Genomic DNA, 72,089 nt, shown 5'->3' on the forward strand with positions numbered 1-72,089 from the left:
TGGAAAATACTATATATTCCATTTATAAAATACAATAGAATTCTTCATTTTAAGTAGTATTTTAAATAAATTTTACAAGCTACTGCAATTATCCAGTGCAAGTTAGAATTCACCATCATTCTGGGGTAAAGCAGAAACCTTAGGAAGGAAAAAAGTGAGAGCTCCAGCAACCAAACTAAACAAGAAAAGGAAGATGCTCCATTTTAGGCTCATGCCTTTGCTAGTCCAATAGATGTGACCAGAGGAATAGGGTACATTTCTGGGCCAGTCTTCTATAAGGGACAGGCCCAACGAGATCACATGAAATGGGAGAGGGCAATTCACAAAGGGAGAAGCAATGGGCAAACTTCGCATATCTGCTGCAGACATCATATACTGTATCTGATGGGCATGACAAGGGAAATTCTTAAACTTGGTGTGCCAAGGATGAGGAAGTGTGTTCCCTCCAAATTGGATTCCGCTCTAAGATTCCCGTGTTGTCTCCCTAACACATATCAGTTCCGTTAGTACTAATATTAAAAAACTTTTAAAATATGGATCTAGTTGTAAAAGATATACCCAAGTGCAACTACTGATGGAAATCATGTTTAATTTCTCTTTGAGCACTTTCAAAATACTCATCTGTCTATGACCATGAGTTAACACTTTCTCCTCTGGTAGTCTAAAAAAATCTTCCACATTGTTTTGACCACATACTTTTCTGTTAATAGCCATGAGTCACATTACAAAAATTAACTGAAGACTACAGGTGGGGCAGGCTGAACTTAAGCCCCCACTTTTCCTCTCTGGGGATAATCTTGGGGCTTAGAGAGAAACTAGACGACTATGATGCCATTTAAGAAGATGGCTCAGCTGGAGGTCTTGTCAGTTTATGTGGGACTCTCTGTAATGAAGGGACCAAGCCAAGCAGAGGAGAACACCATAGCATAATAAGGCCAGAATTACTGATTTGCAAGAAGCAGACTTAAAAACCATTTTTGGAAGAAATTACACATTTCTTTCATAGACTAGACCAAGAGTGAGCAAACTCTTTCTGTAAAGGGGCAGAGAATAAATATTTTAGTCTCTGCGGGCCATAAGGTCTCTGTTGCAACTACTCATCTTTCCGTTGTAGTGTGAAAGCTATAGACAGCCCCTAAACGAATGAGTGTGACTGTGTTCTAATAAAACTTTACTAAAACTGGCCTGTGGGACTTGGGCCCATAGGTCATAGTTTGCCAACCCCAGGACTAGACCAAAAGAAAAAAAAATGAAAACCTGACATCATAGAGGTGAGTTGTGTTTGTCTTTGGGTAGTTACAGAGCAAACCTGCACAAAACACCCCCTAGTCTACCCTAGCCTTCCTTCCCCTTCCACCATGGGATAGAGTCATTCTCCCTGCTCTGCAGAGTCAATAGGAGCTAGAATAGATGTACACTGTGCTCACATCCAGCCGAGGCCAAAGGTGGCAGAATCTGCATAACACTCAAAGGGACTGGGACTTCATTAACCACTGGGAAGGGGGGAAAGAGGGAGAGACAGTACGTTCTGAGGAAATAAGTGGGACAGCTGATGCTGAGGAATAAGAAGGAAATCTGGGGAGACAACACTGGGAGAAGTGGGGAGAAGTGGGGTTAGGAGTGAGGGAGGATCAAACATGCTGAAGCCCACCCAGAAAGGACTTGCTCCTCTGAGTCACACAGAGTGTCAATTAGGTTGCCTGGACCTTCCTCTTGAGTCGTGCAGCAGCAGAAGCTCTGAAGCCTCCCACAAGGCCCTGCTGCATTTCCTACCCCTCTCCACCTCACCCAGTCAGCGCCTCTCACCCTAGCCTCCTCTTGTCCCTCAAACACATCTAGCACATTCCCCTCATGGCCTTTGTGCCTCATTCTTCTTCAGACTGTAAACTCTCACCCTAAATATTCAAATGGTTCCCTCCCTCTCTTCATCGAGGTGTTGCTCAAATGACATCTCAAAGATGCCTTCTCTGACTTTTCTATCTAAAATAGCACCCTCATCAGGCTCCACCTTATCTTAATTTTTCTTTATAGCACATATCACTATTTGACTATCTCTCACAACAGCATGTGAGCCCCCCAAAAACAGAGCTTTTGTCTCAGAGATTTGGTTCTCTCCAGTGTTCCCAGCACCTTGAATAATACCTGGGATACCAATGGTACTCAATATATATTTACTGAATGAATGGATAAATAAAGTTCAACAGGTGTGTGATGGTTAATTTTATGTGTCAACTTGGCTGAGCCATGGGGCTCAGATATTTAGCCAAACATTATTCTGGATGTTCCTGTGAGGGTGTTTTTGTATGAGACTTACATATAAATCAGTGCACTTTGAGTAAAGCAAATTGCCCTGCATATGTGGATGGGCTGCAGACCCAAACAGAACAAAGACTGACTCCCCTGAGCAACAGGGAATTCTGCAACAGAGGCCTTATGCCTTGAACAGCAGTACCAGCTCTTCCATGTCTCCAGCCTGCCCATCTACCCTGCAGATTTTGGACTTTCCATCCTCCATAATCATGTGAGCCAATTCCTTAAAACAAATGTCTTTATACACACACACACACACACACACACACACACACACACACACACACTATCAGTTCTGTTCTCTGGAGAACCTTAACTAATACTATGTGTATCTGGCCTGAAGAAGATACACAAGGAGATATTCATAAAATGGTAAACCCTCTGCTCCATAATAATCCCATGGGCACTGGCCACCCACTGTGGAGTACTAAGAGAACTAGCCAGTCCATAGTCCATTAGACCAATCCCTGTCTCCTTCCCTATGTCTCTACTCCCAAGAATAACTAGACCTGTGACTGTGGGACATAAAAAGGTGTTGCTTGATTAGCTATGGCATTGTCTTCCATTTTTGTCTTGTTTTCTTCTATCACTTGTTATGTTGGAGAGTGGCTATTTTTAAAGAGAAGAAACTCATCTTGTTAATTAAAAAGTGAAGATCATACAACTTTATTTCAGAAGTCTCAAACTTCAGTGGTTATGGGGCTTTCAGAACATCACGAAGTGAGGTATCATGGTTCATGGCAGTAGGGAGTGGTGAGGCTTATGGACAAATATTTGCCTAAAAAGAGATCGAATGGCCTTTCAAGGAATTAAAAAGAAAGAAGGAAAGAAAGAAGCTCTAGCTTATTGTTTCCATGTGGGAATACAGATCTTTCATTGCCCCATCTGATTTTTTAAAGAGATACCAGAAACCTCCCCCTAAATGAAACAATTTCTAAATGTAGATTTTTCCAATGATTAAAACACTGTACAGGCTAAACATGACATGTCTGCAGACCAGATGTAGCCTGTTGGCCATCAATTTGCAACCTCTGCTTTGGTCTTTAATTTATTTCAATCCCATATTTGGAGCAATTAAGCAGAGGAGGGAAAGGTGAAAAGAAAGGGAGAGAGACAGAAAGAGAAAGAGAAAAACAACAAATTATAAAAGGAAAAAGAGAGAAGGAAAGAGGGAAATAGAACAAGACTGATAAAAAAGAAAATGAGCAGATGTGTGTGTTTTTTAACTGCTGTTTTAGGGTAATTTGTTATATAGTAACAAATAACTAATACAGAATCTGTCTTAAGAAATTAAATAGGAAATTAAAACCAAACAAAGTAGAAAAATGAAATAATATAGACAATAACAAATTAATGAAATAGTAAACAAACATACAATAGAGGTCAACAGTCCAAATGTTGATCTTTGAAAAAAATAATAAAATTAATTTACAAATAATAAAACATACAATACTCTTTATTGTAAATTTCATATAGCCAATTGATTCTCATAAAACATTTTGTTGATTTTTGTCAAACTCTTGTGTGGTTGCACATCATGAACAAGTGTGGTTGCACGAGCATTGACTAATATTCATTTATGTTAATGGGCAAGACAAGAGTGAAACACCAAAGAATAGCACCCATTCATCAATGACACAAGCACAGTCTGCTGAATCAGATGATGGTTTTCAAACATGAGAGAACATTTCCTCAACATGTTTGTGCTATTCACAATGTAACAGCTATCAATGCAACACACATTAAACCGAACCTTTATTTTGCCCTCCTGGGTACATTTGGTAATGGCCATTTTTTTATTGTTATGACTGGGAAGGTGCTACCGGCATCTGGTGGATAGAGGCCAGGGGTGCTGCTAAACATCCTACAAGGCACAAGTCAGCCCCCCACGACAAAGAATTATCTGGTCCAGAATGTCAATAGTGCCGAGGTTCAGAAACCGTGGTCTAGACTACCAACAAACAATAAGTCAAGCCCTGATTTGTAGTGTTTCAGCAATTACAGGTCACCTTAAACCAAACAGGGATTGAGATGATTCAAAGCTGGCTTCTGAGCCTCTGGAAACTGATCTAATATCAGTTCACTCTTACTACCAGAATGTGGCCCTTTAGAGTCCCAGCTGAAAGCCTGGAGTATGTACCAAGCCCCTCCTCTTTGGCAGGCCCTGAACCAAATTTTTTATCCAGTGGCTCCATGACTCTACAGAAAGCTCTACTCAGCTTCTCAGATTTTCAGCTCTACTTTCAGAATTAAAAGCATTCATTAGGGGCAAACAGCCCCAAATGCCAGGCTCACCTCTCTGGTTTCCCCTCCTCTCCCAGATCTTTGCCCTACTGTTCCTCATTTCCTTCGTAGCTGTCTGATGCTTTCAGACATTTTTTCAAAAATATTTTTATCCAGAGTTCTGGTCAAGATGGCAGAATAGACGGTCCCCAGCATCACTCTCTCCTACAAATCAACCAATTTACAACTATAAAGATGTAACAACAGCCAAGCTGGGGCTGCTGGGGCTCAGGGGAAGAGGAAGAGAGACCTAAGGAGTTTATGAAGATGGGAGAAGCCATGATGAGAGAAATAAAAAACTGTTCAGAGCATTTCGGGCCATGGCCACTTTAAGCCTGGAGCTGCTGAGCACATGGAGCAGAAGCCAGCAGAAACTGCAGCTGTGCCCTTCAGATGGAGTTGTTTGGAGGTGGCAGGGCAGAAGAGGGCCTTGGGGGTCCCCAGGACAGCAAGACTACGAATAGGGTTCCCATGGACCCACACAGGAGTGAGGAGCCAGAACCGCTGAAAAAGGGGAGCCATTCAGATGCCAGTGAGTCATTGCAAAGGACCAGTGCAGGGCCTGTCCCATGGGAAGTGTTTGAAGCACGGGCAGTGGAGGGAGACAGGCCCACTGGGAGAACACTGGGACACAACAAGGACAGCTGATCCACCCCCCAATCAGTGCAGGACCACTCAGAGGAGACTGGTTGGGAATGCAGAATTGCATGGGGTGCAGTTTGATGAAAAGACTAAGGCCCAGACCAGAGTTTCTATACACCCAGGTGCACTGGGTCTCTGGAGAGCCGGAAGTACCTATAAGGTCAACCATTAAACCCTGAGCTGCATAAAAATCCTTCCCTAGGGAAACAGCAGCAAAGCAGCAATTTAGCTCAACCACACAGCTCAAGTACTGGTCCCCACAGGAAGTTCCCCCATTTTAGAAGTACGCAAAGGACAAAAAATTTATTCTGGCCCAGGCACACTAACAGTGCCTCAGGGCCGCCACAACCAGGCATACCGCCAGCACCTCAGGGCCTGCCTGGGAACCTGAGGCTTGAAGCCGGGGACCGGACCCCACTGCCACATCCAGGCACACTGCCAGCAGCTCATGGCTCTGCCCAAGGGCCTGGGGTATGGAGTGGAGACAAGATGCCCCTGCCCACAACCAGGCACACCGCCAGCATCTTGGGGGCCCTCCTGGTGGCCCAGAGCAATGAGCTGGGGACTGGACCCCCCCTTGCCCACAACCAGGCACACTGCCAGAACCTTGGGGCCCACCTGGGAACCTGAGGCTTGAAGCCAGGAACCAGACCCCACTCCCACATCCAGGCACACTGCCAGTGCCTTGGGGCCTGCCTGGGGGCCCAGGGAATGGAGCCAGGGACTGGACCCCTGCCCACAACCAGACACACTGCCAGCACCTAGGGGCCCCACCCAGGGGCCCAGGGCATAGAGCCAGGGACTGGACCCCCAAACCCACAATCAGGTGCACCACCAGCACCTTGGGGGTTCTTCCAGCAGCCTGGGGCAATGAGCTGGGGACCAGATACCGCCACCCACAGCCAGGCACACTGCTAGTGCCTCAGCACCCGGCCCAGGGGCCCAGGGTATTGAGATGGGGTACAGACCCCCCCCCTGCCCACAACCAGGCACACAGCCAGTGCCTCAGTGCCCTGTCCAGGGGCCTGGGGCATCGAGCTGCAGACCAGACCCCCTACCCACAACCAACCACAGCACAAGTGCCAAGGAGCATGCCAAAAACATCACCTCCATGTGCGTGGCCCACCACAGCCACAATAACCATGGCTGCCATGAAAGCAGCTAGATGTCACAACCACCATGTAGCTGGTCTGCCAACCACTGGAGTGCATTGACACAAGGAGAGTCACCAGCAAAGACAAAGAAAAGAAGAGGATGTCTCGCTCCACAAAGCCCATTCCAGAGTGACAGAAGAAGCAGCTGCTCTATGATAATATTGGGGGACCTGAACACACCTCTCAGCATTGGACAGATCATCTAGGCAATGAATCAATAGAGTAACCATTACTCTTTCAGAAAGAGAAAAGAAATCTAGGGTTATCGGTGGTGGGAGGGGGGAGGAAGAAGGGGATAGGGAGAGATTGGACAAGGAGCATAAAGAATAAGTACAATTTGTAATAATATACATACTAGTAATATTGATTTGGGCAACATATATCAACAATGAATCTCAAAAATATGTATAAACAATTATGGGGCCGGCACAGGGCTCACTTGGGAGAGCGTGGTGCTGACAACACCAAGTCAAGGGTTAGGATCCCCTTACCAGTCATCTTTTTAATATATATAAATTATGATTCAACAAAAAAACAATAATAAAGAAAGAAAGAAAGAAAAAAGAAAAACCTAAAGACTCTATCAAAAAACTTTAGAGCTGGTTAATAACTTCAGTAATGTTGCAAGATACAAAATAGATGCCCCCAAATCAGTTGCATTTATATTACCCAATAATGAGCTAACAAAGAGAAATCAAGAGAGTAAGCCCATTTACAACAGTCATGAAAAAAGAATGTACCAGTCAGTGTTCTTAATTATAAACAACAGAACCTACTCTTCCCAGTTGAAGGTGGAAAGTATTTAAAGAATATTACATATCCCACAGAATCTTGGAGAGGGCTAGAGAAAGAGTCTTGGAGGCCATTGGCCAGCCAGAAGCAATGCCAAATTAAATGTCAGAATTATTCCAGGCAGACAGCTACTGCTGCTGGGTATAGACACCGTAACTCATACCACAGTGATGGACACTGAGTGCTGCTGCTTTTGTATACTCTACCACTGCTGTTCTCTCAATATTTCGTTATTTTCAGTGTAAAGCTTTTACACATCTTTTGCTATTCCTAGGATTTGATTTTTTTTCAGGTGACATTGTAAATGTTATAAAATTTTTATTTTCTAATTGCTTTTGCTGGCATAAATATAATTTATTTTTCCATGTTGACTTTGTATCCAGTGACCTTGATTTATTTTAATAGATTTTCTGTAGATTATTTGGGACAGTCTAGGCATATAATCATGCTATCTGTGAATAACAGATTTAGTTTTTCCTTCCAAAATGTATATATTTTTTATTATTTTTTCTTGCTTTATTGCACTAACTAGAACCTACAATACACTGTTGAATAGAAGTGGTAATAGTGGGCATTCTTATCTCATTCCCAATTTCTGGAGGGAAATTTTTCAATATTTTACTGTAAATATATATGAATGTTTGCCTGTGGGATTTTTCAGATTAATAAATTTCCCATCTATTGCTAGATTGCTAAGCTTTTTTATTGTTATTGTTAAATCACGAATGAATGTTGATTTTTATTAAAAGCTTTTTTTTTGCATCTATTGAAATGATCAAGTAAATATTTTCTTATTCTGTTAATGTGATAATTATGTTACTTTTTAAATGTTAACTCAACCTTGCATTCAAGGAATAAACAAATTTTATGATAAAAAATATATTTTTTTATCCAGATTTTCTATTTGTAGTAGGTGGAAAGTCTGATTCAAACCACTTAGCCAATCATTGCCAAAAATGGAATCCAGAATGATCTACTTCTTAAAAGACATCTCTGACTAATGAGAGCAATGTATAAGAGGGCAAGAATGAAATCAGGAAGGTCATCAGGAGCTATGACAATGGCCTAAAGGAGATGTGATGATGACATGGAGTATGGCGGTGTTCAGGTATTTTAAATTATCTGATTCAAGATATAGTTCAAGAGGAGATAATAATAGTATCTATCTTATTGGTTAATTGTGGGGATTAAATGTATGCACAGTGCTGTAACAGTCAGAATAGCCTAGGTGATGCCATAGGAGTAAAGAGTCTCAGTGGCTTAAAACAACAATGGTTTATGCCTTGCTATGTCCATGACAAGTCAAGTAAAGGCTCCATTCCATATCATCCTCACTCCAGAACTGAGATCCTCTCTCTGGGACTAAGGCAGAAAAAAGAGACAGTGGAAAATCACATCCTGGTTCCTAAAACTTCCACCTGGATGCCATCTCCACTGTCACTGTTTGGACTAAAACAGGGATTGACAAACTTTCTTTGTAAAGGGCCAGATTGTAAATATTTTCAACTTTGTGAACCATATATGGTCTCTATCACATACTTTCTTTTTTTTTACAGCCATTTTAAAAATGTAGAAACCATTCTTAGCTTACAGGCCACATAAAACCAGCCTGCAGAATGTAGTTTGCCAAATCTGGACTAAAGCAAATCAGTTGGCCATCTCTTCTTCAAGGGAGCAGGAAAGCAAAATCCTACTATGGGACCTGGAGGAAACCTGAAAGTATTTTGGGACAGCACCAATGATGACCACAAGTGCCTAGCAACGTCCATCACTTAGGAGATAGATGCTCAGTCTCTATTAATAAGACTTCTCCTCCTCCTCCTCCTCTTCCTCTTCTTCTTCTAGGTTTTCTGAACATAATTCACAGGCTTCCTTTCCATTCTTCCCTGAGATCTCAAAGCTTGCCTTCAGAACATTACATTGAAAACAAAGGTAGAAGAGGAATGTTTTTAACATCATCCTTCATGACTCTCTAACATGATTCTTTCCCTTCTGACTTGCTGGTCTCCCAGCTGCTTTCCTCATAAGATGTGCCTATTCTTACCTGAGGCTTTGCCATTCTTCAGGTTCCAACTGAAGCCCCAAGACAGCATGAAGTAATAGTTAAGCATGCAGCCTCTAGAACGAGAATGCTGGCTTCAAATCATGGCTCTTCCACTTAGAAGCTAACGGGTCTTGTACAAACAGGACCCTAATTCCCCTCTTTGGTCCTCTCAGTTTCCTCAACTCTAAGATGAAGTTAATATTTACTTCAGAGTGCTATTGGGAGTACTAAATGAGTACATCACTTAACTACCACCACCCAAATGCGATGCTCTCAACCACCCCAAATCTCAGTGATTTCAAACAATTCCTTTTTGTCACAGATCTATGGGTCAGCTAAGGATTGGCTAAGGGTCAGCTTACCTAGGCTGGGCTTAGATGGACAGCCCTGCCTATCTCAGCTGAGCTCTGCACGTATGGAGGTTGGCTCGGGTTGATGGTTGGTTTTGACGGGCTCTGCTGGGTGACTCAGCCTCGTGCCACATATATCTCATACTCCTCCTGAGGTAAATGGGCTTTACCAGGAGTGTTGTTCTCATCATAACAGAAGTGGAGAAAGAGGACAAGCCTTAGTGGGCAAGAACTTTTCGAACTTTTGGCCACATCATACTACGTAAAAAAAGAATTAACAGCAAGCCTGAGACTGCTATCCTTTGAGCGGCCTGCCTGCAAGGATGGCCCTTGGCTGGTATCTGAGAACTTGGAGAATTCTCACCATACCCTGATAAGAAGGGCTCACTGTGCCTAAGCTTTTTGTGCAAAAAATATGTTTGTGCTGAACATCTGCTTTTCTTCTGAGAGTATGAAATTTTGGTATATACTAGTCAGAGGGTGCCTGTGTCACCCAAACCCAATAAAAACCCTTGTCACTGAGTCTTTAATGAGTTTCTCTGATAGACAACATTTCACACATGTTGTCACAACCCATCGCTGGGGGAATTAAGTGTGTCCTGTGTGACTTCCCAGTGAAAGGATTCTTGGAGGCTTGAATCTCGTTTCCTCCACATTTTCCCCCTTGTACCTTCCTCTTTGCTGATTTTGCTTGGTGTCCTTTCACTCTAATAAATCATAGCCATGAGTACAACTATACACTGAGTTCTGATGATCCTAGTAAATCATCAAATCTGGATGTGATCTTAGAGAGCTTGATACATGCAGTTGGTGTCAGAAGTGGATTCAATAAAGCACCCTTGACTCACTGAAATATGACAAAAGCATTCTTTGGGGAAAAGAAGGATGAAGGGACAGGAGGAGACAAACCTTTAATGCTTGCGTCGCTATGGAGTTACTCACGATATTAAACAGCAGCTCAGCTGTTGTTTGTTGTGAGTTTTAAATTCCCCATGGAGTTATAAAATGATAAATCCAATCCCAGGAGACGAGGCTCACTGGGTCACCTGGCTGCTTTTGGCCATACAGGCTATACTGAGAGGGGAAAATGCAGCTCAAATGATGCCTTTGGGTTTTGTTCCCTCCTCCAGTTGGGAGGAGAAAGGGTCCATAAATAGCCAAAGCCAAGTTTTAGATGAGTCAAAAATGTTAAAAGTTTACATTGCTCTTTTCTCTAATGGGAAAAATTTAAGTCAGCTCCCAGGGCGGGATCAAAGCTTTAGATAAACCAGAAAGCGGGGGGGGGGGGGGGGGGGGCGTGCACTCCAGCAGTCCAGCCATTTCTTTTTTTTTTTTTTCTTTTTATACAAGTTACATTTAGCAAGTCCAGACATTTCTTCTGCCTAGCTGCTGCCACCGCTACAGTAGCCATTCCCATCCCCTTGCATTCCAGCCAGAATCTTTGCTAGCAGCTGTAATATTAATCCGGTAAATGCTGGATTTTACTGCTAGATGTTTGAGTAGATTTGCAATGAGAAAAAAGGGGGAAATTTTTTTAAATAGCTTCGTGTTTTGTGACTTTTGCATCTGGATGTGTGATAAAAAAAAATTGATGTGAAATTTTATATGCTTGTAATTTCATAATACTAGAGAGATCATCTCAATCAGAAAAAGCTGGAAAGCAAAAGTGTCAATGGGACACAATGTTCTTGCTTTTTGCTGGCAATGCATAGATTAGAATACAAACTTACAGTATTAAAAACAGAACCAGTCTCTATAACTGATGATTTTTACTGTGATTTTTGCCTATTGGAGCCTCAGGAAAGGGGCAGATAACATGAAAAAGAAAAAAAATGCAGCAGCAATCTCCAGATAGAGATACACTTTTAGAAGTTTAAAGAGCAGTTTTTAGTTTGCTAATGAAGTCTCATGAAATTAGGTCTCACCCTTAAAGAAGCTGATGACTTTCTGGCCTTATGTGCATATTTTTGAGAGGGTCAGTTTAGACTGGCATGATAAAAAGGACTTAGAAAAGCCTTGCTTGTCACTTGAACTTGAAGCATGTCTGCCTGGCCCTGTGATGCCTCGCCTTTGCTGCTGCCGATGAAAAATCTCTGGCTTTTTTTGAAATCTTGAAATTGCGGATACTAATTCCTTGGACTTTAGCTAAAGCCTGATATGATGTGTTCTGGGCCATTTCAGCCTCTGGACAAATGTACTGAAATGAAAGCAGGCATAGGCTCAATGAATAAGACTCCAGTGTGGGGACCAGTACAGATTTGGGACATCCCTCTGTGGGGACATAAACTATGAAAACATCATGGATGTCAACTGGACCACCTGGGTCACATCCAGATGCCCATGGAGAAGGATTTCCTCTCTGATAGGACACCTGAAATTGAGCCGTTGCTTGGCTTTACATTTCTGATACAGAGACTGATTGCATTCCTAACTTGTGATTGCTGCCCAAAGCTTCATGTTGGGGAGGGCACATCACAGCGACTGTGACCTCATCACCATTCCTGACAGATCAGACTCTCTACCCACTCTGGAGAATGACTTACTTCTGTTGACTTACTGTGTTCAACTTTCTGGATCAGTTGCAGTTTGCTACCATGGATTGATAAACTGACTCTACTTCCTTCACCTTTCTCCAGGTACACACAACTTAGAAGGCAGTTTGACTATTAAATGAAGGTGTTTCCAGAAAGGGATTGATCTTTTCGTTGCTCACTAGATAAATAATCAGGACAAAAGAGGTGGAAGGTTATGTAAACTCATTTAGAAACTTTTTGAAAATTCAGGATTTCATCCTGACTGGTTCCTGAACACAATGTGCCTCTTTGGTAGAAAAATGTTTTTCTGTGAAAATGCTTCTGCACCCTTGCACCTAACCTATCAGACAAAAGGTCTGAATAGAAAAAAGGTGAATAGGGAAAAATGTAAAATAATGATTACTAAATGGGAAAAACTGATTTTGTAATGAGGATGAAAAAACAAAACCCTGGCATCTGGGCATGTACAGGGCTGTGAGGGTGGGAGAGAGACACATTAGTGATCTTTGCTTTTAGACTGTTTCTTAAAGCTTTCCCCTCTTCCCCCTCCCTCAATCTCCCCGCTTCCCCCTTCCCCTCAATACAGCCTTTCTGAGCTGCTGTGGGTGCTTTGAATTCAAGCTGACTCCTGAGCCGATGATCACACGGGGATGCAGTGATGGTGAGACCTGCAGCTGGATGGCCCCAGCACCTGCACCTTCCACACAAAACACCTACAAATGTTGCCCCCATTTGTAGGGCAAATGAAGTGACATCACTGTACAAGCAAAACTGTTTGGAACTGACTATCTCAGAAAGTCTCTCTAAAACCAAGGGCTGAGTTGAATTATTTGGACTGGGATGAGAACCTTAGGGTGGGAGTCCCACCGTGGGCGGCCACTTTGGGGGCACTGTTGCCCTGTACTGCCTGCCCATGTATGTCTTGCTTGGGATGCCCTAACTGTAAACTCTGTGTCCAGAGGGGCCACACGCACCCTCCAGGGTTGTACTTCTTGCATGTGTGTGCTGACATCATGGCACTGCTTCAGCCCTGGAAGGCTCCAGCCTTCTGGCCAGAGTCATGCTGTGCTTGAATTGATGCCCCGAGCCAGAAAAAAATGATTCACATAGAAACTTAAGGAGGAAACCACCTGGCTTTCTAGGATAGACCCTTACAGTTAATGGGATTTGTTTGAATTGGCTAAGCCCAGGACCCTAATGGAGATAACTGCCAGTGGGTCCCACCCTATTGCATAGGGTCCTACTGATAAACAACATTTCACACATGTAATCACAACTCATTGCTAGAGCAGCTAAGCATGTCCTGTATGACTCCCCTAGAGGAGGACTCTTGGAAACTTGAACCTGGTTCCTCTAGACTTTGCCCCATGCACCTTCCTTTTCGCTGATTTTTCTTGGTATCCTTTCTCTATAATAAAAGTACAACTATATGCTGAGTCATGTGAGTCCTCCTGGTGAATCACTGACTCAGGGATGGTCTTGGGGATACCCCAACACATGAGCCCACTACCATTCCATCGGCCAAAGCAAGTCACATGGGCAAACCCAAAGTCAAGGAGCTGGAAAATATACTTTGCCTCAATAGTGGGAGCAACGGCAAAGTCATGGCAAAGGGTGTGACTACAAAGAGGGATGAAGATTGGGACCACTAATGGAATCTACCAAAATCTGTGTGAATATGGAAAAAAATTAGAACAGTCCTTGGCACATTAAGAGTGGGTAATAAAATTACTCCCTAAAGCTTTCCCAGATTTTTCTGGTCTATTTTGATTTCTCTTTTCTCTGATCTTTGTTCAACAACTGTCACTTACCTATACAACAGAACTCAGCCCTTAATTATATAGTTTTTCTTCAAATTCCTTACAAAAATATTACAGCCCCCAACAATGCTATCAACCTCTAAGGTAAAATGCCATGTTCCCAGAGTTTCTTGCCACCATCTGAAAGCCTTCTTATGGCTAAGTCTGAGGGGAACTAGTTGCTTGCCAGGCAAGATTTCATGTAGCCATGGCTAGTCTCCAGCTTTGTGTTCATCCATCCAATAAATATTTGTTCATGTGCAAGAGGTTTTCCAAGTGTTGGGCAAACAGCAGAGAGCACAGCAGATGAAGCTGAGCTAACACTCTAGTTGTCCTGCACCAAACACTGATCAAACTCCTCAGAACTGAGGTATTCCAACCAAACCAACAAGAGCTCAAGATATAAACCAAATGCCAACATACCATTCACAACGGAAATGTACTTTCCAGTGATCAAAATATCTGCAGTAACATATTCAATTAAGATTCACTTTTTTTTTAGCATTTAACATTTCAGAAATTAGGTTAAAGTCACGTGATGCATAATGACGTTTCGGTTAATGACAGACCATATATACGACAGTGTTCCAGGCAATAGGTTAGGTGTATAGTAGACTATGCCATCTAGGTTTGTGTAATTCCACTCTATGATGTTTGCACAATGACAAAATCACCTAATGACACATTTCTTAGAACATATCCTCAACATTAAGTGATGCATGACTGTATATCTTACAGTCAATGATATCTTAAAATTAATTTGCAGTGTTTTTTCTTCTTGGCTCCCAAGATCATCCTGCTTCTCTGCATCAAGCTGATGCTAAATTCTTAGAGGCACATTTGTGCAAGAGTCTCTACAAGCCAGGCCTCAAAAAGGCTCACATCACCTCCCATCCATTAACTAGAACTCAGTCACATGGACACTGAACTACAAGGGTGACCAAGAGAAGTAGTCTAGCTGTGTGCCCAAGAAGAGGAGGAAATTGGTTAGCTGAAAAGGCCAGTCTCTATCATACTCCTCCCTGGGTAAGGCAGGAAAAAAAACAATTTCCTTTTTTAGAGTGCTCCCTTTTCCCGATGTTAAGCTGGAACCACTCTGTTGGGATATGCTTGATACACATGTATTAATATACTTATCATGTTAGAGATCTCTTTCACATTCAGTTATGCCTTCCTGATACTATATCTTGGTTTCTCTGATTAGATTTTGTACAGCTTTGGCATGAGATCCATTCTATATTTAATTAACTTCTGCAGAGCCCTTATGTCATCTAATATGTATGCATTTTACTAGTTTGACACTTTCACCTGTGCCCAAGTTCTGGGTGCACTCTATTGAACACACATAGGAAAGATACAGACCCCAAATTTTCCTAGGGATGTAGTACAGCATAGGGCTTAAGAGTATCAGCCTCTAGTGTCAACCTGCCTGAGTTACCTCCCAGCTCCACCACTTACTGACTGGGCAAGTTACCCTTGGACAATTTTCCTCATCTTTCTGAACCATCTCTTTGGGTAACTAAGGAAACTAAATGAAAAGATGCAGGCAAAGATATTAAAACAGACCATAATTAGTTCTTGGAAAATGTCAGTTACTACTAATTATTGTTACTTACAGACCAATTGGTTCTAAATACCTCTGCCTGACCACCGAATTCTCTTGTATCCAATGCAGATTCTTACTCCATTAGCTAACCAAGAGGTCTATATTTTCTTTTTGAATTTGACACATTCCTGCATTTGCTTTAGGATGAGTTTTTACGACCTTTTCTGATGACCTAAGGAGTCTCTTGGTCCTTTAAGTCCCCGTGAAAATAAGGACAGAGGTGCATCTCTTGACCAGACGCTGCAGACATCTGTCCAATTCCTCAGTTCCCAGAGGACCCTCCCACTTCATTTATTCTTCCTTCTTTTCAGCCCTCCTTACCCTTCCACTCTCTTTTCAGCCTGTTTACTTTGCAAGCATTGTTCAATCTGTTCTAGCTTTCTTCCCCACTAGTATTTAACAGTTTGCTAGCACAGCTCTAGACTTAGCACAGGCACACGTAAGGCAATATCTTTTCATTTCTTAAGTTGAGAACAGATAAGCAAAAAGCAAAGAAACATAAGCATATATTAACAGTTTTGTATTAACCAAATAAAACTTACAGAGATAATGACAGATATTAAATGATATGCTTTGTTCTTATGATAAAAGGCTACTAATAAAAGTGTATAAGCAATTAGGCATTAATGTAATTAATAATTTTATAAGAAATCAAAACAAAATTCAAAGTTCTTTTTTCCCTTTTGTTATACTTTTAGTATCTACAAATAATGCTTGTAGATTAGTCTTTTATAATTTAATCCTCTACACACACACACATTAAAAGATGAATTTATTGCACTTGCTGCCCTGACAGCCAGTGTTTCTTGAGCCTTACCCACTTGTGCCAATCACCACTGTATTAATCCATTTCTGTTGCTTATAACAGAATACCTGAAACTGGGTAATTTATAAAGAAAAAAATTTATTTCTTACAGTTTCAGAGGCTGGGGAGTCCAAAGTCCAGGGTACAAATCTGGGGAGGGCCTTGTTCTTGGTGGTGGCTCTACAGCTATGCAGGGTGTCACATAGAGAACAGGCTGAGCAAGAGAGAGCACTAACATGCTCACTTGCTCTCCTTTTAAAGCCATCAGAACCACTCCCATTACTCCATGAATGGATCAATCCATCACAAGGGCATAGTCCTCACAATCTAATCACCTCTTCAAGGCCCCACCTTTCAATTACCATAATAGGATTTCCCACCCTCTTAACACTGTCATAGTGGGGATTAAGTTTCTAATACATGAACATTTGGGGAACACATTCAACCCATAGAAACCAGTTTTCCTCCTTCCAATCCCTTGCCCCCATTCCAATCCCAGCAGTGTGTAGAGAAGTATATCCTGCTGTGCTCAAATGCAAGGATGGTCATTTCCAGGTTTTCTGGATGTGAGAGTTCAAATAGCAGGATTTCAGGGATAAGAGGCAGTGAATAACCAGGCCAGGAGGAAAGAGCACCATCACCACTCTGCAGAGGCTGGAGTCAAGGCTGGAGCTCAGTGAGAGAGTGAAATCTGGCCAGAGACACAGGCTGACAGGAGGTGAGTGGGCACTGTGGGTGTTCCCAACATCCAGGAGTCAGGAGATGAGGAGAGGAGAGGAGAGAAGGGAAATGTCAGCTGATTACAAAACCTTGAGCTCAGGATCTTGAGATTAGGGCAGAACTAAGCCCACGGTTAAAATGATTCACCTTCTGGGAACCACACAGAAGACACCTATGGTTACACAAGCTTATTTTACAGAATGTGAGGCTGGATGTTGGTGGTTGTTCTCTGTCTTTTCTGCACCAGGCCCCTTTTCCAATGGTGCAAGTGGGCTGGAGGTGCTTCTCTCCCCAGAGCTCCATCCTCATCTCAGTCTCCACTCAGGAGTACTTTGCTTTTAAGCACACTCGAATGCACACCTCAGAGCTTGCTTTACCAACCTGCACACTCCACATCCCACCCACTTTCTGAGCCTATTCACCCTTCACTGACCTCACAGCAAAGCAAACATGGCAGATGATTCCATCATTCTCTTTTCCTCCAACACACCTACCCAGTCTTAGTGACTTTAACCTTTGAGAGGGCGGGGTTAAAGATGAGGTATGAGTGCCCAAAACACCAACAGCCAACCTTTACCTGTTTCACAATTTCACCCAGGGCCAGCCTGGTTTACTTTCAAATATACACAAATGTATTTAAAACTGTGCCTAGCCACTGTGCTTTAAGAGTCCTAGCCATACAACAGAAAGTCGGTGTGCCTTAAATACTTGTTCATTCTTTGACCTAAGACAGAACTCTAGATCTAGGCATATACCCACCTGGATCTCTTTATACACAGTACCATGACCACTAACACTAAATGCAAACTAATACACCAAAACAATAGTCATAAATATGTGGTGGGTAGTCAAATTCCCTAGCCCTACTGAGGACTTCATCCGAGGAAGCAAACATGTTAAAAGAGGATGGGTGTAAAGCAATATTTCCTACATGGACCTTGAGCTTACAAAAAAAATTCTATTTTTCTAATTTAGTCTTTGATTTTGTAGATAATCAGTCATCATGTTGGACAGCACAGATCAAAAAGGATTTCCTGACTATAGAAAATCCCAGTGAGTCTCTGTGATGGTTAATTTTGCATGTCATCTTGGCTGGGCCATGGTCCCTAGATATTTGGGCAAACATTATTCTGGATGTTTCTGTGAGGATGTTTTTAGATGAGATTTACATTTAAATTGGTGTACTTTGAGTAAAGCACATTGCCCTCCATAACATGGGTGGGCCTCATCCAATCAGTTGAGGGCCTGAATAGAACAAAAGGCTGATCTTCCCCTCAGCAAGAGAGAATTCGACCAGCCTTCAGACTTCACCTGCAACATTGGCTCTTCCTGGTTCTACAACAGACTGCCTTTGGACTTGAACTACAACTCTCTCCTGAGTCTCCAGCCCACCAGCCTCCCTCATCAGATTTTGTACTTGGTAAGACTCCATAATCACAGGAGCCAATTCCTTAAAATAAATCTCTTTCTATATGTATATATACCCATCCTATTCATTCTGTTTCTCTGGAGAACCCTGACTAATAGTGTCTCTAAATCAAACTGTGCTGTCTTCTTTACTAAGGAATTCCTTCTAATAGCTCTATACCTACTGACTTTCACAAAACGAATCGGGGAGCTGAAACTTCTGCATATTTTTCTCAGATCTTCAGGTAATATTGCTCTAGGTGACTTCCTTTTCCATGGCCAGCTTAATGGGTATTGGAGAATGGGGGAGAGCATAATCAAACACATTTGTAAAAGATTATAGCTGATTTTGTTGAAACACTGGCACTGTAGACCCATCTGGCATCTTTTTATTTCTATTTCATACAATATTATTTCACTCACATTTGGTGAACAGGAAGGTTGATCTACAACCTAACTTGTCTAGATCCTGGAATGGTAAAGAACATAAAATGTTAAGCATATAAAATATGTTTATAATCTGGATTTTTAATCTTTTCCACAGTATTTGTATTAGATACGACTATAATTACAAAGTCTGTGTGATGTGTTTTTCACATGAGGCTCCAGTACAGTGCTCCCCACATGCCTTTAAAAGATAAAAAACTTTAAGAAAGCAAACAAAACCCCCCTACCCTGGTAACTCCCCGACATTCCGCCATCATCCCAGCGTCCCCAGAGCACTGGGGCTGCGGATTCACGCTTCCGCCCCGCCCCGTCCACGCTCCCAACGCGCGGGAGGAGGGCGCCCTCCCAGCCAATCACGCTCCACAAGGCCCACCTCCCGCGCGTCTTTCAAAGGTCTCCTAGGAACCAATGAGCGGTTAAAGGCCGAGCCCGGACACCCGGAGGCGGAGTAAGAAACAAGGAGAGGATCTGATTGGTTCTTAGAAGACGCTGCACCCCACCTCCCAGAAGGATGTACCAATGAGCTGAGAGGAGGGACGGGCTCGGTGCGGGGCAGCGGCCGGGTCGCCGGAGCTGCCAAGGGAGCCTCCGCTGGTCACGACGCCGGGCAGCCAGCGATGAAGCCGGTGAGTCGGGGGGGCCGGGGCTTAGAGGAGCGAAGCTGCAGGACCGGTAGAGGTCCTGGAAGCCAGTTCTTGGGCTTCGGCCTGGTCGAGGCGCGATTCGCACAGTAACCGTCCTGTGGGTCGGGGAGGTGGCGCTTCCCCTCACGGGCGAGAGCGACCGCTGGGAAGGAGCGAGACCTGGCAGAGTAGGGCCGGTGGCGGACGAGGGGAAGACGGACATTGGAGATCCGCTGTGCGCCTGCTGTGGGCTGTCACCTGTCGCCTGCGGGGTCTCATAAACCTCCCCACAGCCCTGCCAAAGATTGCCGAGCCCCGTTTTGCGAAGGACACTGAGGCATAGAGAGCTTAAGTGTCTCAGCCTTTCAGTCGGCGTGATACCCCACCCCAAAAGGTGTCGGGGGCTGCCCCGCGCCCTCTGGGGAAAACCATGAATAATAATGCCACGTCCCGGTTTGTGGGCGACATCAGCACTGTCACTATCCCCCAGGGCCACCTCTGCGTCCCTTTCCCCGAGGTTCAGAATCGCTGGGCCTGGGAAGCAGAAACGTCCAGTTCTGTTAGGATTTATAAGCCTGGCTGGGAGAGGCTGTGTAAATGGGCCACACAGATTTAAAATCTGGAATCATCAAAACTGCTTTAAAGAAAAAGAAAGAAAATAAACAGACCCAGGCAAGGGGCTGAAGCTCCGTCTAACTCACGTTACCGACCACCAGGGTTGACATCCCATTGAAGGGCAACTTTTGGGTTCAGTCAGTTAGGCAACTCAAATCCATAGCCTAAATTGGCTCTGTCATGTGATCTAGTAACGAGACCATTATAGACTATAGCTTCAGAGCTAGCAAGAGCATTAGGTGGTCACACTTGCTAAATCCCTTTGCTTCCATATGGAGGGACATCAGCTGTCCTTCACTCCTGGCCTCTTTCTCCACTGAACACAGTTAGCTCAACCTTTTATTCCCTTCTCTCTTGGGATCTACCTGCCTGCTTGCTGAAGGTGCTTTCTGGTCCACTCTCTATCACACAGGGAGCCTGGATTATCCATAGCTGCTGGGTTTTTTGTTTTGTTTTGTTTTTCTTTTTGGTCCTTTAAAATTCAAACAAGGAGTATAATAGTTTTCAGTGGAGGAATGGTGCCAACAGGACTGAGATCCAACTCCTTAAATGGGCATACAAGTCCATCTCAATCTCTTTAGTCCAGTGATTCATAAAGTTGGGGGCAGGTTAGATCATTAATAAATACTTGCCCCACCAAACTACTATGCTGTGTGGGGATTATTTTTTAGAAATGCAGTGGATAAAACTACTTCTCTAGCCTCATCTCCTCTGCTCCGTCTTTACTTTGATATCACATTTCCTTAATACACAAGCCCTTTCTCCTTTTGCCTTAATAGGCTTAACTTCTTCCCTATCTGCCTAAAAACCTCCTGCCCTTCCTTCAGAAAACCCAGCTAATGCATCTCCTCCATGAAGACTTCTGCAGCTCCCTAAGTGTTCACTCCTTCTCTCCCCTGCAGTGCATAGTTTCTGCTTCCATTTTAGCACTTAAACCTTTCTTCTGTAATCTTTGAACACATCCATCTCTCCAACTATACTTAAGGCAGATTATCTAATGTGTCTTTGCATCTCCAGACCTTGGCAAGTGAAGGTGTCTAAGAAATGTCTGTGAATGAACAAATAAATTTCCTCACTTTATAGTTGAGGAAAACTGAGATCCAGAATAAACTGAAGTGCCTTGTCCAGGTTTATACAGTGAGTGGCAAAGCCAAGACCAGAAGCCACGTTTCTTGGTTCCCAACAACTCTCTTTCCACTACATAGTGCTGTAATTATTAATTGGATGGAAAATAGAAATAATTTAGTATTGATATTGCTGATCTTGCTGATACTCTGGACTGATGACAATATATTGCAAATATGAATTCAGTGTGTCTTGCTTAAGCAAGGATCAGCTATTCTAAAACAATATGTAAATATTCTTTACAATTATTTAACGTAACATTTCTTTTGAAGCCTAGTTCCATACAAGCAAGTGAGTTTGACTCATCAGATGAAGAGCCTATTGAAAATGAACAGACTCCAATTCAGATATCATGGTATGTTAGCATTTCCAATCAATGATAAACTAAAATATTTGATGTTACATAATAATCTTTGTAGAATGTAGTCCACATACTGAAAATATAAGGGAATTGTCTTCTGCTGATTATATAATTCTAATCTTTAAGAGATCTTCTAACTCCATGATTTATTTACTATCTTTGATATAGAATAAGGCCTTTTTTTTTAAGTCCTTTTTTATACATTCAGAAAACCTTACTAGAAGCATGCAAGTAGGAAGTAGAGGTAGGATTGAAGTGGTCTCCCATTTAGTACCAAAATATACTTATTCTTTTATGAAAAAAGAATATTACATCAAATATAGGATGAGATATTTAATTATTTATCCTTAAGTCAAGTCCTAGATAATACTTAGAACTACTTGTCACAGTAATGCATCTATCAGCAGACTGTTTATGATAAAATCCACCTAAGTATAATAACAAAAAAAAGTTTCTACATAAAATCAGCTTACAAATCTCAGCAAGTAACATATGCTTATAACAGATTCTCTATGACCAGCAATCAAATGCTTTCTGTCATCCCCGTAAATGTAATAATCTCTCTCCTTATGAAAGCATCATTCCCTACTGTAGGAAGAGAAAAAGAATACTAAATCTTGTCCTTAGAGTTCTTTCGTCCTGCCATCAAATAGCATTACCTATCACTTCCCCTTGAAACTCCCTTTTAAACTCAAAAGCTCATCTTATTTTCAAAGTTAGTAGTATTTATATGATGCCTCTTCTTTTCCTCTAAATTCATCTTCTGACTTGCAGACAAGGTGAGCCTCTGTTCCTGAGTACTGCAAACTGGGAATATGATTTCTTGAAATTATTTTATTTTAACCAAAATCTATTACAACAAAGAATGGGTAGCTTGTGGTTTTCATCATATGGAATTATATCTGTTAAGGAATTCCTACCAAAAATCTTAAAATAGTAATATAGAATGAATGCTGGGGATGAAATTGTCAGGTGGTCATTTTCCAGCTTATTTACCTAAGGTTACTACCTCAGCTAACATACCACGGGATAACTTACATACACTGTATACTACATGTTGGCAATCTAGGCAATTATTATCTTTAAGGTAAATTTAAATTAACTTGCCATTTTTAAGACTTAAGACTTAAATTGTAACAAAAACTTTTAGTCTTTCTAGGACTTTTTGTGACCAACACATTGATATTTAACTATGAATTTTTGTTTTGTAACTATTGTAAAACTTTAATTTAAAACACCCATATTCAGTGGTAAGCACCCATGTTGGTTCAATTGAATTTCCACTTATAATGTATTTAAAAACTGAACTAAACTTGATACTTTTTTTTCTTCTCAGGTTATCTCTGTCACGAGTAAATTGCTCTCAGTTTCTCGGTTTATGTGCTCTTCCAGGTAAGTAACACTACAGTTAGCTTCCTATTAATATATTTAGAACAACTTTTTTGTCAGTTAGTATGTCATTCTCTATACGGGGCAATAAGAGAATTTCATAGACCATCAGCACTGGGGAACTCATTTCTGGAAGTCCTCATGGTGGTCTATAGATAAAGGAACATAGACCCACTCTTCAACCCTTCCAGATCTGCATTCACAGCTCTCCATTTCTGATTTACCTATATTAATAAAAGTTAAACCTTGAGGTACTGGTGAGGCTAAGGGCTACAGCCAGGTACTTGTAACAGAAAGGACACAGAATAAAGAACCCTTGAGCTAGGATCTATGAATCCCTGTTATTATATCCTAAAAATATAAGATTGAAATTCACATTCAAAATGGAATTGAAACCTATAAATGATCATATGGAATGACTTTCTAAAGTAGCTATATATGTGTTTAAATACACTTGTTATATATGACCAAAAACTGACTTTTTTACTTGCCTTATTACTACTTACAGGTTGTAAATTTAAAGATGTTAGAAGAAATATCCAAAAAGATACAGGTAGGTGTAATATGAGACAACCATATCAACAGGTTTTTTTAAAAAAGAATAACACTAGAAATCTCTTTGTGAAAGGGAACAAACTGTAGTCTCTTCTCACCATACCAAATGTTCAGTATTTTGTGAAGTTTTAAACTATAGACATTCTAATATATGAAGAGATATTTGTGAAGGGCACAGAGAACTCATTACTTACCTAAATGTGGCATTGCTTTTCACTGATTGTTGTAGTTAAATTACACATATAAACTGCATTTGAGGTTAGAATGTATAAGTTAGAGGGAGAAATGTATGTAAATAGAAAACTGACATAATGCACTCCCCAGATCTTTGAACATACTGTGCCTTACGTACTTGACTGTGGCAGTAGAAATTAAGCCCAAGCTGGGAACCCAGACGTAGCAGTGAAATTGTCCATCCCGGAGAGAAAATTTAGAAAGCCAGCATCTGGGTGGGAAAGACAGAGTGGGAACTGGTCTTCACATGCTTAAGGATGTCCATACCTCTATGTCTTCAAGTCTAATAATCCTGATAATCTACCCCAAGTTAAAATTTACATATTACGTGATACTAACATCGGGATTTTCAAAAGATTTTATTCTGGTTGGCCTGGAGTATCTCAAGCCTACGAGTCCTACCAATATCCTTATAATACACAAAATAAAAATATATATTTTGATTCTGACCATATAAAATTTTTAAATCTTAAAATCTTTTCCTTGTTATTCTAGAATATCAGTTTGCTAATGTACTTTCTTTAACTTATTCCTTACCTACTAAAAAAGAGTTAAAAGGCTAATAGACTAGTTGACCCATACAGTATTTATAAAGTTTTCTTACTTTAGACACACCACCAGGGTGGGAAATTTCCATTTTGAGAACAGTTAAGTCATAAGCAAAATATAATTAAAATCATTGGTTCAATGGGCCAGCCTGTGGCTCACTCGAGAGAGTGCGGTGCTGATAACACCAAGGCCATGGGTTTGGATCCCATATAGGGATGGTTGGTTTGCTTACTGGCTGAGCGTGGTGCTGACTACATCAAGCCAAGGGTTAAGATCCCCTTACCAATCATCTTTTAAAGAAAAAAAAAAAAAATCATTTGTTCAAGACCAATTTTGCACATTTTGGAATGTCCTATTTAGTATCTTCTATAAAAGGGGTTTCCAATTTTTTTATAAAAGTTTTTTTTTTTTGCAATGGAATCCAATATATAAAACAGATTAAAATGTTTGATGGGAGAGACCTAGAATCGCCCTGCAGCAGTTCCTGTGGTACCTTCTCAGAGTTTTTTCTAGGAAAGATTGAAAACCTCTGTATAAGAGAGATTATCCAATGTGTACAAGAGTCAAATAGAAAATTACTACTCTCTTAAAAATGGTTAGGTATGTTAACTACAGATTGAATCCTTTTACTAGTACAAAAATATAAGTTTTATCTGGAGCAGCACTGCCAAATAGAAATACAACAGGAGCCACTAATGGAAGCCATATATATAACTTTACATTTTCTAGTTGCCACATTAAAAAGTGAAAACAGGTCAAATTAATGTTAATAATATATTTTATTTAACCTAATATATCCTAAATATTATCATTTCAATGTTTTAAGTATAAAACAAATTATTAATGAGATAATATGCTTAGTTTTTGAAATCAGTTGTATGTTTTATGCTTACAGTACATCTCAGTTTGGACTAACCACCTTTCAAGCACAGATCTAGAGGTTCACGCGAAAAGGCACTTTGTACTGAAGTAGTTAAATATTCTTGGATTTAGGGGACAGATAGAGGGTGAGGAGTAGTATGGGGGCGTTGCCTAGATCAGCCAGAACTATTTATTTTGAACCAAATGCTCTAGAATGAATATTGACACAAGAAAGTTCCAGTGCATAGAATGCCTATGGTAATATGTCTTGGTTTATATATTATAATGAAAATAGCTAAATCACATAAGTTTAATACAGTTAATACTTTATTTTCTAGAGACATAGTCCATAAAATTAAATACATGATGGTGTAGTACAGTGCAGATAGAAGGGAGGAATACAAGACCACTGGCACCATGGCCATGCTGGAGCAGTTTTTTACACAAAATGCTTAGGGTAAAACAAACAGCAAAGTGATGAAGTAGCAAACATGGCTGAATTTGTGAGAAAAAGAAAAAAATATGCTATCATTCCTTCTCAAGAGTTTTTTTTTTAATATTAAATTTAATATTAAATTAATTTTATTTAAATTTATTTTAAAGCAATATTTGTTGGAAAAAAATTTTTGCAAGAACAGCAATATAATTGACTCATGAAATTCAGTAAAAAGTATTTTGACTTATAAAATCAGGTTTAACCCTAATCAACTTTTGGTTAAAATGCACTTCAAATTTATACATTATAATTTGTTATCAGTTTAGCTTAAATAACTTAACTCCATATTCTCCCTCTTGCCCATATTTAAATTTGTAATATTTTGTATGTGTGTGTCTATGTGTTTCTTGGCCTACTGCAGAAGAACTAAAGAGCTGTGGTATACAAGACATATTTGTTTTCTGCACCAGAGGAGAACTGTCAAAATACAGAGTCCCAAACCTTCTGGACCTGTACCAGCAGTATGGAATTATCACTCATCATCATCCAATCCCAGATGGAGGGACTCCTGACATAGCCAGCTGCTGTGAAATAATGGAGGAGCTTGCCATCTGCCTGCAAAATAACCGGAAAACCTTAATACAGTACGTTCTCCTTTTCCATACACTACATGAGAAATGTCCCGGTCCAAATGATTTCTCGAATTACAGCAACCCTACTCAGTTATCACCTACCTCATAGTTTGTTGCAAGGATTAAAAGAAGATAATGCATGAAAAGTACTAGCACAACATCTTATACCGAGAAAGCACTCAGATATTTGCTGTCATTTCTTTTCAAGAGTAAGGACAATAAATGAGTAGATTTTGAAATTTTTAGAATAGTGTCACAGGCTTTTTTTCTTTCCTTTTGTCTTAGACCTTTAGTTGCAATTTTGAGACCCCCACCCACCACCACCACCATCAAAAAAAAGATGGGGCAGATTCTTATATCATAACACCTCACTTATTGGTCAGACTATCAGTTGCTTAGTTGCTTTCAATAGCAAGAAAGTCATTTTTTTCAAAATTAGCAGTAAAAAAGTCATCCCTTGGGCAATGAGCAGTCTTAAAAATATGACTTGAAAATTATATTTGATGACATGAATTTTCTGCCAGAATGAAAGAGGGATTTGTTTTTCAATGGCTATAAAGACACAAGCTGCTGATACAAAGGTTTAAAACAAAATAAAATGGACTAAGGAAAGGGGAAAAAATGAGGAGTGAAGAAAAAAGTAACTTGGAGATAGGAAAAAGAAAGTGGCACTGGGCAGTAGATCGTAGCATGGCAAAGATTGGAAGTGGTGCTATTGGTCATAAACACTACATGCTCTGCCAGAGGTGAGACAGCCAAGGAAAGGAGAGTCAGCCACAGCGAGAAAATGAGTCTTTCATTGTGCTTATTGAACATTTTGTATCCTAATAGTAATCCTTTCTGGAACAAGGTAAGGGATTAAATAGTTCGATACCTCAAAAGCCGTAAGGTCCCCAAGGGCATTGCTTTGAGCTAGAGGTATAGGAACTATACTAAATAGCTGTGCTATACAAACTATACTGGGGAGCTCAGTAAAAGGCAAGGCAGGCCAACTGGTAAAAGGCAAGCCCAGCCAACTTCTCTCCTTAAACCTATATCCCAGGGGCCTCATGCCAATAATGCCAGTTGTGAAGGCAAACAAGCTAGCACAAGGGTCTTTGGGGACACACTCCTGTTTGTGGCCAAACTAAACTGTGATATACAGAAAACTATAGCTTGCAGAATGTGTGATAATGAACTAGAAGCCTTCCTATATCCTACAGTTTCCAGACTTTCTCTAAAGAAAAGCATAATCTCTCATCTAATACTAATTGAAAAAGCAAAATTTCAGAACAGATAGAATGTCTATGCTAAATTCTCTGATAAGTATAGGTAAAATAGTATTAGATAAATTTGGCTAGTGAGAAATATTTACCAATTTTAGGACCCATTTTCACACCAATTCTGCAATGTTTTTTTCAAATAAATTTTTGAAAGAAGCCTCTACTGAAAAGTTTCCAGAGATCAAACTAGTTCAGTTTAGTGAAGCTTAACAAATTCTACTATAGCAGGTTCTGGCAAGCCAAATACTCTGACGTTTGAACACAATAAACGGGATGGACAGATGGATGGGTGACCTTGCCTATGGTGAATGCTTCAGGTTCTCACAAAATAAAGCATCTGATGATGAATTTTTATTTTCCTACAGCTTTCAGAGGTGTCCTACAGTGACTAGCTTATTTGGATAAAGACAATTTTCTATACACTCTGCCATCTTTGAGTACCCACACTGCCAGACAGCTGTAGAGCTTATCCCTTAGAAACAGTATCTGGTAGATGTTTTTTACTGTCCAGTGCTGTCTCACTGGTTCTGAGCATTTTCATCCCTTTATAAAATCAGTGAACAGTGCTTGCCTAATGTATTATATAGTTTCCTTAGGCTAGTGTAATAAAGTACCACACACTGGGTAGCTTAAAACAACAGAAAGTTATTTTCTCCCAGTTCTGGAGGCTAGGAGTCCAAAATCAAAGTGTCAGCAGGGCCATTCTCCCTCTCAGACTCTAGGTGGAATTCTTCCTTGCCTCTTCCCAGCCTCTGGTGGTGGCCATCAATCCTTGGCCTCCCTTGGCTTGTAGCTGCACTCCAGTCTCTCCTCTGTCATCACATGATTCTCCCTGGGTGTCTGTATCTTCACATGGTGTTCACCTCTTGTAAGGACATTAGTCATATTGGATTAGGACCCATCCTAATGACCTCATCTTAATAACATCTGCAGAGACCCTGTTTCTGAATAAGGTCACATTCACTGGTACCAAGGATAAGGACTTCAGCATATCTTTTGGGGGGACATAATTCAACCCCTAATACCTACTTTGTACCAAACACTGAAATTAAAAAATGAGGCACAGTCACCACCCTCAAGGAACCCACAGCTAACAACACTACCCTGTAAGAGCGATAAGACCTACACAAGGTGTGTACACAGAAGAGGCAGCACACAGGCAAGTGATTTCTGTAGAGTCGCAAAGTCATTTTCAGGAAATGAAATTTGAGCTGTGTTTTGAAAGATGAATAGGAATTCATCAAACAGAGTGGAAAAAAATGAAAGTTGCAAGAGGTGTTAAGTAGTATTAATCTTACAGAGAGCCACTAAAATGTTCTACCTCTCTCTACCTTTATATGGTAGATCCCAATCTCTCAAACAGGCCTAGATCTGGGACACTTTATAGAAAGTAAGTTCATGAGTAACTCTAGAGGTCAGTATCTGTTGGGTCCTTTATCCTACATCCTATAGCAAGATATATATCTAAAATACACTACAGTAGTTGATGTTTATGATGTTAAGTCATCAGCACTAAATTAGTTTCAGTATACCCTCAAAGTTAGTAAACATGCAATATATTTTTTAGGATCTTTGAAAATGATTTAAATGAATGGTTTTGCTGCTTTGAGGGTTAATCTTCACTTTTCTAATCCAATTACGCAGAACTGCTCATTTCTTCACAATGATAGGTAATAGCTAACATTTATTTACTTGATCTGTGCCAAGCTCTGTTCTCAGCCCTTTGCAAATGCTACCTCATTTAATCCTCACTCTGATATAGGTACTGTTGCTATCACCATTTTATAGGTGAAAAGGCTGAGGTCCAGAGAGGTTAAATAGCTTGCTTAACTTCACACCTCTAGTATGCGACAGATCCAGTATTCAAACCTAGGCAGCAGGGAGCTAGAACCCAAGCTCTACATTTCTGTGGTACACTACCTCTGTACTCTTTTTAAATACATGAGAGGTTATTATATGGAAAGCATTGTCCCATAACCACTCAGATTGTGTTTAGACAGAGGAAAATAATCAATGGCAGTTGGTAAATATAAGCTGATTTCTATCTATCCAGTAATATGTTCCATTTCTCAGGTGTAGATCTTGGGGTTTAAAGAAGTCACTAAAAAAGACCCTGCCTACCTTGACCCTTAGAGGTGTTCAGAATACCTCCCAACAAATAAATAAGCACACTTTGCTCTTGATTAATTCAAAAATATGTATGAGGGTACTTCAAAAAGTTCATGGAAAGATTCGTATTATCTCTTAATTCTATTTTTCCGTGAACTTTTTGAAGTACCCTCGAAGTAATCTGTGTGTGCAAGGCACTGTGCTAGGTATTAGAGTTATGAATAGAAGGCAGAAAGAACACATCTTTAGTTATAACTTGGAATGCAAATGTACAAACTTCAAAACTGTATTTCCGTTTCAGCTGCTATGGTGGACTTGGCAGATCTTGTCTTGGTAAGAAATACATTTTCTTTATTAATTATTTTAAACCTCAAAGTAGGCAAACTCCTTTTTCTGGGCCATATATTCACTTTATGTTAAAATGAGACAAAATACAATAGAAGTTTGCTAAGACTCAAAGGATTATTTAAGGCCCTAAGCTTGATGTTCTCTAGAAAGCATGGGAGGGAGTGGGAGGTATTTTCAGCATTGTTTTGGAGAAGTCTGCAAAACATCATTTACAAGTCTTAGCACCTGCATTCTTATTTTTTATGTTTTCTAAGTTCTCCCTATGTAGATGTTATGATACTGACAATAACTTTATATCCTCAGGTAACATAAGTACGAAAACCAAAGTTAATTACTGTATGTTAATTTTTTAAATTTTTTAAATGTGCTAGCAAAAACATAAGCAATTCATGAAATGCCATACTAAAGTAACAGTTATTCCTTTTAGTGTTGAATAGCATCAAAATTAAAAATTTTTGTGTTTCAAAGGATACTATCAAAATGAAAAGACTACTCATAGAATGGGAAAAATATTTTCAAACTATATAATTGATAAGGGACTTGTATCCAGAATATATAAAGAACTCTTACAACTCAATAATAAAAAAACAAACAACCCAATTTAAAAATGGGCAAAGGATCTGAATAAACATTTCTCTTTATTTCTGAATAAAAGTATACAAGTGACCAATAAGCACATGAAAAGATTCTCAACATATCAGCCATCAGGGAAATGCAAACCAAAACCAAAATGGATACCACTTGACACTCATTAGGATGGCTATTACAAAAAAAAAAAAAATAGAAAATAACAAGTATTAATGAAGATGTGGAGAAATTAGAACCCTTATATACTGCTGGTGAGAATGTAAAATGGTATAGCTACTTTGAAAAATAGCCTGGCAGTAGTTCCTCAAACAGTTAAACATAGAGTTGCTATATGACCCAGCAGTTCCACTCTTAGGTATATACCCAAAAGAAATGAAAATGTATGTTCACACAAAAACTTGTACACAAATGTTTATAGCAGCATTAATCATAACAGCCCCAAAAATGAAAACAGCCTAAATATCTATCAGCTAACATGATAAACATAATATGGTATATCCATACAATAGAATATTATTCAATCATAAGAATAATGCATGTATGAACCTTGAACACATTACATTAAGTGAAAGAAGTCAGTCACATATTGTAGGATTCCATTTATATGAAATGTCCAGAATAGGCAGATCTACAGACAATAGATCAATGTTTCCTTAGGGCAGGGGTTGATGGAGAAATAGGGGGTGATAGCAAAAGGTTGCAGGGTTTCTTTTTGAGGTGATGAAAATGTTCTAAAATTAACTGTGGGGATAGTTACACATATCTGAACATACTAAAAATCTGATTTGTACACTTTAAAGAGACGAACTGTATGGTACATGAATTATATCTCAGTAAAGAGGTTTAAAAAGAAAGAATGAAGGAAGTGTTAAACTTTAATTCCACCACACAATCATTTAAGATCATAATTTAATTGTCAAAAAAACACTTTAAAGTCCTAGTCCTTTAATTCATTTAGAATAATTACACCAAACTGAGTATTCTGCACCAACAGAAGTCTAATTAAATATAAAATGTTATGCCCTATCACTGTTTAATAATATATAATTTTTCTGTCATATTCTGTTAGTAGCCGCTTGTCTCCTACTATACCTGTCTGACACAGTATCACCACAGCAAGCCATAGACAGCCTGCGAGACCTAAGAGGATCTGGGGCAATACAGACCATAAAGGTAAGGAAATTGACAGTTCTGTTTGGTTATGGTTAGGGGCAGACCATGCCCAAAGCTGTGTGGATATATAACCAAAAGAGCAGTAAACTGAAAATCTGAAGCACTCTATTATTCAAATAACATCTGTTTTTTAAATTTACATTTAAATATGAGTATAACCAGGATATCTGTAAAAGCACACAGTATTTCAGACAAAATAATAAACAAATTTGAACTTTCTGCTTTACCCTTCCAGGATCTACTACTGCTCAATTTTTGCTCCATTCAGTTTCAGGAATGGATCCTCTCACTTTGGAGCAATGAATGAGATGATTGTTTAAACTTGACCGTTTCGTAGGTAGATGTTTGGCCAAAATATCTAAGGAAGATCCTATTATATCACTGAAACATTTAATACAGACAGATAAATAACTATAATACAAAAAAATGTGAAGCAGTGCTAAGTATCTGCTGTGGATAACTAAAGTGACACCTTCCACATTTATGTTCCCCTTGAGACCTCAAAAACGCTGCAGTAGCAATGCCAAGGATACCACTATATATTATTTATGTTACTGAAAAGATTCTGCAGATTTCATTTGCAGACCATAAAGCTAATTTGCCTTCCTTTTCCAAGCACCCTGTCTCAGCATTGGTACCCACTCATCAAAGGGGTGGGCACTAAAGAATCCTGGCCTTTAGGCAGCTCCCTGGGCTTGAAGAGTCCTTCTTCCCAGAGTTATGGTCTAATCCAGTGAATTATTGTAATTACTGATAAATTCACCAAGCAACCTGATTCTTAGAGCTTATATAACGTCATCCACAAAACAATCCATATAAGATCTACTTCACTGTGCAGGCTCTGAAAACAGAGAACTCTATTTTAAAATCAAATGATGCTTCAAATCCAAGTTCAAGTCTCTCTTCTTTTTGAAAGAAAACAAAATACATGGTCAAATATATATATGAATATGCATATGTTTTACATCATTAATATTGGAGAGACTAAAGCCCACATTAGTAGGGACTGTCAATTTATCATCTCAGCATTCTGTGGCAAGCAGGCTTTACCCATCTCTCTGCTGATGCAAGTTAGCAGTGCAGTTTCAACTTCTCAATAATGATATGAAATGAGATGACTGGCAGAGTTAAGAATATCCTCTGAAAGCTATTAAAACTCCAAATAAATTACTCAAAGCTTTTATTTTGCTTATCTGTTAAGATTGGTGATATGGTTGTTTTTTGTTTTTAATACTGTCTGAAAATTGTTCCAAATGGATTATGTTACTACAAAAAGCAGAAGACCAGGGCTTCTATAAATAAATAAATAGATTTTCTTGAATATACCTCTGTTAACTGCTACAGAAAGTAGCCTCTCCTCCCTACATACTCCCCAGGGAAAAAACATTGTCAAAAACAATGCTTTTATGTACTGCTTTTAATCTTATTTTGTTCTGCCAGTAAAGGAAGAAAGGATTTAACAGACTTATTAAACATTTATCTGTATTTCATGCTACCTTCTGATTTTTAGAGACTTTTAAAGCAATAGTTTTTCACACTGTATGAGGGTACTTCAAAAAGTCTGTGCAAAAATTGAATTAAGAGATGATACAAATCTTTCCTTGAATTTTTTTTCCATGAAATTTTTAAAGTATCCTCAGATGCAGCTTTATTGAAAGATAAAATTTCCACATGATGCAAATGCAAATGCTTCCTTACCCAGAAAGATGTGGAATTGTTCTTAGCAAATATTTTTGTGATTCCTGATTCCTGCTAGTATCATGTCTACTCTGGTGACTAGTTTTCTACAGTGTACTTCAATCTACCTTTACTTTTTTCAGCAATATAATTATCTTCATGACTTCCGGGAGAAACTAACTGCACATCTATCAGCAAGAGATTCACTATCAAGATCTGTATCACGATAAAGAAGAATTTCAAATATCATATACATGACCATGTCTGAAATTTAAGAGTTCTCTACTGTAATTTGTATTGAAACAAACTACTAGTGTTATCGAATTCAATGTAAATGTATATGTGCAGATATTCTTAAAGCTTTTATTCACAGAAGTCATTGTCTCTTTCATCTCTTACAGCAGAGGGATAGAAAATCGGTGTACAGTATTCTTTTTAGACGTGTACTGGCTGCTCTGGTGTATTTTACCTGAAAATAATGCTGAAAAAAGCATATGGAAAAATATTTGACTGCATATTCTTATTTTTTACACTTTTACTTCATTTTACTATTTGTACCTACTAGGTGACATATGACATAGTTATAAATTTGAAAACTGGTATGAGTACCCACACTTACTTTTAAATAACTTTCATCCCATATTCTTCCCAAATTTCTTCCACTGTTTTTTCTACTTTATAGACCTAAAGTATTGTTACGAATCCTATGAGTCTTCTAGTCGCCTCCTCCCAACACTGGATCAGCCCCAACAGGTGTTTATTCAGCATCTGCTGGAACATTTTCAGAAATGAGAAATTCACTGGTTCAGACAACTACTCCACTTGTAAAGCACTCACTTTCCCATGCTAGGAACTACACAAATGAATTTAATCCCTCTTTCACATTTATTTTATAAAGTACTTAGCTACAAGTTAACATCTCCAATTCTCTCACTCCTTTGCTTTGCCCTATACTATGGAACTTCTGTCTTTAAATTCGGCTTTGAGCTACCCAAAGCAGTCATTTGAAATGCAGACGAGGATCACAGAATGAGTCATAGCCACTGGTTTTAACAGACCTAAGTGGTTTCAATACTGTGCACAGCAGTCCCGTGGTTCCCTTGGCTACTGGTAATCACAAATGTGAACCAACAGTTATTTGGCTATTACCAACAGGCTGCAGACTTAGAGGTACTTTCACACAAAAGACAAAGTTTTGCCACATCAAAATTTAGTTTTTCAATAATCATAGAAAAGACCAAAAGACTTATTCTGTCTCATAATCTTCTTGCTGCTGAACTACTTGAATTTCATTAGGGAATACTCCAAAACTATTAGTGCTATTTGGGAACTTCAGTTCTGAGCACCAGTATGTTCTGTAATATAAAATCAATATTTTAATACTTTTATATGTACTAGAACTTAAGATTTTATGAGGATACAGGAAGATGGGAGAATCACATACATATCCCACCAGTATCTAAATGTTTGACCTGGGGATTTCTTATCTCAGATAATTAATGCCAAAAGCTATATCAAGAAAGTTATTTTTTTTTAAGTACAGGCTGCAATAATAGATTGGCCTTCTTCATAATTTTAGCATTACAACCAAGTACAGTTTAAAAATCACAATATTCTGTTAAACTTTAGACAATCATTAAAATTGTCATAAGCAAATTTTATAGTCCCCAATTTACCATGGTTCGACTTCCAATTTTGAAACCATACTTCAAGTACCTATACAAATATTGTTTTTCACTTTTCGTACTGTATTCAGTAAATCTCATGATATATTCAACACTTTATTATGAAATAGGCTTTGTGCTAGATGATTTTGCCGAAGTGTAGGCTAATGTAAATGTGCTGAGTATGTTTAAGGTAGACTAGGCTATAAACTATGACGTTCGACAGGAAGACATAAATGGCCAACAGGTACATGAAAAAATGCTCAGCATCACTAGTCATCAGAGAAATGCAAATCAAAACCACATTGAGATATCATCTCACCCGTTAGACTGGCCAATATTAAAAAGACCGAGAATAACAAATGCTGGCGAAGATGTGGGGAAAGGGGAACTCTTCTACACTGTTGGTGGGACTGTAAATTAGCACAGCCATCATGGAAAAGAATATGGAGGTTCCTCAGACAACTACAGATAGAACTACCATATGATCCAGCAATCCCTCTACTGGGGATATATCCAAAGGAATAGAAATTATCATGTTAAAAGGATACCTGCACTCCCATGTTCACTGCAGCTCTATTTACAATAGCCAAAATACAGAACCAACGTTTAAGTTGTCAATGGACAACTGGATAAGGAAAATGTGGTATATATACACAAGGGAATACTACTTGGCCATAAAAAACAATGAAATTCTGCCATTTGCAGCAACATGGATGAATCTGGAGAAAATTATGTTAAGTGAAATAAGCCAGACAAGAAAAGAGAAATACCAAAATACCACATGCTCTCACTCATAACTGGGTGCTAAGAAAGAGGGGAGGGGAGGGGAGGGGAGGGAGGAGAGAGAGAGAAAGGAGGGAAGAGAGGGAAGGAGGGAGGGAGAGAAGAAGGAAGGAAGGGAGGACTGATAGACTACAACAATACGTAGAACAAACCCATGGTAGTAGACGGGGGGAAGGAGGGAGGGAGTTTGGGGAGTGATCAGGTACAGGGAATAAAGAAAAATCACAATTTGTAATAATGAATTTGCTAATAATAATCAAAATTTTAAAAACTATGATGTTCAATAGGTTAGGTATATTGAATGCATTTTCAATTTACTATATTTTCAATTTATGATGGGTTTATTGGGACATAACCCCATCATAAGTTGAGGATCATCTGTATTAGCTTTCTCGCAACACAAATATTTAGTTTATTATTAATACTTAGGAAAATGGAGGAAAAATATTGGCATGGATTAATGAAATCCTTTAATAATCAAATTTTCAAAATGCATGCATCTCAACTTCCACTGAAAGTGCTAATTAAGCCTTCCACATTTAAAATGCTTAGCTAAACTAAGGGAAAACATCAGTTATCCATAACAGAGAAACCTGGGATGTCACTACTGAAAAATAATTGTCAAGTTTAATAACATGTAATTCTAATATTTCAGGAAACGTATTTTTTCTGCCTAACCTGTATGTCATCCCCCATAACAATGGGGGATAAGAGTGCAGGGACAATTTAGGGTCCTGGTCATATACAAACCAGAGATAGCTGCATGTGCAATTAACACACAGATTCAACCATTATCCATAAACTACACAAGAAAACATTTGAGACCGTTTTTATTAAATATACAAAAGCAAAATAAGCAAGCTCTAAGGAGTAAGGTAGGGCTATAAGGACATTTTCTTTGGACAGTGGTACAGCACCATTATGGTTAACTTAGATTTTAACAAACCATGAGCATAGATAACTAACTACATTTTATGTTTCTCTTAATAGTTTTAGGGTCTACCTAGTCATTAATCTATTTAAGAAATTTTTCTTCTCCAGAATATATGAACATGGTAACCAAATAAATTTAAATATTTAGAAAAAGCACTGTACAATACAATTAACATATTTGAAGATGCAATTCATTCTTTTGCATGCCAAAATGACCTACACATCTACAATATGCATTGATAAAATTAATGCAGGACAAAACCTTTACTCCAACCCCACAGATCAGTCACTTCATATGGTTAATACTATTTTCCAAAACCAACTGAACAAGCAGCAGTTATTTACTCCTTTCAAACATTTAGCTCTGCAACTCTGAATTTTAGTCAGTATAAAATTGCTATAAGAAATCTAATCAATATATCCAGAAATAGAACCACATTTTTTGTCTTGGCATCACTCTGAAGTATTAGTTCAGAAGCATTTTCTAAGCTCTATTACTAGTACTAGAGACTTATTAGCTGCTGGTCTGACTGCAGATCAATGACTGATTTGAGCAAAAGAACTCAAGATTATTTGAGACTAATAATACTAATAGTTTCCAAAAAGGATGAATATGAATAACTTTTATGAACAATGCTAGACAGCTATCAATATTTTTCTTTCCCCCTCCAAGAAGAGTGTTGTTTTAGAATATTTTGGCCATCAAAATTTTATTTACGTTTATACTATACAAATGATTATATAGACATGCACATTATGGATGTTAAATGACATAAGGAAACTAGATGTATATTTCTAAATACAGACCATTATTTGAATGGGGTTGGTATATCATACTGCTATGATACAGCCACACCTAAAATGAAAGCTCATCCCTGCAAGGTACAAGAGAACTACAGAAGTCATTATCTGTACCATGGCAATAATATACCATGAACAATATTCATAAACATATAACTGGAGAAAAAGAAAAGTGTTGTACAAAGGAAAATATTTTGCCAGTTTCAAAGCACATACAGCTCTATTTCCTTTCTATGTAAATATTTGACATATCCTCAAAATATGCTGATTTGGGAAGCAGGAAGAGTTCTATGAGAGCTATTACCATGAGTGGTCTCAAGCTGAAAAATACTTTAGGCTTTAAAAGAGGCACATGCTACAAACTGCCTTGTGATAGACCATAATCTGGGTATCTGAACCTGACTGGTAACTCTGGCGGTTCACAGAATAACTGGTGAGACTTCAAAAATGTTTTACTAATACGCAATACATTTCAAAAGTGGATTGTCAGGTCATTTCCTATCACATCTTTTTCCTATAAAAAATAAATAATTCAGACTTCAGCCTGAGACCGAACTCTCCTCTACCCTGGAATAGGGAGTGGGGAATATCAGTTAAGCATTGTGAAAACCATGAAACATCATCAATAACATTTAAATAGTTTCTATCCTACAGCTCCTTGGTACGACAGAGAAATATTGCCATGATAATATTATTACTCAGTAGAATAACTGCTAAACAGACTACATGTATTATATAAGATTTTTAATCCAGGAGAATCTGTAGAATCCACAGCAACAAAAAATTTTTGGTATAGATATACCCAAAGTGTTACACTAGATGCAATAAAATAGGCACAAATGGGAAAATGGTTTCTGAGAGTTGAAAAGCTCTTAAAGATAAAGCACATAATATCAAAAGTCATTATAACAAGGAAGAAAAATACCCAAACAAATAGCCGTCACTACACAGGGATTATCTGATATAAACTGGAAAGGACTATAAACCTGGGCTAACTATGCCTCAGCTGAACCAGCAGAAATAATAGAGGTAAGGCTAGGGCCACTCCAAATAGATTAATGTGGAGAAGAAATTAAACTCAGAACAAAGAAAATAGCCTGTGGGTTATTATCAAATGCAAGTACTTCGTTTCTGCTTTCTCTTTGTAAATGACCTAATTTTTAAAAAAAAACACTGAAAAGGTAAAGGTGGGTAGATATTATGAGAGCATCCAGGTAGTCAATCTTCTAAACATTTACATACCTAGAGGCTAACAATCTACCACTGAGCTGGGGAAACCTCACTGTCAATCATCTTTGAGGAATCAGCTGAGGACTACATATCTAATTTTGGAAGGATGAGAAAAGTGACTTCCACAAATTCCAACCAATAAACTTTGCAGTACTCCTGGAGAATATTCTAGGATAGATAATTAAAAGGATGTTTGTTAAAACTTATAAAGTAGCATTTGCTAAGAGACAGCAAGGGTTCACGAAAATTCACAAATACTAAAGTAACAGCCCCAAGAAATCTATCTGGATTATAGATTTGTCTCGTCTAGGTCTCTCATGATCAAAAGTACTCGTGAACAAAAAAGAAAAATGAGGAATGGATGCTGATATTATTAGGTGGATTAAAAACTGAATGATTGCTTGTATTCAAAGCATGAGTCTTCAGTGCCAAGTACTCAATAATTTACTGCAAGAACTGACAAAGAGTCAGATCCCTGTAGATGTCCTCCAGACTATAACATACAAGGTCTCTAACGCCTTCCTTGTTATACAACAGTTCAACTCTCCTAGCTCTTCTGATTCTACGTTCTCTTCTTCACCACACTCACTCCCATAACCCACTCTCAAAACAGTAACAGCTATTCTCTCAAAGGTGGGGGAAGCATTATTCCAAAGCTCTTTTTCACTAGTAGAGAATAAAACAGCATCTAATTCAAGAAGTTCTCAGACTTCCACAAACATATCCATAAACTCCCTTATCATTATGTGAAATTTCTATATATTGGTTTTCTTTCTCTGATCCATCATTCAAGAAAGTTCTAAACCACTTATACTATTTTCAATTGCCTCAACTTCCTCATCCCAAATAAAGCACAAGAATGTTTACAAAAAGATGCAAGCCTTAATTTACCTGTCTTACAAGTAACAGCAAAATCTCAAATTTACAAATTGTTTTATCTTAAAACCAGCTGTTTCAAAAAGGAAAAAAAAAATTAAAACATTTGAGATGCCACAGTAATTTTGTTTAACCAGTAAAAGAAATGATGATGCTGTGCCATCAACGTTTATGAATCCTGTCAAATGACAACAGAGGGTAATGTGCCTGGCCATTTAAAAACCTTCCTTTTTAGATTCAGGCATGGTATTTTTAAGAAAAACCACAATACTCTACTATTTTTTTAAAAAAATGACAGTAATGTTTTTACTATGGATTAAGCAAGTTTAAGAAATAGCTATTCATAATCTTTAAAACAATGCACTGAAAATAAGTCTTCATTTCAGAGTTTTATTATATTGCACTAAAGGAACAGTAGGATGGTTATACAAGTTTCTCTCATTCAGTTTTGAATATCTAAAGTACTTGCAAATTCTTAAGAATACCTTTGCCACCAGATTAGAACAGTAAGCATAACCAATTTCTTAGTAAGTAATGTCTTACAACCATTTAAAATAGCTTTAAATGCATTCTTCACAAGTAATTCAGCATATATTTTTATATCATGTTCACTTATGCTTAAGAATTAAAGCAACTCTGATGGAAATATAGGAAATCTCTCATTCATGCAATTTTCAGGGATAATATTCAAGTCAAAGGGGAAAAAAAATCCAACTATTCTTATTTTTGTAAATGTATCCTTATGTAGTCATCTACAGCATAGACGAGGAAACCCATGAAGTTTCCCACAAGTCAGATATACATTTTCAGCTCATCAGAAGCACCTGATATCTACTGCTAATTTATAATTAGATGGCATTTCAATAAAACCAAAATGAGCTCTACAAGTTCCTATAAACAAAACTTCAAATGGACTAAGGACAGTCAGAAATTAACACAATCATTCAGAGGATTATGGCTGTTCCTTAAGGAGTGCAAGTTCAAACCTGTCAACACCAGAGGTAATCATTTTATATTAACGTGTACGTAATTCCATTTAAATTCTTTATCTGAGTATAACATATGAAAACAGTCTTTCCACAAGCAAAAAATGTGGAAACATTTAAAAAATAAGGAGTCATTTTTTAAAGTAACTGATCAGATTCCATAGGCTACTCTTGGATCTTGCTGGATAGAATCCCTTCATGTGGTGGCTTTTTGCATGCACTTAACTGGACCAATTCTTCTGTGTGTTGTTCTAAGAGCTCACCAGAACATAGATCATGCTGAAAAGAAGAAGAAAGCTGTTAATTCAAACATTCCTAATTATAAAAATTAAGAGCACAAAAAAGTTGAGTCTGCTTTATATAGCGAAATAGTATCATGGAAAATGAAAAGACTAATGACAAGTTCACAATCTGATTTTAATTTGCATTTATGGACTTTTGCCTAACATAGGACTTGGCTCAGTGCATGTGCTATAGCTGTCCCCTACTTCCTTTCCAATTTTAGCAAGTAGAACAGCACAGCTGAAAGCTTAATGGGGATGGGAGCTTTGAGAAGCAATTCCAAACACCACACTGCTCTGGAATTGTATCTAATAATAGGCGTGAGCATCTTCGGAAGGCTTACTTTGTGCCAGGCCCTCTGTTAGGTCTTTCATATACATCATCTCACTTAATCCTCCAAGCAGTACTAGGAGGCAGGGACTGTTACTATTCCCATTTTATAGAAGGGATTGATCAATTAAGCAACTTTCCCATCAGAGAAAGGCTCTAAGCAACAGCAACGGGATTAAAAAAGAAAAGGGGACAAACCAGCAACATAAATGGCAGTAACTATTTGATTTAGGCTTATGAACTGACAAGGGCAATTCTACATAAAGAATGATGTGAGAAAGGCATAGGGGCATGGTTCAAAAAGCATGTATCTCTACAAGGAAATGCAAAGCAAGGAGCTGAACAAACCTGACAATTTTAAAACAGAAAAAATGTCCTAGTGCTTGCTACCAATATCCTGGTGAACATTATCCCACAACTGCATATCTCCAACTTTATCACTTATTTAATCATTCGTTTTCTTTCTTTCAATAAATATGCTTTAAGTGACTATGATATGCCAGGACTGTTCCAGACATTTGTCATGGAAACTTAAAAAATGAAAATGAACAGGAAATTAGAATGACACATGGAATTTTACTTTTCAGAACCTATTCAGTATCTCTGTTTCATACACAAACAACATCTGTAGATACACAGAAGGGTACTCAATTTCACAGTTATAGCCTCTAAAAGCATAAAAATACCTTTTTCCTAAATTTCAGTCTAACTCTTCATTCATCCTTTTCTATAGTGAAAGCATATGATATACAGAGAAATATGAATATAAGCCTATCATATGATACTTAGCAAGTTTTTAAGTAACAAAAAGGAGAGGGAATGGAAGCTTAATTATTTCAACAATTTCATCTTACACAGCTAATTATTTTTTATATTTTGAAAATCAGATAGAAAGCCTTCTCCAATTGAATACATATCAATAAGAGATAAGTATATTTATATAGATTAAAGAAAAACTATAACTTCACACTTAACAATGTCCTTTTCTAACTGTAATAAACAAACATTTCACTCCGTCTACAGTACACCTACAGCAGTGGTTCTCAAGCAGGGAAACTCTGCTCCACAGGGGGGCATTTGGCAATGTTCAGACACATTTTTGGTTGTCACGCCTGGGAGTGTGAGGTAGTACTGTCATGTAGTGGGTAGAGGCCAGGAGTGATGCCAAACATCCTACAATGTACAGGACAGACTCCCACAACAAAGAATTGTCCAGCCCAGAGTATCAACAGTGCCAAAATTGAGAAACCCTGACCTAGAGGAACAATGATATGAGCCTATCGTGGTATGAAAGAAGAAAAATTCGTAACTGCAACCACCATGTGAGGTAGAACTTCCTTCATTCATCCTATTCAGATCAAGCAAACCAGCAAATAAAAGGCAGAGCACAGAGCTTATAAAAAATAAGGAAAGCAATAAATACAAACTCTGGAGAGACACTGAAGCCAATTAGAAATTTTTTTTACGAACTCACACAGCCTTACCCTCTTGATACCATCACTTTGTCAAGCAGAATGACTGTCCTTTACCAACTGAATGTGTGTGTGTCTGAAAACTTAGGAAGCAGCATCCTTGACCAAACTCTGCCTCTGGCTGCATGCCAGTTTGCTGCCTTGACAAGTACCACTGTGTGTCACGTTGAATGTGTGTGAATGTGCTAGTTTGCTCTGTGCCACCACTTGTTACCACCATTCAAGACACTAAGTTATTCTTCAAGTGGATTTTAAAGTGTCAAGACCAAAATGCCTGCAAACTTTTTAGGCAGCAAAGTGAAATCGTACTTTCATTGTATTTTTCAAACTTACCCATATAGGTAGTAAAAAAATGCTAGAAGATAAAAAGCTAATTTGCACCATCCTTCTTTCTGACAATATGCTAGAATATCTGCATTCATGATGGTTGTAGGGTCATACAGTCCTGGTCCACTCATCACTGGTCTACTCATATACCTGGAATAAACACAGTCTATTAGCCACTCAGAAAGGGCAGCAAACCTTCGGGATGAGAAAGAGGGTTTTTCTCCTCAAACACTTACTACAATGAGAGGTGATTCATACAGAAAAACATATTGTTCTTATACAGGTGAAACTCTTCCCTTTTACCATCTTAATTTAAAAACTAGAGCCCGAAGTGAGCAGAATAGGACAGCTAAACAAGTCACATCGGGTTTCTGCATTTTCAGAAATTTAAAAAAAAAAAAAACACCCAGAAATAATTGTAAAAGAAATAAGGCCTTTTTGGTGGCGGCCAGTATGGGGATCTCAACCCTTGACCTTGGTGTTATCAGCTCTAATGGAGTGAGCTAACCTGTAAGCCCCCTTTTAACTTTGTATCTTCACATAATTTTGGACTTATAGAAAAGATGCAAGAATCCTTCACCCAGATATTCCAAGTATTCACATGTACCACACTTGCTTAATCCTTCTCTTTCTTGTTTGTCTCTAAGAGCAGATTTTTTTCTGACACATTTCAGAGTCAGTAACAGATGCGATACCACTTTACTTCTAAATACTTCTTCAGTCGATATTTCCTAAAACCAAGGGCAATGAGATTTTGACATGCCAATTTAAAACAAAAAACTCTAACTCTATACAGGGGAGAGATAACTATTACAAGTTATGAAATATGATTATCTTTAGAAATAACCAAGTTTATTTAGAGTTATAAAGTAAACATGGGGAAAGAAGTTAGACACACACTGTACATTTTGATTTATGTGAAGTTCAAAGACAAGCAACACTAAGCAAAGTTGATAGAGGTGTGGGGGGTAACAGGTAATTGACTGGGATGGGGCAGGAACTATTGTCTATCTTGAGCTGGGTGGTGGTTGCACAGGTGTACACATGATTTTTTTTAAATAAATATCAACTAATTTTCAATTTTCATTTAGGTGACTGGCATACCATATCAACCACAGTATAATTAAAATTTAATTAGGAAAAATATTAAAAGTATATCTAAATATTACCTCCAAATATGATATGCCAAGAGGGGCATATTGAGACCCAGTGTAAGCCACTCTGCTGCACAAAGAAACATGACACAGAAGAAAGCATGGATGAGGTACTCTGGAAGTACAAGCTGGAAGAAAAATACAAGCCAGTTATCAAAAAGCCTTGGCATTAAGTCAACTGCTAATCTGGAAAGCAGGTGGCAACCAAATTTCCATAATGAAAAATCACTGTTTTCTTAGGATCAGAAATGACAGATGCTACTGAGGTTTCATTAAACTGTTTACTAAAAGCAAGAGTACTAGCAAACTGACCAGAGGATACAGTTTGCACTAAAAGATATGTCTTAAAACTTAAAACTCAAATTCTTTACAGCAACAGGTTGAATTACACAAAGTTACCACCCAGGTTGTTCACAGATTATTTGCTAATCAAGAGGAATACTTTTTCTTTCCACTGTTCAACAATGATAAAAATACAAAAATGAGGTATCTGACCACATGCAACATGATATAAAAAAATTCACAGAAACAAAACTCCCTTTCAGAAGTTTATGCATTAGTGTTTTTAAGCCTTTAACAGTAACCAGGAATGCTACACATACACTATTTAGCAAACCACATCACATTACCATAAAAGTAATTTTTCAATGGAAAGCCAATCAGCCAATAATCTCAGCAGTCAAGGGGAAGAACACTAATACACACAAATGCAAACAATGTGCTTTCTGCAAGGCAGGAGGGAAAAGACTGAGTTCTTAACCATGACATTAGAATCTTCCAGGTTCCTGAGTTCCCATTCTTACATGGCCTTTCTGTTTCTTTGCACCTGCTTGCCAAGGAGATGCTACAGACACAGCAGAAGACCAGTAGAAGCCCAGAACTCAAAAACAAAATAAACCTTTTGAATGCAGGTAGTATCAATTGAGGAAAAATTAATTCAAGCAAAATGCTTTTTATAAAATGACCAAGAGTTAATGCTTTATTTTAAATTATGTTTCTTACCCTGAAGATTTCAGCCTAATGCCTTTGTTAAATAAAAATATCAAAACCTTTCACTGCAAGTTTCAGCAAAAGTTCCCAAAAGTCACAGCTACAAAGCCAGTTTTTCAAGTGTTTACTTAATACCAAATTAAAATCACATGAATCTTCAATATTATCAGATATTTCCTGAGGGGGAACCATGGCCATAGAAATAATATAATTTTACTACATATTGAATCCCACTTTCTAATTCTCCCAAATTACTTTTTCCAATTTAAAGCTACCGAGCGAACTTTTTAATGAATACTATTTTAAATGAAATTCCAGTAAAACCGACTTCTTTACACCAGTAACCAGATATTTTCCACAAACTTAAGCACCATAATAAATAACAAAAGATAAACTCTACATATGTATATAAACTTGTAAATAATATGAACCTTTTAAGCTACCATCTGTTTAAGATCAAAGTTCTCTAAACAAGAAAATGTCCACAGGACATATTTAAAACTCAATGAGTACACCAGTACAAACCAAGAAAAATATACATTTTGTTGGGTGCAAAAGGACTGCTTTTATAATACTAGTTTAAATTATAGAGTTTTTCTTTAAAATATAATAAGCCTATTTCAACCCTCTAAAGCCAACTGATACCTAACAAACAAACCATCATGCAAGGTTTCATCTTACACTTACAGTCTGAGGTGTGGGGAATGATTTTGAAAGCATAACCTCCCATTGCTAAAACAATATACTTTAATAAGAGTGTTAAAAGATAATCTGCAATTCTACCAGTTCTAATATGAAACAAACACCACACTCACTCCTTCTTCTCAAAAAAAAAAGTTCAGAAACATTATGCATCTGTTATAAAAACCAATCATCATTCTTTAATGATAAAATTTCCCCATAAGTGGCACAAAAATTACACATTTGGGAATCAAAGTTTACACAAAAACTAGTATCCAGAAAAAATACCACATGCAAATATGGCTGAAATGATAGTACTCAAACATGCAAAACAGAATATTCTCTTGTTAAAGTTCACGTTTTTAAAAAAATGATATTTGTCTTCCCCCATACTTTGGCAGAACTGTCAAAACAACTTTAAATAGGGAAAACTGTCAGATGCACTGCTATTCAGCCAATTATCGGCACCCGATGCAAAACGCAACTTCGCTGCTGTAAAAACATCCTTCCAACCTACTGAAACATTAGGGAGTCCCAAACATGTCTTTTCTCAGTGAGAACTTCTTTCCATTAAGAAAAGCCAAAAATCACACATTATATGTTAAAATGAAATTAGTCCCTCTTAAATTTACAGTAAATTAGGGAAATACAAGAGCTTGAGCTTCAAAAATCAGGCTATCTGGGTTCAAATTCTGGGTGTACCATAGCTGTGTAACCTTGGGCAAAGTACCTTAACCTCACAAAGCCTCAGTTTACTGTCCTACTCATGAGAACAACATTACCTACCTCTTAGGACTGTCATGAGAACTGAATGAAAAAAATCAAGGTAAAATGCTTAGCACACAGCCTGGCACCCAGGAAAGTCCTCATCTGATTTCAGCTATTATTACCCTCAGCATTGTCTAGTTATTTGAAGTAATGAAAAGCCAAAGAGCATAGAATACTATTAACAAACAATTGTCATAAGGAGCAATTTCAGTTTCTTTATTTCTTGGTAACAATCAGTTTCAACTACTAAGGTTAAGATGTTTTACAATGAACACTTACTACTTTCTGGAGAAGGTAGATTCATCCTCTCATGTTTTATTTCATAAGAGCAGAGAAACAGCTAGTAAGTTAATACTTTTAGCTGTACCTACATTAAGTCTTACTTAACCGTTCTCCACAAACTAGAAATCTATTCCATCATTCACATTAACTGGGAAACAATGATAATGTAGCAAACTGACTTTCTAGACACTTTTCGAAACAAAATCCCTCTACCATGTTAGTGCATTAGTTTTACACTACCAAAGCCTCCACAAATTCTCATCTTCATTAACTAATTTTTATTGTATTCTATTTCTTGAAGACATACCCACTGGTTTCTTACAAACAACCTTTCACTTGGCCAATCAAGCAAAATCAAACCTACAGACTACAGGAGAATCTTCCTAAGTGAGATAAAATATACATAAAACCCCTAAGCACAATGCAGCCACATTACCACAAAATCCATCACAGCACAGAACTTAGTTTAAGACAAGCCTGTTTTAGAAATTTAGAGTGGATATACACTAGAAATGACTATGTAGACATTTGTATACAAATTGTTACTACAAAACTCTAGCACCAGGAGTCCAAAAGACAGCATTACTGCAAGATTCCAGAGCCCAAGAACAGAGCTATCTACCTAAAAGGCTCTGAATAAACATCAGCTGAAAGACTGAATTAATTTATTCCAGAACACCACATAACCACAGATAAAACTAGACATGGAAGGCAAAATCAGTACTGAAGATTCCACTGGCATACTGCCTCACAAAAAGTCATACCCGGGAATAATCTCACCATCTATTAAAGTCATTTTATGTTAACCAACTTTCAAACAATGCACCAAATATAAGTAAATTAATACCAAAGTGCCTATGGCTATTACATTTAAAAAATGCATAAGCATTTAACAGCTTTCCCTACTTGACTGGGTCAGCAAGCAAACATTTGCATAAAATATGAAATTTCATGAAATCATAAACCTCAACAGGCATATGAACGAGCACACTGAACAAAACATTACAAATACAAATGCCCTAACCCTCCCCATGAAATGAATGTAGCATTAAAACATTAAACTAAAAAGCAGTACACACCTTTAATGCAATTTTGACTCTTTTAATCTTTTTGACCTTTTCAACTGTCTTTGGCCGACAATGTAAAAAGCAGATTGGAAGAATGTTAGTATGACAGCTGACAAGATCACAAGTAGATTAATAATAGTCAAGCATGACAGGAAAAAGAATATTTTTTTAATTCTGCCTACTTCAAAAAGTACAAATATATCATGCTACTGAGAATATTGACCCTTTTCAAATTATATCAAGTTAAAAACGAACACATTTTAAAAATCTAAAGATAAATCCTATATTATAACTTACAGGATTCAGGGTATTACACTGGTCTATAGGATTCTTGTAATCAGTCTTCAGCTCATCAAATGCTATAATCTAAAATAAAAGTAAAAGAGTTAGGATCACTCATTTTAATAAAAAGCGGCAACAAACCTGCCCCATTATTAAATCAGTATGAATAAAGTTACTAAAACAAAAGCAAAAGTGCACCAACATTACAGGTGCCAATTTACAGTAAACTCAATATATACTAAAAACAACAAGAAAAACCAGAATCAGATTTAAAGAACTGAAAACACATTTATGTCATTATTACTTAAATGATCTGATATCACTGTAATAACTAACCTCAGTGTTCAATTTCTACCACGCCTCTGTTCAAGTTATTTTCTCTACTCAAAATGTTCTTTCTCCCACCTACGTGACTATTTATCCAAACACCTCTTTATCCTAAAAACCCTCTTCCTATGACAACTCATTTCCATAGGTTTTCCTGACTCCCTTGGGCAGAAAAAACTGCATCCTTGTCTACACAGCACATGGCTTTATAATGCCGCCAGTAGGGCATTTCTCATACTGACATATGGTATTTCCACAGAGGTTTGTTTGCCCCACTAGACTGGGTGTCCATCAGGGAAAAGGACCATTTTTAATTATTTGTGCATGCCCCTCCCCAGCATAGTGCTCAGTGGGACACTAGATATGGACTCGAACACTTTAATTTGTTCCCATTTGTGCTTAAACACATATTTCTAAGATTGTTTTCGCCCACACTCTGGAGGAATGGGGCCTTAATCCTAAACGTCACTAAAATGCACAACTTCGAAATCAAAACATACTAAGAACCAAAATAGGGGCTACACACCACTTTGTGTCATTAACTCCGGTGTCAAAGAAAGAAACCCAGTTTATGGGGGAGCTATTTTAGTTGCTGCCACTGGTCATCCAGGGGGCACATAACCTACTCTACCCTACCCTTCCACTGGTAGATTAGGAATAGTATCTTTATATGTGAGATAGTGTTACTCAATATTATCAGTAATCAGTAGTGATATATTTCTAGCTCTTAATTTGCTTGTTTATTTTCGTTGAAGTTCTTAGTTTCATAAAAAGGTGGGTTTTTTTATTTCTAGAATTTTATAAAATTTACCAACCTGCCCTAATAAAAACTCCAACCAAATAGGAATAGAAGGAAAATAATTAAACATTAAAATGTCATCTACAAGACAGCAAAGGTTTTAGTTGTATTCACTATTCTGTCCCAGGGCCTACAATATAAAATACTGCCTGACACATAATTAAGTGTTCAATAAATACTGATTGAATGGAAGAGAGGGAAAAAATTAAAACGTAAACAAAAATTACACTAGGGATAAAAAAAATACAGAACTCATGAAAAAGGAATATCCTTTGATAATGACCTCTAACACATATAAATGTTAAAAATGTAAATATGCAATTAGAAGATACTAATTTCTGGTTACTTATGGACACTATTAGTCAGCTATCTGACTTAGCTATGATATACCTCCAATGCATTTTAGTAATAAAGTTAAAGACAAGGACCATAGTCACAAATACAACTACTTGCCTATAACAAGATCCAATTTAATAGCAGAATACAAAAGTTATCTTTAAAACTTTTTTTTAATCAAAAACATGTTCTTCATGTGAGTTCAAGGGATCTTTTGAGTTTATTGCTGAGTAGGTTTCTGCTTGACTGCTATAAGCTATAAGAGTTTTCAAAACTCTTCTGAAAAGATCCTTAAACTAGTGACTTTCAATCCTTTGGCAGCTGTGTGGCTGAACAAAGAGGTTCACAATATTCTCCACAGTAGTGTAAAAACAACAAAAAAGATAAATCCCTAAAGATGCCAAAATACGCAATTCAGGAAGCCTTCAAGTTGGATACAGGTCTTTAAAGAATGACTTCTGCACTATTAGCTTTCAAACAATCTATGCTCCCAACTCTATTCTCCACAGATCATTAATCACATGAATTAGTACTAAACTGACAGATAAAACCATCAAAATAAAAAATATCCTTTAATGCAAGAATTAATATAAACAGGATTTTTGGGGGCCGGCCCGTGGCTCACTCGGGAGAGTGTGGTGCTGATAACACCAAGGCCACGGGTTCGGATCCCATATAGGGATGGCCGGTTGCTCACTGGGTGAGCGTGGTGCTGACAACACCAAGTCAAGGGTTAAGATCCCCTTACCGGTCATCTTTTATTAAAAAAAAAAAAAAAAAAGATAAACAGGATTTTTGGAATTTATACTTGAAATTTCAAAACAAGTCTTCTGAAACGTACTTAAACTGCCTAAGAAAATAAACTTAAGGCTATGTGGATAATAGAAAAATTAAAATTAGAATTGTTTCCAAAAGGATGCAGTAATTCTCTGAACTAAGAAATCCCTAAGCACCTAATTAGCTCTCCATTAATCAGTGGTACAAAGGAATTTTTTTTTTAATTCTGTAATAGGACTTAAAATTATCTACTTCACCCAGACACACATTCATTTCAAAGCTGAAACTAAAATTGCCCATATTTTTTTTCTTTTTTAAAGATGACTGGTAAGGGGATCTTAATCCTTGACTTGGTGTTGTCAGCACCACGGTCTGCCAAGTGAGCCATGGGCCAGCCCAAAATTGCCCATCTTGTAAAAGTACAATTCAGGTTTTCCTTAAGCCAAACACAACCTAGTTCAAAATGTGAAAAACACCACTCCACAGCTCTCTTCTAAGAATCCCCATCATTCCAGAAAAAAATTACACCCATCAAGCAGAAAAGGACTTAAAGCCACATCTACAGACGAAAGGGAGCCACACAGTTCAGTTTCATCATAGGTTTACTAAGGCGGGCCTAGTTTGCATCCCAAATTACCTATTTATTGCTTTTCCACCAAAGAGGTCTTCAATTGATTGGTTCCTACTAACAAATATTTTGAGAGAACAGCTATTTCTGACACAGTTAACAGCCTACATAAGCATTCCCCACTATACAAGCACTCAGGTTCTAAAATAATCATAAACACAATCACACTGTTTAGCAAAAGGGAATGGATTTGTGTTATCACTCTACTTTTGAGAACTTTTTTTCGCACAAAACACTGCTGCCATTACTCTGCCCCCTCTGCATGTTTCATTACAAATCCTTCTTATGGGCATGATGAAACCTGACTTAAAGCTTACAGAGTGAACATGCTCAATCATTCAAGTTAAGACCAATACTCCAGAAGGCACTGGAATACGGAGAGGACAGACGCAAATGTGAGATAATTTTTAATGAATGTTGGTTTCCAGAGAGCTCTCAATGCTTCTAATTTTGTGCTAAAGAAATAGGAATCCTTAAAAATTTCTTGTGGAACTATATCACAGGGAATTTACGACTTGTTCCTTACAGGGACCAAGGATGTACTTCCACTACACAACATGATGTAACAGAAATAAAACTGCCCTACAGAAGCTTAAGGTTTCTGAGCATTTTCAAAATCAAATTAAGACTCTCTCTACTAAAATCAAGCTACCCTGATGCTACCGTGATGCACAGGTGGCCTGGAAGACCGTCTCTCGAGAACCTCCCACGGTCAAAGTATGATTTAGGGGGAAAGCTCCGAGATGCAGTCAACAAAGGAAACAATACGAACTGCATCAAAGTTCACCTGGAAACTGAATCCGAAAAAAAAGGTGATTCTCCTTGAAGAGCACCCAACAAGTGTTGTAAAGTGCAATTGGAAATTCACCTAAAGTAGGTTACAACTACCTCATTTTGGCCACACTCCTGCGGAAACCCTGAAGGAAAAGCAATCTGCATTAAATAATAAAAATCTGGAAAACTTCATTCACGCTAGTTACGTATCAGGGCTGTGTGCGCCCGACACCGTCCCGGGTGCGTGGGGCCGCCGGCCGGCCGAGGGTCCGTGCGAGCGAGGCGCTGTCCGCTGTCCGGCGGGGACCCTGTGGACCGCGGCAGCCACACCCAGCCGCGGAGAAGTAGCGGTGCGCGCGGCCTGCGCGGGGACACAGCGGGCGCATCCAGCGGGCCACCGCATGCCCCGGCTCCGCCTGGACCTGCGGCCCCAGCCCGCGCAGGGAGGGCGCGCAGACTCCCCGCCCCGGGCCTGCCCCGCCCCGGCCCGATTCCCCGGCGCGCCGACCTCCGGGGGCCGTCGCGGCCCCGACCGCGGGCCCGGGGTGAGAAGAGGCTGCGCCGCCGCCTCGCCTTCCTTCCCCCGGCCCCGGCTACTCACGTGCCAGATGGCGAAGAAGATAAGCGCGGCGGTGAGCAGCAGCGCCAGCATGTAGCAGAAGGCCGCGAACGTGAACGCCATGGCCGGGGAGGAGCAGCAGGGAGCAGCGCCGGTGCCAGCGGAGAAAGGCGGCGCAGGGCCCTCTGGGTAAAACCATTCACTTCCCCCGGCCACAGCCACGACCGCCGCCGCAGCCACCGCCGCCGCGGCGCCCGCCCTCCCAGCACGCCTGCGCTCCAGCCCCGCCGCGCTCGCGCCCCCTGATGGCCGGAGTGTGCGTCGCACTTAGGTTGTCCGCACACTTGATTGACGGATTTTTCCTTTTTTCTCTCGTTTATTCTTCGAACACATATTTATTGAATGAATGAGTGCCAAGTTTCTTCCAGGGACTGCACTTCTTGCTTGAGATACAAAGATAAATAAGATAGTACTTATACTGAAAGAACTTAGTATAGTGCCGGAAATGAACGCCTAAATAAATAATTACAGTATTATAACCCTGTAAATGGATGTCTGTGGGATGTTATGAAAGGTCAAAGAAGGGCACCCAGCCCCCCCACCCCCGCCCCCCGGAGCATTCAGGGCAGGATTGCTGGAGTAGGCGTTTCCTAAACTGAGGCTTACATGATGAAGTTGTCCAGGCAAAGAGAAGGTAGAATAGGCAGAAGTCCGAGGAAACAACTCAGACTGAGCAAGGGCACAGAGATGGGGGAGAGGGGGGAAGGGAGGAGGAGCGATGGGGAAGCTTGGTGTCTTAGATGAAACCAGCAGCAGTTCTGTAGCAGTGGAACGTAAGCTAAGACAGAGTGTTGACAGAAAGAGGTGAGCAACAGGTCAGATTATAGAGGGACAGATTATATTCTTGGTTAAGGAGCTCAGACTTCTTATCCCATCAGCCCAAGTTTTTCAAAATCTTTTGCTCACCACCCACAAGTAGAAAGACTTTCTCACTGCAATCCAGTGGAACATCATATAGACATCAAATTATAACAAGATGGACATCTAGATATAGAGACAAAGAAATATAACAGAAACAAAAATTTCACAAAACAATACTAAAGATCCATAAGTATTTTCCCTTCTATTCTTTTTTGCTGTTTTGTTTTGAATGCTGGTTGTAACCCACAAAACTGGTTCATCACCTATGATTGCTGCTGATGGAACTGGAAACCACTGAAGGCATTTAAGCAAGAGAATGACATGTTTAGATTTGCATTAAAGACCGCTCACGCTAGCAAATTGGGTAAAATGGCTTGGAAGCAGGGTCTATCCAGTGCTATCTGATAGAACTTTCTGCAACGGCAGAAATTTCTATACCTGCACTGTCCAATACAGTAGCCACTAGCCACATGTGGGTATTGCGCACTAGCAATATGGCTAGTATGATTGAGGGATTGAACTTTAAATTTTACATCATTTTAATTAGTTAAATTTTAAATTGCCACATGTGGCTAGTGGCTACTGCAGTGGACAGTACAGGTCTATACCATTGGCATTATGTGGCACCTTTGTGCAAATTGCAAAGGTTCTCTCTCCAGATAGACAGAAGCCCACACCAAAGTACAGGAATGCAAGCTACACTTCAACCCACTAACCTCCTTGGCCAAGCACCTGTGTGCAGTAAACAAACTGCCCAACTGTGCATGATGACCCTGATTAGAGGAGTGTTAGATGGAAAAGAGGGGGACCCACAGCAATTGTCCAGGCAAAAGTTGCTGTGAATTTGAACTAGAGCAGTGGAAGCTGGGATGGAAAGGAGTGAACAGATTTGATAGTAATGGGGAGGTAAACTCACCAGGACTTGATTCTTTGGATACCATGATGAGAGAAAAGAGACAAAGATGACTCATTCAGTGTTTCAGGACACAGAAGCAGAGCAAAATACAGTACTGGGCAATATTTGTGCAAGAGTACTCACAGTCTAATGAGAGGCAGATGCAATTTCCTGGGCTGGGGGAGAGAGAGTTTGCAGGGAATTGTTTAAGATAAACCATGAGATCCAACCCCCTTCTTCTAAATGAATCCCATTTACACCGTGGCAAGTGAAGTTTCATCACCAGATCCTACCTTTTGGCAGCAAGCTTTTCTCAAGTTTCACTTGATATGTATCTTTCCCTTTCCTGGTAACTATGTCCAGCTCTTTATCTCCCACAGACCCACCCTAAATTAGAAGTGGCTACCCATATTGCACCTGAGGAGGTAAAGGGAATTCGGAAGAGGAATTTTGTCTGCCCCAATGCCCCAACCCCTACTATTGCTGTTACATAAAAACCAAGTCCCTCCACTCTATTCAAGGGTAGTGTTTTAGGTATTTCAACAAATGTTTATTGAGCACCCATTCTATGTCAGATAGAATGCTGACTGAGTCACACAGTTCTAGAAGCTGTGGCAGTATGAAGCCCCCTTCACGTATTAACAGAGCACACAGGCACACTTCAGATCTGTGCTGTCTAATAGAGGAGCCATTAGTCATATGTGGTTAAATTTAAAATAAATAAAACTTAAATTCAATTCCTCAGCTACAATAGGTGTATTTCAAGTGCTCAATAGCCTCATGTGGCTAATGTCTACTGTATTAGTGTAGATATAGAATGTTTCCATCATCATAGAAAGTTCTGTTGGACAGCACCCTTTTAGACAATATTATTCAGCTATAATCTGTTAGAAAATACACCCATTTCAATAAGGGCAAAGGGTTAATTAGATGAACAATCAACAGACAAGGCAGTTGATGAGGAAACTAATGGGTTTACTTGACATTTTGGAGAACCATTACAAACAGTGAGCAATCCATACCCTCTATGTTCGAGCAATTCCCAGTATTCTTTGGAATTTGCATTAACTCTTTCAGCCCATGGGAGTATTTTTGCAGTACATACTGAATTAAATTCCTGTTTTTACTTGTATGGGGCTACTTGGACATTCTACTTGGATGGGGCTGTTTGATACTGCAAAGCAGTGCTAATCTTACGCACCTATTCTCTCTCACTTTCTCTCTCCCCTCCCCCCTTTCCCCAATCAAATTCCTTTGTTCAAATTGTCTTTCCATCAATTTACCTCCACTTCCCCCACTGACCATGACCCCAACCCAAACAGCTAGACTTAAGTCAGCCACGGGAGACCTAGAAAACAAAGCTCACAAATACAAAGCATCCAGACTAAGAAAAATATTTTAAAAATTCAGATTCACACCTGAGAAATTTTCCAGCCCCCAGATTAAAAAAGCCAGTATTTTGGAAGGAGGAAGGGGAGGCACTCAGCAATTAGGAGAATATATGATCAAGAAAATTGCAAGCCCTGGGCTGGCTGGTTAGCTCCGTTGCTTAGAGTGCAGAACTATAAGATCAAGATCACAGGTTTGGATCCCCATACCGGCCAACTGCCAAACAAAACAAAACAAAAAAGTTGCAAGCCCTCTGCAGCAGCAAGTACTGCCTTGCCAAACTCCAGGGAGTTGCTTCTCACCTCAGGTCACTATCTTTTTCATTGGTGTGTGTTGAAGACTGCCAACCCATGGCAGCCCGTACTTTACCCATCGATCATCCAGGTGGCAGTAATGCTTGGCACTCTGCTAAGCTATCAGTGCAATCCACACTGAGGCAGCAATTCTTCCATCCTTGTTCTTTGGCCCAAGAGGCTCATAAGTCACACCCTCTTCCATGGTGAGGGAGATGTAGGATAGTTAAAAACGTGGTGGTAACATGAAACAGAAAGCCCTGCACTAGTGTGAATTTACCGTCAACCAACTTGCACAGAGGTGGAACAACGCCATTCCAGTTACAAATACCATTTGGAACCCATGATGTTTGGGGAGGATCTGGGCTTTTACCTTGAATAATGAGGCACTTCCAAGAAGAAAGAATGCTGAGCACAGAGAATTGTAGGCCCGCAGTTCCCAATCTTCCAGCAATTTCACCTGAGAATTAGGGGTAGGTGGTGGTAGGCTATGGATCTCAACATGTGGCCAGGCCGCAAGCCTTGGAAAGAATAGCTTTGAAGCTGGGAAGAATGGGATGTTTAACAGAAAGTATTAGTTGCCCACAATTCCACCCCGACTTCTTTCTTGTTGGCAGAGCTCAGAGTTTATTCAAAGATCATGGCCCCCATGCCATGTGCTCAGAGGGGGGAGCCCTTCTCAGCCCCAGGTTTTAGGAATAGGTAACTCCCGCCTCTCCAGTGCAATGTATGACTCTCAATTGCTTTCTGTATGTGGCAGAGCTGATGATTTGTTCATGTTCTTTTCTGTTCACTATACTCATTTCTAAAACATTGGTTTAAGGCTGCATGCAGTAGGCTCTCTATTCAGGAACCACATCCTGGACTATTCAGCAGGATGTGGTTTCTCAACATCAGGTGGCTGTGTCATCCACCTTGCCCTTTGCCCTAGCAGTGCCTGTTACACAACCATTATGAAAGGAATTAATGCACAAAAGTGACTCAGTCAACAACCTCACGTGTGCAAAAAACATGTCTCTCTACTTCTTATTTTTTTGTCTCCTTTTTTCATAAAGCCACGTAAAGGTAAAGTTTAAAGATGATGAAATGCACAGATCTTAAATGTAAAATTCAAGGAGTTTCAATGTGCACATACACCCATGTAAGCACCCTTCCCTGTCACCCCAATAAGATAGAGAACATTGCCATCACCTTACGAAGTTTTCTCATGGCCCACCCCCAGGCAACAACTCTTCTGCTTTCTAGCATCGTAAATTGGTTTTACCTATTCTTGAACTTCACTAAATGGAATCATAAAATAAGTATTCTTTCTGTCTGACTTTTTTCAGCTCAGCATGTTTTGGGGCTTTCTCTTTGAGATTCATCTTCATTGTTGCGTGTATTGGTAGTTTATTCATTTTTAAAATAAATTTTATGAAGGTATAACGTACATAAAATAAAATGTACCTATTTTAAAGGTATAGTCAATGAGTTTGTATAAAATTATACACTCAGGTAACCACCTACAATCAAAATGTTCAACATTTACAACACCCCAAAAAAGTTTCACTGTGGCCCTTGCCAACCCAAAGCCCAAGGCAACCTCTGATCTGCTTTCTGTCATTATAGATTAGACTTGTCTTTTCTGGAGTGTATTAGTCCATTTCTGTTGTTTATAGTGAAATAGACGGAACTGGGTATTTTATAAAGAAAACAAAATTTATTGCTTACAGTTACAGAGGCTCAGAAGTCCAAAGTCCAAGGAACACATCTGGTGGTGGCAACAGTGACCCAGGGTCTCACATTGCGAGACGGTGGAAGCAGAGAGAACAAGAGAGATTAACTGCCTCATTCATTCTCTTTTTAAAGCCCTCCAAACCATGCCCCTGACCACCATTATTAATCCATTCACTACAGCATGGTCCTGCAATCTAATTACCTCTTCAAGGCCCCGCCTTTCAATTATCATAATAGGATTTCCCACCCTCTCAATACTGTCACAGTAGGGGGCAAGTTTTGGGGGGACGTTCAATCCAAGACACGGAATATCATATCATTGAAATTATACAGTGTGTAATCTTAAGTCTGGCTTCTTTCATTCAACCTATTTCTGAGATTCATCCATGTTGTTATACTAGTAATTTGTTCCTTTTTACTGCTCTGTAATATTCCATTGTATGAATACATCACGATTTGTTTATCCATTCTCCTATTGATATACATGTGGGTGATTTCAAGTCTGGGACTACTATGGAGAAATCTGCTACATACATTCTTATACACATTTTTTTTTCTCGATATAAATTTTTATTTCTCTTGGGTAAATACTTAGGAATGAAATTGCTGGATCATGGAAAAGGTACTATGCTCTTTATTGTGTTTAAATAGCTTTATTCCGACTCCAATTTCCCTTCCACTGGATTAGTGAAAAAAATTCTAAGGCATTATCGGCAACCCCCCCTTTTGAGATTCATACTAGAGTCCTGGAAATATATGAGGTCACAGCAGCAGAACTGGCAGGTATTAGAATCTTTGCCAAGGTTGGGCACTCTGGTCTCTCCAGGCACCCTGGGGTCGTCCTCCATATTATGTCACCACCTTCCCAGGCCCTACAGAACAGGGTACAGATCTCCACATTCCACAGGACCCACATGTCTCCCTCATCTCTTCCCAGTTTAGAAGAATAGCTACTCTCTCCTCTCTCTCTTCTGGACCCCAAAAGCCTTCACTCACCACCCTCCCCCCATGGAGCACATAGCAGAGTCTCTTCAGTGCAATGAGGGCTTTTACAGAAGGTGGGAAGAGATGTCAACTTCAGATGGCTGCTTCTTTCTGTCCTGCCTGCAAAAATTCTTGAGGCAAAGAAGGCTAAAGGGTCTGGCCACCTTTCCCTTCACGGTGTGGAGGGAAAAGGAAATACAAGAGAAAAAAGCACCAATAATTAATTTAAGAAATTATTTAGCCACCTTTTAAGCACCAATGACTGCTTGATCTTCTTTATCACAGTTCTACACATTTGATTTCCTGAAGTTGTAATCTGAACATCCTCTTAGTTGAATGAAGAAAGTTCTGAAATCTTTGAGGGAGACTGAATGGCTCTGTGGACATACTGCTTTCTAATTTCCTTTATTGGAGATTTTGCCAATTTGATCTGTGAGTGCATCAGTCAGGTCTGGTTTTCATCATCCTATGGAAGTTTATCTTAAGGATATATTGGGAAGTAGAGGAGCTAGGAAGGAATTACAGCCTTTGCACTAACAGCCCTCCTGGGTCCTTCACTAGAATTCATGCTATGCCGTTGACCCAGAACCCAGGAGCCTCTGAGCAACAAATATGTGTTGCCCCTTATTCTAGAGCCACGTCTTCACAATAATAGCATCATCTCAATCCAGAGTCACCTCTCGAGGGCCACTGACTTCACAGAGTCCTGATCCCACATATGAACCTGGAAGCACATTAGAAAACTTGAGGCTATGGCATCGTGCAGCAATTCCTGGACTCAACAAATCAAGGCAGCAGCCAGCAGCTTGCCGAGCACATAAGGGGAGGCAAAGCCTTCCATAAACATTGATTCATAAAGACTCTGAACGTTATCTTTAATTACATACATAATCAAAACCTAAAAACTCCAACAAGTGAATAACAAAGGCTCCTAAAGTCTATGAAAATTCCAGTGAGCGAGGGACAAGATTATGTAAGACCTTCTAGAAGATCCTCGGAAGTTGAAAATAGAAGAATCAGGCTATGACCCAAACCGTTCTGCTGGCCACACAGGTTGAGTTAACACTAGTTCCTTACTTAGGAAGACCTAGACTCTAACATTGGAATCTATTTTAAGGAACTACTGCTGAGGGTAAAAAGGCCAGTACTGGAGTCAGAAATTACTGCTCTTCAACTTCTATCTCTAGAATGATCTGGGGGAATTTATTCTACCTGTCAAAGTCTCTGCTTCATTGTCTGAAAAATGTAAATGATTATAACACCTACCTCATAAAGTTGTTGTAAGGGTTCGATGAGGTGTGACACACTCAACTCAGATAAATAAACGTGACAATGATCCTTGCCAAGAAGACCACAGACTCAATATGCTTGGCAAAAGAGAAGAGGAAAAGGGAAGAGGTGAGATTCAGAGCTCAAGTGGAAAATTTTATATTTAGGAGAAAGGCACTTATCCACACCCGGAAAGAAATCTGGGAACATGTTCAGACATTCACTAACTTGAAGAGAAATTGCTTATGTTCCGAAGGCTTGCCAAACTCATAGCCCCTTTTGAGGAAAACTGACCATGCGATCCAACATCCTGTCACAGCATCCTGATTGGACCTATGCTTGAGGCTGAGCCCATCCATCAAGCTGCCAGCTGCTCAGGAATCAGGGAGGTAGCAGGCACGGTAGAGGCTGCCTGGGCAATGCTCTGCCTCACCAGGACAACGTCCCCAAGCAGACCCCACAAATTCTTTGTCTCTAGGGGAGTCTGAATGTGAGACATATAGGACACTCAGCAACTGAGGGCACGGCCACAAGTAGAGAGACACTCAAAGAGAAGGCAGTCACCAGAATCCAGCAATATGTGAAACCCTGAAATAAGTTGAAACCATATATAATTGAAGTTATGAGTAGATCAAAACCATGTTTAAGCAGAAGTAGCCACTTACCCCACAGGTGCTTGCTTCCCTTCCTAAATAAGAGTGGGAAGCTATTCAGTATCAATAATAGTCAGAAGTCCACTTGGGTTGCTATAACAAAATACCATACACTGGTTGGCTAAATCTTACAGTTCTGGAGGCTGAGAAGTCCAAGTCCAAGATCAAGGAGCTTTCGGATTCTGTGTCTGGTGAGGGCTGCTTCCTCATTCATAGATGGAGACTTTTAGCTGTGTCCTCGCATGGTGGAAGGAGCAAATGAGCTCCCTCCAGGCTCTTTTAGAAGGGCACCAATCCCATTCATGAGGGCTCCCCTCATATGACCTAACCATCTCCCATAGGCCCCACCTCCTAATACCACCACTTTGGGCATTAGGATTTCAACATATGAATTTGGCAGGGAGAAAGAAACATTCAGACATAGCAAATATGTTTGGTTTGGTTGCTGCTTACATCTACTGTTCATGTCATCCTAGGCTAACCTCATTAGACCCTGAAATATCATAGAAATTGACCTTGGGGAATCTGGTACCTCAATTGTCTCAAAAAATGTAAAAAAGAGCAGCTAGAATGCAGCATGTCCTGTGCATGGAGGTGCCATTCAGCTGATGCCGAGTGCCACTCTCAGTGCTTCAACATGCAGTGATTAGGCTAGAGAATGAGTGCACGACTACCTGTTTTATCATGTGTTAATCTTTAAATTGTACACTTCCAAAATTTTATATATTTTTATTATTAGGAACATTTTATAATTTAAAAATAAAAATAAAAAGTTTATAATTTTAAATAAAGAACCTGTTTTCCTCTGATTCAGAAATGGACTAACTCCGTTTCTGTTTCTCAGAGAGGGCAACAAGCTGGAAGAACAGTAATGAGATTGCACCTATCACCTCCAACATTATGAGTCTCACCTAAAGAAGTCAGGCTGTATCCTAGGCAGGCCAGGCCTGGGTCACGGGCCAGCTCAGATATGAACCACATTGCAATGCACTGGACTGTTTGCAGTGGCATGTGCAGAGTTGAAGGAAACTAATAACAAAAGAGGGTGCAGTATACTTCGGCCAGCAAGAACCAGGGGCCTTTACTACGCCAAGGCCTAATGGGTTACAAAGGGAACTGAATTTGAATTCATAATCCCAGAGTGGTTCTGAGGCAGGAAGGGCTAAAATAGACCATGGGTGATGGGAAGTCAAGCTGGTTTTGAGTAAGCTAAAGCAGTGAGATGGAGAAAAGATTAAACAGAGTAGGGGAGTGAGGTGGTTTGACAGCAGGAACAGTGAAACTAGACAGGGAGATGATTTATTACCCTAATGGTAGAGGATCAACAAACTTCTGCATTTGAGGTGAAAACCAGAAAACTCGGTCTGTGCAATTGGAGCTGGATGCTTCCTTCCAGTTCCCAGGCCACATTCGAATTTCAGTGAGGCTCAGCTGTACAGCCATGCCTGGGTTCAACTTCTGTATTATCATGAGTAATTTCACAGTTAATCCTGCAACTGGAGGTTGTCCAACTGAATCTTTATTCCTGGCAATCTTAAGAGCCTGATCAAAATGAATAGCCAGAAACTTCAACAAGGAGTGTGTACTACCAATATGAAAAAGTTTTATGACTTCACTGGGAAAAATAAAAGACCTAAATAAAAGATTTTCCTTGATTGAAATTTAAAAAGATGCCATTTTCTCCTAAATTAATCTATATTACCATGATTGTAATCAAAATCCCAAAGAGATTTCTAACAAAATTATTCTAAAGTTCACTTTAAAGAACAAATACATGAAAATACCAAATAAATATTTGAAAACAAAGAAAGGTGAAAAGAAATAAACCTTACCAGATTTGCAAACATTTTATAAGGCTGCAATAACTATAAGTATGGTCGAGGCACAAAAATCAACAAACATACCAATGTATTTGAGTAATTATTCCAGAAAAATTCTGTGTAAGGATTGCATAATTTTAAGGGATGCATCCCAGATTACCGGGAAAAATATTTTAGTGGTTTTAGACTTTTGTTGATACATATTAATAATTTAAATTCTTTCCTTATACCATATACTTAGGTAAATCCAAGGCTAGCCATAAAATGATGAGAGAACACAGAAGAGTTCTGGTCATGGGTGTACTTTCTAAAATAAAAAGCAGTGAATTACATCACCAAAAACAACCACAGCAACAACAACATAAAAAAACCAAAAACAAAAAAACAAAAAATTATAAACATAAAAAAATTGCCAAAAGAAAAATGAAGTATTTCCAGCAAAAAAGACAAAGGGCTAATAAGTACACTTAAAAACTCACTAAAATCTATTCTAAAACCATTAAAACCCCAATTGATGAATGGACAAAGGATAGGATCAAACAAGTTACAGTTGTAATTGATTTACAAGCATATGGGAGAAAAAAATGGTCAACACTCTCTAGTATTCCAAGAAAATCAAAATCAAAAATAAAGGAACATCAATCAAACTAAGCAATACTTTAAACAAATGAAAATATTCAATGTTGGCAAGACTCTCTTGTCCATAGCAGCTAGGAGTCCAGTTCAGAAATAAATAAGCCTCTTGAAAATAATCCAAAATATGGAAAAAGACTTTTGCACAAAAATGTCTCTAGCAATAGTTTTGAAAATCACCAAAATATTCATTGGTAAGGGAACTGTTAAGAAAATTATGATATATTCACTCAAAAAATATTATAAAACTAATTACATTTGTAAGTTTTTTTAATGGAGAATATTTATGTAATATTACTCATGATATGAAATTGAGTGCATACCAAATACAATATCTTCTTTAAATACATGGGAAAAAATTGAAAAGAAACTACTGTAATTAAAATATTAACAGCGATTATCCTAAAGGGTGGGATAACGAGAATTTCCCCCTATTTTTATGTTTCTATATATACCATATCTTCCACAGTGAGAAAAAAGATTTTTAAAGCATTTTTTTCTTTAAGGACAGAAAGAATGCAGATAATTTGGCCTCGATCCAGAATTTATCTGGAGGGAACTCTGAGGTTATTATCAAATATTTATTTTTTAAAAAAAATACACAAATAATGTTTAAGCAAGTGATAAAATTATTATTACCCTGGAACAAATGTCCAGAGGAAGTTCAAAGTTCTTATAATAATTGAATCTTAATTTTACTCAAAAGAATGCATCATTTGTAGACTTTAATCCTTTTCTGTAATATACTCATATAATTCAAACTCAGGTAACTTAAATTAAGCTTGCATGCCCTCTTCAATTTTCAATAAATATGATTTTATTGTCTGATCTCTGCCCCAAACATAATATAACATAGTTAGTATCTAAACAGTACTCATAACAACTTACTTAAATGGCAAATCATTATTCTAACACCTATTTGCTGATAAGAACACTGATGAAATGAAAAATTCAGTAACTTACTCAAAGTTAAATGAAGCAGTCTAAGGACAAAGTTCAAAGGTAATATCTTTAAAGTCTGATCATTGAAGAATTCACATTCCCAATCTTGAATATTACTACAGAGTATAGTAATCAAAACAGTGTGGTAAATATAGAAATATAGGTCAGCGGTGTAGATTTGAGAGACCAGAACTATACCATTACATTTATCGTCAGTTGAATTTCAATAAGGGTGCTAACACAATTTAATAATAAAAAGAATACTCTTTTCCACAAATGGTTTTGAGACAGCTAGATATACACATGCAAAAGAATGAAGTTGGATCCCTTCTTTACACCATACACAAAAATGAATTCCAAATAAAGCACTGACTTAAATGTAACAGCTAAAACTATAAAACTCTTAGAAGAAAACATAGAAGTAAATTTTTGTGACCTTGGAGGTAGACAAAGCCCTCTTAGATATGTTACCAAAAGCACAACTGAGAAAAGAGAAGTAAATAAATATGACTTTATCAAAATTAACAACTTTTGTGCTTCAAAGGACAGCATCAAGAAAGTGAAATGACCCACTGAATAGGATAAAATATTTGCAAATCATATATCTGATAAGGGACTTTTACGTAGCACATATTTGAAGCTCTTATAACTCGTAGTGGATTGAAATATGTCCCCCCAGAACTCATTGAAGCTTGAATTGTGTCCCCCAACTTTTACATATTAGAAACTTAGCCGCCACTTTGACTGTTAAGAGGGTGGGAAATCCCTTTACGGTAATTAAAAGGTGGGGCCTTGAAGAAGTAATTAGATTGTAGGACGATGTAGTAGTTAATGGATTAAAAATAGTGGTCAGCGGCATGATTCTGAGGGCTTAAAAGAAGAGGAGAGTCTGTCTTTCTCTCTCTGCTCTCTCTGCTTCCACCATCTCGCAATGTGAGACCCCTGGCTCACTGTCACCACCACCAGATGGACTTTGGACTTCCCAGCCTCAGAAACCGTAAGCAATAAATTTCATTTTTCTTTATAAATCACCCAGTTCCATGTATTCTGTTATAAGCAACAGAAACAGACTAATGATAACTCAGTAATAAAAAGACATATAACCCAATTAAAAATGAATACAAATATCTCCAAAGAAGTTGTACAAATGGCCAATAACCATATGAGCAGATGCTCAATATTATTAGCCATCAGGGAAATGCAAATTAAAATCATAATGATACACTTCTTTACCACCCAACAGGATTGCTATATTCAAAAAGACAGACAATAACAAGTGTTGGAACAACAACAAAGAAAAACAAGTGTTGACAAAGATGCAGATAATTCATACATTGCTGGTGTGAATATAATATGGTGTGACTGCTTTGGAAAAGTCTGGCAGTTAAACAAAGACATTAAACAAAGAGTTATCATATAACCCAGCAACTTCACACTCAAGAGAAATGAAAACATACGTCCACACAAAAACTTGGAAATGAACATTCAAAGCAGCATTATTCATAATAGCCAAGAAATGGAAACAAACCATCAACTGATGAATGGATAAATAAAAGGGTACATCCATACAACAGAATATTATTGAGCAATAAGGAGTGAAGTACTGATACATGTTACAACATGGATGAACCTTGAAAACAGGGAAAGAAGCCAACGGCAAAGACAATTTTAATAATTTAAATGATGTTTATATGAAATTTCCAGAATAGACAAATTTATAATGACAGAATGTAGATTAGTGGTTGCCTAGGGCTGGGGACAGGGGAAAAGCAGGGAGTGACTGCTAATGGCATGGGGTTTCTTACTGGGGTGAGAAAATGTTCTAAAATTGATTGTGATGATAGTTGCACAATTCTGTGAATGTGCTAAAACCAATCCTGGTTCCTGGGCTTAAATGAAATGATAAGGGCAGGTAGAAGAAAAAAAAATTAGAATAGTCTTGGCATCTTTTAGGAAATCTCCAGACAGGAGTTAACAGTTTGGCCTTAGTAATCTTAAGGCTTTTGTGACGATTAATTCTATGTGTCAACTTGACTGGTGGAAGGAGTCCCCAGATTAAACATTATTTCTTGATGTGTCTTTGAGGGTGCTTCTGAATGAGATTAACATTTGAATCTGAGGAATCAGTAAAGTAGATTGCCTTTCCCAATGTGAGTGGTTATCACCCAACGATAACCTGAATAGAACAAAATGCCTCCTGTCTGCCTTCTTGAGTTGGGACATCAGTTTTCTCCTGCCCTTGAAGTGCAATTTACACCATTGGCTCCCCTGGTTCTCAGGCCTCTGGACATGAACTATAATTACACCCCCAGCTTTCTTGGGTTTCCAGCTTGTAGACTGCTGATCATGGGACTTCTCACCCACAATAATCATATGAGCCAATTCTCCACAATAATTTCCATATATATACATAAATCTTTACATATATATCTTTTTCATACACACACACACAGTATATATAATATAAATCCCATTGGATCTGTTTCTCTGGCAAACTCTGACTAATACAGCTCTAGTTTAGTTGAGCTTGGAGTAAGGACATCTTTGTGTGCTAATCAACACCTCATATTACATCTATATAAAGAAAACATGCTACATAGATGTTGAGCTAGGGCTGGGTCTCTGGTGCTCACAGACCCCTCAAGCCCATTCACAAACCCTTCACATGCAGGTCTATGAGCTAGGTAACTGGACAAAAGGGTCCTTGGAGCCTTGGTTGAAGAAGGAATAGTCTTTATTCAGCACACACAACCCTACGAGCTAAGAAGTCCACAGAGAAACTCAGAAACTTAACTACTACCAGCAAAGTCCAAAGAAAAACTGAAACTGAGCAGCTGCCAGCAGAGTAAACATGTGCTATTTTTAGATGCGAGCTCTGCCACCAGCTCAGCTTCACAAACTCAAGAACACACAATAGCAATTAACTAAAAAGATACATTTATGCACATGCGCCCTAACTCCACCCACACACAACTTGTTTACAGGAAATGTTGAGGGAGCCTGACTAAATTATCCTATTTTCTCCACAATAGAACAGAACATACAAAATTTAAAAGCTCATGTCTACAAACTACATGAAGAGCTACCATTAAAACTAAGTCACCGAAACTAAGTCACTGAAACAAAGTGAAATTATGTTTGGGGATTTCTTCTCTAAAGCAGTAAACAGGTTTAAAGGAAAATATCAGTATATTTACAAATACACATAATGCTGTTAATCATGACTGTGTATGTATTATGTAAATTAAGCCTGTACATAATTTGCACCAGAAATGTAAAAAGTGATTAACTAGGTGATTTTAGCATAAAAGCACAATGAAACACACCTTTTCTTGTCCAAGACAGGTCTTTAAAGATTGTCTAAATCAGTGTTTCTCAAAGCGTGGCTCTTGGACCAGGGATATCTGTTGTACCCGGGAACTGTGAGAAATGCAAATTACCAAGCCCCACACCAGAACTACTGATTTAGAAACTCTGAGGCTAGTGCTAGAAATCTGTGCTCTGATAAGCCCTCCAGGTGATTCTGATGCAAACTGAAGTTTGAGAACCATTGGTCTAAATATATGAGATTAAAAAATATATAGAAGATTTAAAAAAATTTGTCCCGAACTAGGTCTGAGTCAGTCTTTTCTTAATGCTTTAATTCACAGCCTCCAAGAAATCACATTCTTGATAAAATAATTTAACAATTTTCTGATACACTATAGTGGCAGTAAGACCTGGTCTGGGAATCTAATTGTCAGTCTACCATGTTGACCATCAGCTGGTTGAGAACCAAGAATGTTTTAACCAAATTTTCTTCTTTTGTTTTTGTTATTGTTTCTAGACTAACAACGTCTGCTTAACCATTCTTTTTTCCTCTAAAGTGTACCTACTTGCAGCAAATCTTGAAACTAGTTTACTAGGAGCCTTTTTTTTTTTTTTGCATTCAAGATTAAAAAATTTTTAACCCAGGCTTATAAAAAATCTTCATCCCGATATACAACCACCACAATAACACCTGACCCACAAAAGAGAGGCAGAGCCACTGGATACACAAAAAGCTCATCATCACTAATCATTAGGGAAATACAAATCAAAACTGTTATCAAAACCCCTAAGGTCCATTTGCTCACCCCTCAATGGCCAAAAATTGAGGGACAAGTGTTGGTGTAAGGAAAGGGAGCCTTTAATCAGGAAGCTGGCAGCCTGGGGAAATGGACTTATGTCACAAAGACCATCTCCTTTTTTCTCAGACTTGCCAAAGGGTTCTATAGGGACAGGTGGTAGAGGGCTGATTCATGGTGACCTAAGCAGCGATGCGCAGGCATAATCATAAAATTGCAGATAAACATCAAAGAACTTCTTGGGTGGGAGCTGATTCATGGTGACCATCTTCCATGAAGTCAAGTCACAGATTCAGTTCCTGTTAACCTCAAAAAGATCTAGTTAGTAAGGTAGTAAAGAATGGCCACCTGGGTTAATAATTTCTTCTATAATTATTCTGTGTACAGTACGAGCAAAAGTCAGTATGTTCTAGCAATCATGTGAACAAGAATCACTGTATTCTAATGTCCAGCTGCAAGCTATGTGGTTTGAGTTACAAGAGTGAGAAAAAGAACTTTTTAATTTAGAAGTTTAACAAATGGAGTCACTTCTGCCCAGCCTGTTACAAAACCACACTGAAACACCAATTCACACTCATTAGGGTGGCTATCATCAAAAAAATGGAAAATAACAAGTGTTGAGGATGTGGAGAAATTGGAACCCACGTGCATTGCTGGGGGAATATAAAATGGTGCCACTGCTGTGAAAAACAGCATGGTGGCTCCTCAAAAAATTAACGATAGACTTACCATATGATCCAGTCATTCCACTTCTGGGTATACTTCAAAAATTTCATAGAAGGATTCATTTTATCTTCTAATTAAATTCTTCCATGAACTTTTTGAAGTGCCCTCATACATACATTTCAATTCCAAAGAATTGAAAACAGGGACTCAAACAGATACTTGTAAACCAATATCACAATTAGTCACAATAGCCAAAAGCTGGAAACAACCTAAATGTTCATCGATGAATGAACCCACAAACAAAATGTGGCATATACACACAATGGAATATTATTTTGCCTTAGGAAGGAAATCCTGGCAATAGCTATACCATGGGTGAACCTTAAAAACATTATGCTAAGTGAAGTAAGCCAGACACAAAAAGACAAGTATTGTATGACTCCACATATATGAGGTACCTAGAATAAACATATTCAGAGACAGAATACAAGGACAGTGGTTGTCAGGTGCTGGGGGAGGGAGAAATAGGGAATTAGTGTTAAATGGGAAGAATTTCAATTTGGGAAGATGAAATTCAGATGATGGTGGCACAACATTATGAATGTACTTAATACCATTGAATCGTACACTTAAGATGGTTAAAATGATGAATTTTATGTTGTGTATTTTACCCCAATCTTTAAAAGTAAAGACAAAACAAAAACCTTTAAAAATAGAAAGAGAAAGAGGCACATGACAGAACCAAATCTTAGTAACAGAAAAGGCACTTTTAACAACCAAGTGACTTGAATATTATAGAAATATTATACCATCCAGGAATCTTCCTAACAAGAGGAAAAAAGATTTGACAGGAAACAGAAATAGCAGTTTTTGAAAAACAGCTAAAAAATTGTTATACTTTTGCAACTGAGAGTCCTCAACTCAGACCACTTACAGAAATTAGAAAAAATATCAAATGGAGATAAGTGCTATGTAGAAAATTAAAACAGATGTGACATGAGAGTGAATGTGTTGCTCCCTTAGGATAGATGATCTGAGAAGCTCACACAACTCTCCCAGGTTGCAGTTGTCTGCCTGCGGCTCTCCTAAACTGGCATCATACTCCAGTGTCTCTACTGGTCTGGGATCTACAGTTCTCCTCACTCACTACACCTGAGCCATGCTGGGTTTATTTTGTTCCCACCAGCTGTTGCTTCTTCTGGGGAAGAGTGCCCAGTCTCCCCCCAATATTCCTGTGGTTGGCTCCTTCCTGCTGAACCTTAAAGGCTGCTTCTCATAGGGAGCTGAGTAAGGGACCCTGCCCAAGATGCCAGCCTGGAGAAGAGAGGCAACTGCTAGAAGCCAAGAGCTGGGAGAGGCAGTTGTAAAGCCACTAGCCATAAGTGGCATGACTCAAGGCAAGGGACCTGGAGCCAAATTCTCCAGTGGGGGAATCAGCAAGGAGCCCACAAAAGCACCTGTATTAGTCCATTTCTGTTACTTATTACAAAATATTTGAAATTGGGTGATTTGTAAAGAAAACAAAATTATTGCCTACAGTTTCAGAGACTGGGAAGTCCAAAGTGTAGGGAACATATCTGGTGAGGATCTTGGTGGTGGCGACAGTAACCCAGGGGTCTCACAGGGCAGAACATGGTGGAGCAGAGAGAAGAGAGTGCCTCATGCACTCTCCTTTTCAAGCCTGCAGAACCATGCCCCTTACCACCATTATTAATCTATTCACTACAGCATAGTACTACAATCTAATCACCTTTTCAAGGCTCCACCTTTCAATTACCATAATAGGATTTCCCACCCTCAACAGTTACAGTAAGGATTTAAGCTTCAGTGACGTTGGGGGGCATCAAATCTACAGCAGCACCCCGTGGGGGGAAAAGAGTTGGTATTTAACATCGGCCACACACAGAGGGTGCCAACTCCAGATGACATCTGTACCAAGCTAATATGTCTTTTGCTGCTCCTTTATGTTGCCCCTCCTCCTCCAATTCCAGAGGGACCAGAGACAACTGGTAGTGGGGGAGCGAGGCAGGGCAATAATCAGGGACAGACTACATTCTATTCCTACTGTACGTTTCCCAACATCAAACATACTTAAAGGTGGTGGTGCAGAGAAGAGGGAGGGACAGGGAGGCAGATTTAAAGAAAATGAGATATTGAAGTTTTGACATTACACTAAGCTGGGATTTTTATTACCTGAAAAAATGAGTAGAATTTCATAATTCTAAAGAGTGACCAGAAAAGCTATGGGACCAGAGAATCCCTCCAGGGATAGGGAAAGATATAACCAAAAACATCAGAATGGATTTCTCTGGCTGGGTGGTAGAATTTTTCTTCTTTTTTCTTATTTGTATTTTCTAATTTTTTTTTCTGTTATTAGTTGTTTAATAAAAGTTGTTTTTTGGTTTGTTGTTTTTATTTTTAAAGAAGGTACTATAGTTCAACAGACAACAGACTTCATGGTTCAAATGGCATTTGAGATGATTTTTGGAGGTCATTGATTTTGGCAGGCAGCAACAGCATGGAGAGGCAGTGCATCTCTTGGTGGAGGAAGATGAGGCCCAGGGCATGATTGTATAAAAGAAGGTTGTTCAATTAGGCTGAAGTTATTGTAAATGTGGGGAATAGTGGCAGATGAAATCAAAGTAGCATTGTAATTAGGCACTTTTGTATGCAACAGACACGCCCATGTTAACTTAATGGAGGACTTCTGGTAAGGATAGACATGCAGAGGAACCCAGAAAAAGCTGAAAAATCAGGGCTCAGAAAGAGAGGACACTGGATCAAAGGAGGCTCTAGGAACCTGAAAGGCAGGAGTACGGCTCAATTTGGGGCTCCGTCTTCAGCATGATTCAGCTACTCTGTGCATGCCTGCTTTATTGTATCCTGCCCCAGCTGGCATCTTCTTTCCCTCTGCCCCGTAGGTTGCATGTGGCCTTTTCTCCATTTAATGCATCCTTTCAAATTCAGCTCCCACTGCTAACTGCCTCATTCTAGAGAATGAGATCATTTTCCCAAAGGCAGGAATTGAACTAAAAACTACTTTAGTTCATGGGAAAATAACTCAGCCCGGCTCATCATTTGGTACCAATCAGGCGACATAATAGAGGCTGGCTGTTCTTGGGTTCAACTAGCTAGGTCTGGAAGCAGTAGGGTCCTGTGTGTGTTGAGGGTGGGGAGGGGGCTGAAAACAGGAAGGTAAAGGCAGTGCCTGGAGCATTTCCACCTAAGGGCTGTGGACATATTTGGGCTAGGCTGTTGCTA

General features: G+C 38.9%; 2 protein-coding genes across 2 annotated transcripts; one reads left to right on the plus strand and one right to left on the minus strand.

The window, feature by feature from the left end:
* The first annotated feature begins 19,448 nt into the window (after positions 1-19,448).
* Positions 19,449-33,885, plus strand: CDKN3 (cyclin dependent kinase inhibitor 3). Its single transcript, XM_063090990.1, has 8 exons — positions 19,449-19,519; positions 21,529-21,611; positions 22,954-23,009; positions 23,515-23,559; positions 26,063-26,285; positions 29,946-29,977; positions 31,650-31,753; positions 33,574-33,885. Exons 1-8 carry the CDS (start codon positions 19,511-19,513, stop codon positions 33,658-33,660), a joined length of 639 nt encoding a protein of 212 aa, XP_062947060.1. The 5' UTR covers positions 19,449-19,510; the 3' UTR covers positions 33,661-33,885.
* Positions 33,886-36,694: 2,809 nt separating this feature from the next.
* Positions 36,695-52,741, minus strand: CNIH1 (cornichon family AMPA receptor auxiliary protein 1). Its single transcript, XM_063090610.1, has 5 exons — positions 52,584-52,741; positions 48,357-48,425; positions 44,287-44,399; positions 43,124-43,267; positions 36,695-40,985 (listed from the first exon to the last, which is right to left on the minus strand). The coding sequence occupies exons 1-5, from the start codon at positions 52,662-52,664 to the stop codon at positions 40,958-40,960; spliced, it is 435 nt and encodes a 144-aa protein (XP_062946680.1). The 5' UTR covers positions 52,665-52,741; the 3' UTR covers positions 36,695-40,957.
* Between the last annotated feature and the right edge of the window lie 19,348 nt (positions 52,742-72,089).

The sequence above is a fragment of the Cynocephalus volans genome, chromosome 3 (genome assembly GCF_027409185.1).
Source record: "Cynocephalus volans isolate mCynVol1 chromosome 3, mCynVol1.pri, whole genome shotgun sequence".
Classification (NCBI taxonomy): Eukaryota; Metazoa; Chordata; class Mammalia; order Dermoptera; family Cynocephalidae; genus Cynocephalus; species Cynocephalus volans.

What these genes read in the sequence shown, in the direction of transcription:
- CDKN3 (XM_063090990.1), top strand. An exon ending in ACTCCAATTCAGATATCATG is followed by an intron (nt 21,612 to 22,953) that starts GTATGTTAGCAT and finishes TTTTCTTCTCAG; the next exon opens with GTTATCTCTGTCACGAGTAA. An exon ending in CGGTTTATGTGCTCTTCCAG is followed by an intron (nt 23,010 to 23,514) that starts GTAAGTAACACT and finishes TACTACTTACAG; the next exon opens with GTTGTAAATTTAAAGATGTT.
- CNIH1 (XM_063090610.1), bottom strand. Translation starts at nt 52,664, where the DNA reads ATGGCGTTCACGTTCGCGGCCTTCTGCTACATGCTGGCGCTGCTGCTC. An exon ending in TCTTCTTCGCCATCTGGCAC is followed by an intron (nt 48,426 to 52,583) that starts GTGAGTAGCCGG and finishes CTTTTATTTTAG; the next exon opens with ATTATAGCATTTGATGAGCT. An exon ending in AGTGTAATACCCTGAATCCT is followed by an intron (nt 44,400 to 48,356) that starts GTAAGTTATAAT and finishes TTTTTCTTCCAG; the next exon opens with CTTGTACTTCCAGAGTACCT.